The 72,089-nt window shown below is 37.7% G+C and overlaps 5 protein-coding genes across 6 annotated transcripts in view; 3 read left to right on the plus strand and 2 right to left on the minus strand.

The window, feature by feature from the left end:
* Positions 1 to 9,162: 9,162 nt before the first annotated feature.
* On the plus strand, positions 9,163 to 11,882 carry LOC103695469 (G-type lectin S-receptor-like serine/threonine-protein kinase At2g19130). Its single transcript, XM_039123689.1, is given in 2 exon segments — positions 9,163 to 10,612; positions 10,614 to 11,882. Coding segments are annotated over 2 exon segments (2,358 nt in total). The 5' UTR covers positions 9,163 to 9,327; the 3' UTR covers positions 11,687 to 11,882.
* Positions 11,883 to 17,949: 6,067 nt separating this feature from the next.
* On the plus strand, positions 17,950 to 21,887 carry LOC103695467 (protein FAR1-RELATED SEQUENCE 6-like). The gene is made up of 4 exons (XM_008776804.4): positions 17,950 to 18,369; positions 19,081 to 21,159; positions 21,276 to 21,347; positions 21,433 to 21,887. The coding sequence occupies exons 1-4, from the start codon at positions 18,190 to 18,192 to the stop codon at positions 21,526 to 21,528; spliced, it is 2,427 nt and encodes an 808-aa protein (XP_008775026.2). The 5' UTR covers positions 17,950 to 18,189; the 3' UTR covers positions 21,529 to 21,887.
* A 3,837-nt stretch (positions 21,888 to 25,724) lies between these two features.
* Positions 25,725 to 36,755, minus strand: LOC103695464 (ATP-dependent Clp protease adapter protein CLPS2, chloroplastic-like). The gene is made up of 4 exons (XM_008776802.3): positions 36,356 to 36,755; positions 26,686 to 26,784; positions 26,341 to 26,450; positions 25,725 to 26,176 (listed from the first exon to the last, which is right to left on the minus strand). Exons 1-4 carry the CDS (start codon positions 36,624 to 36,626, stop codon positions 26,096 to 26,098), a joined length of 561 nt encoding a protein of 186 aa, XP_008775024.2. The 5' UTR covers positions 36,627 to 36,755; the 3' UTR covers positions 25,725 to 26,095.
* A 3,306-nt stretch (positions 36,756 to 40,061) lies between these two features.
* LOC103695463 (probable indole-3-pyruvate monooxygenase YUCCA10) lies at positions 40,062 to 55,800 on the minus strand. The gene is made up of 4 exons (XM_039123690.1): positions 53,607 to 55,800; positions 50,811 to 51,370; positions 40,528 to 40,644; positions 40,062 to 40,428 (listed from the first exon to the last, which is right to left on the minus strand). The coding sequence occupies exons 2-4, from the start codon at positions 51,282 to 51,284 to the stop codon at positions 40,252 to 40,254; spliced, it is 768 nt and encodes a 255-aa protein (XP_038979618.1). The 5' UTR covers positions 51,285 to 51,370; positions 53,607 to 55,800; the 3' UTR covers positions 40,062 to 40,251.
* Positions 55,801 to 61,008: 5,208 nt separating this feature from the next.
* LOC103722999 (rhodanese-like domain-containing protein 8, chloroplastic) overlaps positions 61,009 to 72,089 on the plus strand; it is a 24,351-nt gene continuing 13,270 nt past the window's right edge. The window contains exons 1-5 of one of the 2 annotated variants that reach the window (XM_008813771.4): positions 61,009 to 61,511; positions 63,414 to 63,467; positions 68,585 to 68,734; positions 69,151 to 69,325; positions 70,360 to 70,451. In XM_008813771.4, the coding sequence (XP_008811993.2) occupies positions 61,170 to 61,511; positions 63,414 to 63,467; positions 68,585 to 68,734; positions 69,151 to 69,325; positions 70,360 to 70,451 (813 nt within the window). In that variant the 5' untranslated portion in view covers positions 61,009 to 61,169. The remainder of the gene's footprint in view (positions 61,512 to 63,413; positions 63,468 to 68,584; positions 68,735 to 69,150; positions 69,326 to 70,359; positions 70,452 to 72,089) is intronic. The other variant, XM_008813773.4, reaches the window with a different exon arrangement.

Here is a 72,089-nt window from a genome sequence, read left to right on the forward strand (position 1 = left end):
CACCTTTCAAAAACCTCAAACAATGCGTAATCAGGTTTTCTTGCGAAAAACATCTCATAAGGGGAAATATTTTTGAGGATTTTGGTGGGATAATTACCTATAAGAAAGGAACTAGTGGTAAATGCTTCGAGCCAAAAACTTTTAGGCATGAAGGCTTGATCAACAAGGAGGAATCCTATCTCCACAACATGGCAGTGCCTCTGCACTTCCATCCCATTATGTGGGCACGACTCGCTTAGCTATTATCTCGCCTCAAATGCAGGACATAACACAACCACACTACCATGAGGTATAGCTCACAATAACATAAAGCCAACTTTAGAATTATATAAAAAAATCCAAAAATCTATTTCATATAAAATATAACAAAAAGGGTCCACAAATTTGTACAAGTTGTTAGCGTGAAGCAAAGGAACCATACAACATCTCCGCAACATGTCAATATCATGGCTAAGATGGTTGGTGAGGAGTTGGTTTAAATGGTTAGAGTTCTGAGGACAAGGAAAAGTAGCATTTGGGGTTGTCATGACCGGTGGATTAGCAAAGGGAAGATATAGAAATTAATGGAGAGATAGGCTTATCCTGGAGGCTCTGCCGAGAAACAATGAGAAAGAGATGAAAACAAAGAGGGAGAGACAGATTGTGGTTCAGCTGTGTAGCTGCAACCACGGGGGAATAGCTCATCCATATGTGATTCTAGCTAGATATTTATAGCACTTATTTTTTCGAATGTTACAATCAATCATCCCTTTAGTTAAGGGAAATAATATGCAACACAGAGTTGCCCTCAAATCAATGCTCAATTAGCAATCATTCCCTCAAATCAATGCTCAATTAGCAATCAATGATTCCCTATCGTATCCCTCAAATCAAGGCTAGGTCGGCAGTCAGACGATTCCTTCGTAGGTCCCTTTCTTTTATGTGCTCTTAACGTTTCCCATCTAATGTGCTCCAGATTTTCTTTTTCTTTTCTTTTTTTTTTCTTAGGGTAGAGAGGGGGGGGGGGGGGGGGGGGGGGGGCGTTCCCCGTTACGAGAATGTTCGATGCAAGCAGAATTGACCGTGTTTTGGGCATGCTGGCCGTTTTTACTCATACCCTCCTCACCCATGGTCCAGCTCAGTTATCCCTCTAAGCCCCGATTCGAACCTCCGTGTGAGTACGTTACACCCGGCACCAGCGAATCTATCAACGGACCAATAAGCCCTCGCACCCTATGTGTCCGAGCGGGGAGCATCCGGTCCCCGTATCTAATCAACGCCCGCACATTTCGAGCTCGAACCGCGCGGGTGGAAGTAAAGGCTCAGTTCCACTGAGCTACCACCTGTATGAAGCCACTAGATGGTTGATAGCATGTATTTATTAAAAAAAAATTAGAAAAAAATTTTTAAAAAAAAACATAGAATATAGCTTACATTTGGCATAGAAAGATGGATCTCCCAGCCATATATTTTCTTGATTTCCATTATTTAGGGAAGAGCTTCGTAATGATGACTGGGAAGGCTACAAAACCATCCATTCATTCTGTGATTTTCTAATAAATTTTGAAATCATCTTTTGCAAAACACTCGCCCATTCAATTAAGATTTTAAAATTCAGTTTTGGTTTCAGTTTGTCTCCCAAGTGGAGTTTTGTTTCAGCAGTTTTGGTAGTTTTACCGGTCTCATTTTGAGTTTTCAAGTTTTGGTCGAACAATCAAAAAAATACTAAAAATAAAAGCTATAGAAAAAATAATTAGAAATCAAGATAAGTTATTTCATATTATTTTATTATTTTTAAGTATTTTTAGGATCATAGTTTGCGCAGTGAGGACAGTTTTACATTGAAATTAGACCATGTTGAAGCTTAATAAATTATAATAAATTTTCCATTCACTAGAAATGCATTCTATTTTCTTTCAATTTTTCCTATTTGTTGTATACTACCGACACTTTTTTTCCATTTTCTGTAAATTTTCTATATTTACTCTTGTTTCTGTAATATATTAATTTTTTTCCAATATCTATTTCATTCTGTTCCATTTTAATAACTAGTCTAAGCAAGGAAAAACATATCTAGAAATATTTTGTTTTATTTCCATTTTAAACTCATCTAAGTAAGCAAGAAAACACCCATCTAAGAATATTTCATTCTATTCAATATTAATAACCCATCTAAGCAAAAAATGCTAGTAAACAGGTCCAATCATTGATATATTTGTGTTTTTAAGGTACCTTATAATTTCTTTTGCTTACAGAACTTGAATGCCATGAAGTAGATAGAAGCTAAACCAGCAGTAGGATCGTGACCACTTAATGTAGCATAATCTGAAATGCCAAGCACAAAAAACCTTCACTTATTGATTCAGAAGTTCATAGTTTGTCGGATGATGGATGATTAGGAACAATGTTTTATGTTGGAGCCAATCCATTTTTCAGAGCACATATCTTGGTTAAAATTCAGAACTGGTGTGCAGGCAAATTTTGTACTAAAGGGCATTAACTGGTGATATCTACATGGTCTGGCGTCCACAAGAGTTTATTGTAATGGTTTCAGACTAAAAATATTTGCTAGTAGACTGAGGTAAAGAAATTGAAATTATAAAAAGAAAATCTGCAATCCCGATATTGGGTACCAAATTGGTACGTTATCAGTTTGGTACAATAGGTATGGTACATCTCTATACTGAATTAGCACTTTTATCAATTTTTTCAATTTTTATTTTTAGTATATCTTGGTACGGATCGATGCACACGTCGGTATGCCTAGGTATGGAGCGGTACATCTAGGTACGAGACGGTATGCTATTGTACTAGCGGTACGAAACTTGTACCAATTTGAATATGTATTTTATTTCGATTTTTTTTTTCTCGATATGGTATGGCATGCCTCAAACCAAGCAGTTTGGGATGGTACGGCCGACTTTGTGTGAAAAGGAATACTACAAAAGCGAGCATTTTTGCCTATGTTTATGAGTGAGCGATAGAGGATGAATCAATGGTTTGCCATATTCCTGATTGACAAACTACATCATAGTCATATTTTTATTGGAGGATTATGGTACAATGGTCAATATAAAAACCCTTTACTAGTTTTAGTTGCCATGACAGAGAATAGACACACATGCACAAAAGAAGAAAAGGAAAAATGTTGGTTAGGACAACAAAAGTGGAAAAAAAAATCTCAAAGTTGGTAACAAGGGATAGCATGAGTAAGGATGCAAATCGGTCGAGTTGGGTCGGATCATGAGTGACCCCAACCCAAACCAATTTCTTGTTCGGGTCCTAATTTTGCACCCAAACCCAACCCAATAAAAGATCAAATCGAGCACTACAATTTTTGACCCAACGGGTCATTCGGGTCGGGTCGGGTCCATGTATAACCCGGACCCAACCCAAAAAATTTGGGTCTGGTTCGGGTCCAAGTCTAGTTCGAGTCCGGATCAGGTCCGATTCGGATCAACCCATCCATAGCTTCAAAACTTGTTTGCACCCCCATGGGCTGCAGCTCGGGGCCCAAATAATTTTACAAATTCAGATCGGATCAGGTCGGATTGGGTCGTAGAATTGAAAATCCAAAATTATTTAAATTTTAAATGGATCGGGTCGGGTCGAGTTGGGTCTAAATTTAATAAACCCAGACTCAACCTAGAAAATAGAATGGATCTAATTTTAGAATCCAACCCAGCCCCACTGATCCTCCAAAATGGGTCGGGATGGGTCACAGGTCAACCCGACCTATTTGCAGATTTAAGCATAAGCAACCGGGTTTGCATGCATAGAAAGTTATAGTTGCCACGACGGAATGGCGATGATGCATTAATTGGAATCAAGAAATCTTATGGTCATTGTCTGTGCTTTCTTTCTCTTTAATCAAAGGTATTGAGTTAATGAGTTGCAGCCTGAGATAGGAAATTAATAAGGGAATCATAGGGAACCAATGGATGAAGTTACCCATTATTTCTCACTCACTATCATATAATATTTTTATAAATCTATAGGAACCAAGCTAATGAAAACTTTCGGAGGTTTACCCTTCTTGTTCCCAGCATGTTTCTCTTTTACGCAGAATGAACTAATTGATTTCCCAATATGTTCCCTTGGAAATTCTGTCAATCTAGATTTATCCTGAATTTAGATGGGCATCTGAGCAGCAACCTATCTTTCAACTGCTTGGCAGAGGATGTTTGTGAGGGCCCGATCCATTGACCAGGCTGCACTTGCCTTGGGCGTATGGGCTAGCCCGAAGAGGCCAGGCCCAAGGTCAGTATGCTCTATGGCGATGCAGGGAGAAGAAGACTCTGATAGGAGTCTTGGTCCTCCTCCGCTTCCGGCGGAAATCAGGCACTCCCAAAGCATTTTGAGTTCATCTAGAAATCAGAGACTTCGGCTATTTAACTTTCCTCCTCCTCCTTAGGTTTCTTCCACTGGAATCGTCACGAATAGTTGCCGACTCCAAGCCCTCTTTCTGAGCTTTTTTCCTCAATTCTTCGCCGGACATAGCCGTCGGAGGCTTCACCGGACCAAGGTAGATGTTCCTCATCTCGCCGGACCTAGCTGCAGTATAGGAAGAAGAACTAGACGTGCTTCTTGCACCCATGAGAAGAACCCTAGTTTCCCAATTTCTAACTCCAAGTATTCTGAACCTCACAAAAAGCTCTAGGACAAGTTGAGGATCAAGTTTATAGGATATCCCCTTAAAAAAAAAAAAAAAAAAAAAAAAAAAAAAAAAAAAAAAAAAAAAAAAACTCACACGGAAGAGACGACGGTTATGGAGTATGAAGATGGGTGTTATCTCCAACTCGGTTACAATAAGATGAGAAAGGAAATTTATCTCTTATTCTAAGAACCACATTTATATCCTATAACAATTCTTACCGGAGGCCTTTATCTAAAATGCAAAACCCAAATTAAAGTGTATAGTAAACCAAATCTTGATGATAAGTTAGTGTAGGCCACATTCGGATGGGTCTTAAACAGATCAAATCCAACAATGTCCCATTTGGCCCAACATAACATATCCACCTTTATTTTAATTGTTCAAAACATTTGAAAACCTTAAATGAAATTTATTTGGGTCTACAAATTAGAAGAATTGAGTTGGATTTACAATTTAAAAAAATGTTCCACCATAGCTATAGGATTTTTTATATACTCTTTCACAAAGCAATCATCAATGTAAATTAGAGAAAAATTAAGTGACGGCAGGTCACGCTACTCAATCTATGATAAAGAATTCTATGCGGCAGTGCAAGCTTTTCAACATTAGCGATACTATTTGCTATCGCAAGAGTTTGTATTATATTCAAACAATGAGATTTTAAAACATCTCGACTCCCAAAAGAAACTAAACCATAGACAAGACCAATGGATCGACTTTCTTCAAGCCTATACTTTTGTCTTGAAATATAAAGCCGGAGTTGATAATAAAGCTGCTGGTGCGCTCAGTCGACAGATCTTCCTCCTATCCATGATGAGCACCGAAGTAATTGATTTTGAGAGGATCAAGGAACAATATACTACTTGTCCTGACTTTAGTGAAGTATATCTGACCCTATGAGATGGAGTAGAAAGAGAACATAATGATTTCTTCCTACAAAATGATTACCACTTTTGCTCCAACCGATTGTGTATCCCTTGAACCTCATTGAGAGATTTTCTAATATGGAAAATACATTCTGGAGGACTCTCTGAATATGTTGGGAGAGACAAAACTATTGAAATGGCGGAGAGACGTTTCTTCGGGCCGAGTCTCAAGAAAGACGTGGCCAAAATTGTGGGTCAGTGTCGCAATGTCATTTAGCCAAACAACGTAAGCAGAACACTGATCTATACACTCCACTACCTGTTCCCGAGTATCCCTGGCAAGATATTAGTATGGATTTTGTGTTAGGGCTTCCACATACTTCCACCAAACACGATTCTATTTTTGTAGTTGTGGACCGATTTTCCAAGATGGCTCATTTCCTCTCCTATTCTAAGACTTCTTACGCTTCTAGGATTGCGAAACTTTATTTTGACGAAATCGTTAGACTCCATGGATTTCCAAAATCTATTGTGTCTGATAGGAATGTTAAATTCATGAGTTACTTTTGGAAGACCCTTTGGCACATGATGGGCACCCAATTAAAATTTTCTTCTGTCTATCATATGCAAACTAACGGCTAGATAGAAGTTGTTAACCATAGTCTAGAAAATCTTTTACAATGTCTAGTCGGTGAACATGCTAGGACTTGGAATTTAGTATTACCGACAGCTGAGTTTGCATATAATAGTTCGGTCAATAGATCCTTAGGCATAAGTCCCTTCGAAGTGGTGAATGGTTATAAACCTAGACAACCCATAGAGATTTTCATGTCTCATCAACATAAAGTCTCTGAGTCTGCACAATCATTTGCATCACACCGGAATTCATTGCATTAGAAAATCAACAAATGCATTCACTCTAATAACTTAAAATATAAATTTATTGCTGATTTGCACGGACGTTATAAAGAGTTTAATGTAGAAAATTATGTCATGGTGAGAATTAGATCTGAACGACTTTCTTCGAAAACGTTCAAAAAGTTGCAAGCTCATAATGCGAGACCGTTCAAAGTCCTAAAAAAAATCAGTCTGAATGCTTATGCTATAGATCTTCCTGAAGACTATGGGATTAGTACAACATTTAATATTGAAGATTTAGTTCCATACAAAAAGACAACATTCATTCCTTCTGACCCCTTTGTTGATACACCCATCTTTGTTGATCACCCTGACCCATTACCTGCTGTTGAGCCTCCACCTCCAAAATTTCATTCATGCAAAGAATATATAGAACATATTTTAGATGAGCAGGTTATATCTACTAGGAGAAAAAGTTATCAGCGCTACCTTGTTCGGTGGAAAGGTCGACCAAAGTCGAATGTGATGTGGATTTCGAAAGCCAAGTTGCAGCGCCTTGACCCTGACCTTTTGGAGCAGTACGATAGCCGACCAGACCTGCACTCGAAAGAGTCGAGCTTTTTCCATCCAGAAGGAGTTGATGGGGACATCAGAGATAATCATATGTCCGTTTAGTCCACTATTCTTATTTTGAATTTTATTTTTTTTTGTTTTATTTTCGACTTGTTTGCATTTTTATTGTCGTAGGGATTTATTTGTGTTATTTTAGGCTTTATTGGTAATTATTTGTGTATAAGGGGTTTTGTGTTAATTTTCTTGTTTTGGGCCCTATATATATGGGACCCTCGTTGTGATTAGGGTTTAATGCAATGAATTGAGATTTTTTTCCCCTCATTTCCTCCTCTCTCTCTCTCTCTCTCTTTCCTATCCTTCTTCTCTTCTCCCCTTCCTCTCCTCCTTCTCTTCCTCTCTCTTTCTCCTATTTTCTCTGTTCTGCCGCCACAGCAACAATCTCCCATTCTTGGTGCTGCATCAGACCAGGGAAGGCATAGTCACCAGATGTAGCAAAATAGAAAGGAGCCAGCCGACACTAGACGATGACTTATCGTATCTCAAAGGAAATAGATATGAAGCTTTCTGTGAGGATCCGTGCGGACATGTGTTTAGTCCCAAATCAGTTATTCGCTAGGTAGATATTGGATACTTATATATGATCAAGAAACTCAAATAATACCTTTCGGCTAGCCATTTTAGATGAGGTCTTGAATTGTTACAATAGTATTAGAACGAACCCAGCACATAACCTATGCGGATTAGGGGACACTGCAGCATGGATCCATTGGGACTGACCGCGGACCGATCGTGGTGTTTATACATAGATTTGAATGAATTTGAACCCTTAGCCTGATAATGACATTATGGCTTAAATGGAGAAAATATGTAAGGACCTATTTGGACGTATGTTTAGTCGCACATCGGTTACTCGCTGGATAGATCTTGGATACTTATACAGAATCAAGGAACCCAAATAATACCTTCCGGCTAGTCAATTTGGGTGAGATCTTGGATTATTATACTTACAAATTGTTCCGAGGTCTTAGAGGAATAGAAACCTTAGTTGACCCAGAGTAGTCTATGCTATCAATCACCACTGCATCATTTACAAACGGCATGCACTGGTGGATCTAGTATTAATTATCACTTATCACTGGTCTAAATCAATCAGGACTTCAAGCTGAACCAGAGTCCATGGAAGCCATAGTTGCCACATGCAGGAAACTAGCAGAAAAAACTTGACAGTTCACCTGGTCCTGGAAAAAAATTATTTGAATCTTATCCTAACAGTACATGGAGCACCCTCGGTCGAATAGGGGCAACGACTAAGAAGAGTCAACCATCTAGTCATTTGAGAAACATAGAAGATACTGCAATGATCCACACTTGTTTCTTTCATGTGCCCCTCGATGAACACTGCACTTGAAAACTGGATAGCATAGAGGATATTCTCTGGTATGAAATCAACTAATCCATCCATTATAAGTGCTAAAATTTTTAAGGACTTGAAGCTTACCACGATTCATATTTGACAGGTTTTGGATCCCATGGTACCCCCACAAAAGGCATCCATATCATCAGAATTCAATTTTATATCTCATGAGAAGCAAGCTCTGAAGAAAGCTGGTTGGAATTCCTCACCATCTCTTTGCCTACAAGAAGGGAATACCCCAAACATAGGTTTCAAGAAGGTGTCAAAAGGGGCTGTCCAGTTGAAGTAACAGATGGCTAGGCATCAGTATATCTGCAAGACTCACTAGTAATTCTCTCCCTTATGCAACAATATAGACTTGAATTTACCATTACCATAAAAAGCACAGATATGAAAGTACATAATAATTGATGAGCCAATCCCATGACTGCACAGAACCAAACAACAGAGCCAATCCTATCAACCACCCCTGTGGCTGTAATCGAATACATTCAAGAGGAAAGCCATGGTGGGCACGTAAAGAAAGCCACTTTGGCTTCCATCAGCCTGGTCTCACGAAGATTTTGTGAAGGATCCATTAACATCGTCATGCATAATACGGTAAAATGAAAAAGACCAGACATTGACATGCCCAGTCTTCATTGACCTACGTGCCGTTGGTTTCAGGTCATTGAGCTGTTAAAAGTTAGCATGCAACCATAAAGCGGAACATGGTCATACTTACTTCTATCTTGTTCAAATATTTGACTAATGACAACTATTAACCATCGAAGTCTACAGGTGCACATCGAAGTGTAACTAATTTAGGTTACAAAAAATAGATTTCGAAACCTGTAATTTGGTATGCACTCTTACTGGATGCAAGCTCCCTTTATAGTTCAATAGCTGTTCTTCTTCTTCTTCTTCTTCTTCTTCTTCTTCTTCTTCTTCTTATCATTGTTGCTTTTGTTATCTATCTACTTATGATGAATGCTAAAAGCATGAGAAAGTTTCCTCCTCTGAACTTGGTTCTCTTTGTTACCTTGGTTTCTGTAGAAACCCATCTCTGTCTCCAAACTGATACCATCTCTCCTGGCCAACCTCTTATGGCAAACCAGACCATAGTCTCAAAAGGAGGCAACTTTGAGCTGGGTTTCTTCAGTCCTGGAGAATCTCGAAATTTCTATATTGGCATTTGGTACAAAAAAATCCCAAAACAAACTGTCATCTGGGTCGCAAATAGAGAAAGGCCTATCTCCAACACCTCTTCCACTGAGCTGAAAATCTCCGAAGATGGCAACCTAGTTCTTCTTAGCCACTCCAAAATTCCAGTATGGTCATCCAAGTCAAGATCACCTGCACTGAATTCTGCCATCGCAGTGCTCCTTGACACTGGAAATCTAGTTTTGAGAGACCAATTAAATTCTTCCATTGTCGCTTGGCAGAGTTTTCATCACCCTACAGACACATGGGTACCAGAAAGCTTTATTGGCATGAACAAAATCACAGGGGAATACCAGAGTCTGACTTCATGGAAGAATGCTGAAGATCCTGCTCCTGGTTTTTTCTCTGATAGCATCGATCCAGCCGGGACCAGTGAGTACTTTTTGCTGTGGAATCGATCCCAAAGGTACTGGCGTAGTGGAGCTTGGAACGGGCAATACTTCAGTTTGATCCCTACAAGGAAACCACTCTTTAAGGTAATTTTTATTAATGATAAGCAGTGGAGGGGCACCACTTGCACTCTCTACAATAGATCAATAATCACACGAATGGTGATGGACTTGACTGGGCAGATCAAGCAGTTTGTTTGGTTAGATAGCTCCCAGGAATGGCTAATGTTCTGGGCTCAACCAACAGCGCAATGTGATGTCTACTCTCTCTGTGGTGCTTTTGGTATATGTGACCAGAGTGGCCTGCCACCCTGCAGATGTCCACATGGTTTCCAGCCTGCTTCCCCGACAAATTGGAGATTGAATGATTGGAGCAGTGGATGCAAAAGAAGAACTCAACTGCAATGCGGAGAAGAAGATCGGTTTCTCGTGATGCCTAACATGCAGTGGCCTGTAAATTCTCAGCCTTTGAAGGTTCGAAGCGATGAAGAATGCAAGGTAGCTTGTCTGAACAACTGCTCTTGCAATGCTTTTGCATATACATATAGCAGTGGATGCTTGCTTTGGAGTGGGGAGCTTCAGAATCTTCAACAACTATATGATGATGGTGGCTCAAACATGACTCTTTTATCTCCGTCTTGCAGCCTCAGAGCTGATAACTTCCGGCCGTAGCAATAAAACAGTGTATGTGGTTGCTGCAGTGGCACTGGTTGGGGTTCTTATCATTCTTGTGGGTCTAGCCTGGATATATCACAGAAGAAGGGTAACCAACTCCATGAAAGAGTTAGAAGGCTCCCTAGTTTTGTTCACTTATGCCGACTTGCGACGTGCGACCAGGAACTTCTCCGAGATGTTGGGGGGAGGAGGCTTTGGCTCAGTTTATAAAGGATCATTGCCAGACTCCACCGTCGTGGCTGTGAAGAAACTCGAAGGCCTCAGACAAGGGGAGAAGCAATTTCGCACTGAAGTTAGCACATTGGGATCGATTCAGCATGTCAATCTGATTCGACTCCATGGATTCTGCTCCGAAGGTACCAAAAAGTTGTTGGTTTATGAGTTCATGCCAAATGGATCCTTGAATTCTTATCTCTCCCATAATAACTGTATGTTCTTAAATTGGAGAGCTAGATATGAAATTTTCCTTGGGATTGCCCGAGGATTGGCCTATCTCCATGAAGAATGTATTGGGTGCATTATACACTGTGACATCAAGCCAGAGAACATACTTCTCGATGCCCAGCTCCGTCCCAAAGTTGCAGATTTTGGTATGGCAAAGCTCGTAGGCCGGGACTTCAGCCGGGTACTAACAACCATGAGGGGAACCATAGGCTATTTGGCACCGGAATGGATATCAGGCCTGCCCATCACTACGAAAGCCGACGTTTATAGTTTCGGTATGATGCTTTTGGAGTTGATATCTGGCAGGAGAAACAATGATCATCCAGAAGTTGGAGAGGGCGGCTTTTTCCCTGCATGGGCTGCAAGTAGAGTTGTGCAGGGTAAATTCCTCAGTTTATTGGATGCGAAACTGGAGGATGATGCGAACATGGATGAACTGAGCAGAGCTTGTAAAGTTGCCTGTTGGTGCGTCCAGGATTCAGAAGCTCATAGGCCTTCCATGGGGCAGGTTGTTAGTATCCTGGAAGGTTTCGCAGAGGTAAACATGCCTCCTGTTCCACAAGCTTTTCAACATCTCCTAGAAAATCAAAAATCAACTGTCTTCTTTTCTGGATTATCATCCGTTTAATAGCTTCACTTCATGCAAATTATCCTAGTTATTCTTATGCTTGCATCATGTAGTCATAAAGATTTTAGATTTTTAAATCCGGACCAATTTGGTACTCCTGTTCGATCAGTGTAAGTTGTACGAGTACAAAAGAAAAAGAGTTTGTCTGATGTATTTGTATGAGCAGGAGTTGTAGCTATGGAAAAGACTTCTAATCTGAGTTCGAGTAATTGCTGAAAAAATCTGAATTGCTACTGCATCTAGTCCCAGAAGAAACAGTAATCACCGCAGCTTCGTTTTACACCATATATCAGTCTTTGAAGTCATTTCTGAAGCCTAAAACAAGATATGCTACTAAGTAGGTTCTGGCTGATGTAGAACATAGGTGCTGGTTTTCTTTTCCACGCATCGACCTCCATGGCCTTTCATTACACCTCAATCCAGTTCCTTTTATTCAAGGCAAGTTGTAATACACCATTAACTGTATAGATCAATTGAATAGTTTGGAATATCCATCCAAAGCTTCATTTCAAAGGGATCTTAAACAAAAATAAATAGGATGATTGCCAAACACTAAACACAACACCACTAGGGTCGTAGAGATCTAATTAGTCATTGAGTCATAAGCTTATGGAGGGTTTGAGTTTCCGACCACCCTTTTGCATCATCAAACCATAATGAGACACAGAAGCAGACATTATTAAGAATATCAAGAAAAAAGAAAGGCCTTCTTAGTGAATACCTCTCTCTTCGGATTCACCAGCAAAGAATAGAAACAGTCAGATCCCTTTCAACATGATGAACCTTCTTCGTCTGCCTCAACCTCCATGATGTCCGAAGAGAGAAGCAAAGTATCTAAAATCCTCAAACTTGTGTTTGATAGATGATGACAACCCCCTCCAAAGTTGCTTCACAAAGGTGAAGCACCTTTGTTGAGTTTCTAGTCAGTCTCTCTTATTTTACCAGAGTAACAAGTCTATTTAAAAGCATGATACAAAGGATTGGATTAAAAAGAAGAAGAAGAAGGAGAAGAAGATTAACCTTTAGAGAACACTCCTTTAGAATCCCATCTTCACAGCCAACAATCCTTCTCTCTGCAAAGTTTTTGATTCTGTACAAAATTCATTAATTCTGAAACATCGGTTATGAGGTCTTCACTAGTCCTACACCTGAATTTTGGACTCCAAATCAAGTACCCCACAGAAATTTGAATTTGGGAGAGCACGGAAACATCTTAGTCCCAACCAAGCTTAAATGGACTGAGGCAAAATATCTGCGAGTTTCCAAGGGGGAAACCCAATGACCATTCCAAAAAACCGACGTTTCCACCTCCAAAAACCTTGCTCTAAGTCCGGACCCAAAAGGCTCCAGCCACTTCAAGAACATTTTTCAAAAAGAAGCAGCACACCAAAGGGTCTGAGTTAGCCATTGTTCTCTCATATTAAGCATATAGCTTTCGGACGTGGGAAGGGTACAACAGCTCAGTCTTCTGAGATCAACAAAACAGAGCTCTTCATGTTCAAAAAAGGATGGTACAACAGGAAAGTGTTGGCTGGAAAATTTTTGTGAAATTGCTTGGAACTTTCAGGCAATGAATGCTCCTACTTGTAGATCTGGATGAGGTCCTTTCCTCCACTATTTTTTCTTATGAAAATCAACATTTTATGTCCTGATTATCAAACACTCAGTTTGGGGCCATTTAGCTTCTTTTTTTCGCATCTGTTCCTCTCCTCTTTTGACAATGCAACTCATCTCTGTCCTTCATCTTTATTGTATATATGATTAATTTTCAATAAAAGTCGGGTGGCTCCTTTTTGCCTCCCTTTACATCCAAAAAAAAATATTCATTAGCTTTCTACTACAACCTGCCAACTCTCAAATGACTGCTTAGCTACCAACGCCAGACCCTGCAACAAATGCATCCATCAACTAAGCCAACTCAAGGTAGCAGTTGATCTTGAAGAAGCTAAAAACAAGGATCCAATAGGCCATGAACATATTGAGATTGTGTCACTTTTATAAATGAATGTCACTGTTCAGCTTCCTAAGCATTTTCATGCAGAAACTTGTATGAGCAACAAAAAAAATTAAGATCATGAAGCTGCAGCCTACTCTTTCAACAATCTTAAAATCAAATTCAAAGAACTTGCACATCACCAACATGATCTTGGTGTAGACATGCCCCAGCTGCAAAAAGAAATACTTCCTAAACAGTGATAGTAAACTCTAGTACATCCATCCTAAAACTTGGTCCATCCAACCTACATGCTAGTCCATTTGACCCATATTTATATTATCCATCTAACCTAATGTGATCCTATCCTTAGCCAACCTAATCCTCTCGATTCATTCTTTTAGAGTCAAATATAGCACGAGCCTAACTATCCTCTAAGTTTCCATTTGAACTGAAATTGAGCTTCACATAAGCCCAATATATCATTTAGCTAAGCTTAGATATCATTGGATCTATTGATATCCTTACTACATGACCTATAACACTATATGATTAGTGAACAATCTTCTCTAATATATGAAGTGCAATATGATAAAATCATTCTCATGTTAACTCACCATCCCTCTCTCCCTTTAGGACATCCTAAGAGGCCTCCACTTCAAAATTCCCTCTAACTAACTTTATTTCTCCCTTGATCTTCTCTTGCCATGTGTCTAGCAAAATCCACATATGCTTCCTCCCTCGTATCTAATTCTATATCTATTAAGTGACAAAAATCAAGATTTTTTCTTGTAACCAATGTTAACCATTTGGATACCAAATCCTAGACATGCATTGGCCTATCTTAGTGCCCCATATTTGCCCCTTACATCTTTTCTAAAATATCTAAATAATCCTAAACCCTCTAAATCCAATGATATTCACAACAATATCATTGTTAATAATCAGCACCATTAGATTCTTTTCTCTCTCTCCTACAACATCCTAGTTATCTAACCACCCTCCACATCACCTATCTTCGTGAGGAGAGGAAGGCCCAATCAAATTCCTCCATCTAGTTTTCCTTCTCGCCTATAGATCAAACTTTCTCCTCTGATCTTAAACCTTCCTCCCTCCCCCAATCCTAGAATTCCAAAAAGACAACCAAATAAGGATACTCTTATCAAATCCTCTTCAATCATCTCTTCGTACCCTTAGCCAATAGGACCTTACAATCTCAAATTTATGATAACCAAGGTATGTCGTACTGGCCCAAACCAAACAGTATGGGATATACCATACCATACCCTACTGGTTTGATACTGATATCCAATACAGGTGGCGTACTGACACTCGGTACTTCAAAAAAATCTCGTATTATACCATACTAATATTGTGCTAGTATAACACCGATACAGGGTTCGGTACTAAGATGGCGAACCTTGATCATTTAGATTGAATTATAGCCCCAAGCCAATCCCTTCCTTCTTTATATAATTCTAGCCTTTCAAAGAAATATACTCTAAACAAAAAACATCTTCCTCGAATCCTTACCATCCAAATCTTTAATCCTCTCTTCATACTCCTTAGCCAATAGGACCTTGATATTTGGAATTCATCATAATCTATAAATATCTTTACCATCTATTTCTTCCACTTTACCAATCACCTCTCAAACCAATTAACCCATAGGATTAAGATATTCAATTACCCTCTTCTAACCTGTAGATGTAAGATAAACCTCATCCCTCATTAAATTCTGACCCTGTGGTCCCTCACCTTTTCCTATAAATACCCCCTCCATTATTCTAAAATTTGTAGAAAAATCCATAGAAAATAGGAGAAATCACTTAGAATTAGGTTAGAATTTGAAAAATCCTAGAAAACTCTCTTTCTCTCTCTCTTGGGTCTCTATAAACCCTAATCATCCTCCGTTTCCTCTCTCTACCATGTGCCTTGAATCATAATCCATCACTAGCCAGTCATTACGGAAGAAAGAAGGAGCTTTAAAGTAGCATTGGGCACTTAGATCCCTTTCTTCTCTTCTCCATCTCTTCTTCTTCTCTATTTTCTATATTTTTGCTATGCATGCATAAACCCCAAAGAGAGCTTAGAAAATTAATCTTCCTTTATGACCTCCTTATACGAGAGGTGGTGTGGGGGCACTCATGGCCCTTCCCCACCATTAAACTAGATCTTTATTCATGGCCTTGTCTATCAACTAGATTCCTAGCACCTTAGCTAGGTGGCAGCTCCAAACCAAACCATAGGTCTAAAGAGCCTCCAACACTTTGGGATCTACATGTTCACTGCATCGCATGATTTTTTTAAGTGGTAAGTGTAAATAATATAAGGAAAATTACCAATATGAATTGCTTATTGTAAACAAAATCATGTTTCCTTGTTCCATCTACATAAAAAAAACTTAAATAAGGCCTTCAACTAAGGATGTTCGCACCTAAGTGGAACCTAAGTAAATTAAAAGAATCGAAAGCATGCAATTGTAATCAAATTTCTTAAATGGTACTTTTGAGAAGATGAAGTTACTTTTGAGAAAACGTCTTGAGAATGCGAAGGCAATCAATAATTGAAAAAGAGAAGCAAATCACTAAGACAAGTAAAATGTCGTTAATTTTACAGTTGACATTGGTTAATGACACCGAAACTGTACACATCTACTTTTTGGTAGGCCTGAAATCCATTCTGGTGCTAAATAGCCTATAGTTCCTCTCAAGGTTGTTTATACCTAGCTGAAGTCCTGGCCTACGATTTTTGCCATACCTAATTCTGCAACTTTTAGATAGAGCTGACCATCAAGTCTGGTAATAATCCTTCATAAATTGAGCCAAATCCTCCTCCCTCCCAACTTCTCAGAGTAGTTCCTGGTGATATGTTGCAAGTCGGCATAAGTGAAGAAAACTAATGAGCCCTCTACCTCTTTCATGGAGTTGGTTATCCTTTTCCTGTGATATCTCTAAGCTAGACCCACACAACCATAGATACTCTTTCATTGTTATGGCCAGAAGTAATTCGGGGTTCTCATTTCAAGTTTTCAATTCTCAAAATTTAAATATTTTCAAATCAAAGAAAGTGATTTTGAAATTAAAAAAAAAAAAAACAAGCAACACACAACTTGAGCTAACATGAAAGCAAATAAATAAATATGAATAATCCAACCAACATCCAAAAAGACTTACTTATACTAGTGCATATGGTTCACACCCAACATATGGTATTTTTATTGTACCAACGGATAATACATGCAACGTAGTAGGAAAACTTTGTTCCACACTAACTATTAGCAATATTTTCATCTTAGACCCATATCAAGGAGATTCATAATTCTAGAAATTTTGAATGCTGAATTTCGAATAATATAAATTTAAGATAGGTCCTAAAAATTCATTTCTTTCGCATCGTAATTGTAATCTTTTATATATTCTTAACTATAAATATACATAATTGATGGGTAGATAGAAAATGTTCTTCGTATTTTTTTCTCTCATATATATCAATGAGTTTAGAACGATAAGGGTCTCCAATCTCACCCCCCTCATGTACCCACCCACTTGCCGCTTTTCCCACCAACTCCCGGGCCCCAGCGTATTGAGCCTAATGCCCATAAATAGTAGAGCATGGTGTTGAGGAGGGCCCAAACGAGGGGGTGACAAGGCATGGAATCAAACTCTTGCTCCTCGCCTAAAGTGGCAAAGAGTTCTACCATCTAAACCAAAATTCATCTAGCGCAATGGCACCTTCCAGTTCAACAAACCTTTCATGTATTATATATATTCATTGTGCAATATTTTTTTTATTATTTTACAAGAAAACCAAGTGAATATACTCAAGTATGAGAATAAATTAAATAAAGGGTTTTTTTTTTCACATATTAGTGATCAAAATCTTCCTTACCGTTTCTTGCTTTTTATTTTAGTTCATTAAATTTTGTAACTTATTGCTTATACATCCCTCAAGTTAAGTAAATTAGATGATTATATAAAATTCTATTTCTATTTTTCTAACTATGTTAATTTCAAATCTTCTAGATATTTTTGTGCCTAGCTCCTACGCACAACTATCTGTTTAACCGTGCCCTTCATCATTCATATCCTAGTAGCTAAGCCAGTTCCAAGCATCATTCTCTTTTGAGCCGAGGGCATATTTTTCCTTCTATATTTCTGGTTAATCTTAGCCAATACTTGCTAAACAAAAACTAGTAAAAGGATCTATTGGTAAATCTTTATAAGATTTTTTATATAAGTATGAAAATATAGAAATATATATATGTGTATATATATGTGTGGAAGATTTTGGGGACAGAATGAGCTGGCCGCTAGTTTTTTAATTTCATAATCTCCTCCTCCCACGGGGAACCCTAAGGGGACATGCGTGGGGCGCCCTACCAATACGCCTTCAAAAACACCTCTCAATCCCCGTGAACCGGATCCTCCTCCCCGGTTTACACCTCTCTCGGGGACATCCCGGGGGACGCGTAGCCTTCCCCGGAAAAACCCTGGCCTTCTACCTTCCGACGACCACCACTTCCGGCACCTGCCGCCAACTAGATCCCCCTCCTCTCCGGTTCGACGACATGTCCGGCGGCCCCGCCTCCAATTCCGGTGTCCCTGAGCCCCCTGCCTTCTCTCCGGCCGCCGCCGCCCCATCTTCCGCCGGTCAGAATCTCCGTCCCCGACGGCCGACTTCGATGGCGGAAGACGAACCAACTCTGGAGCCCCATTCGTCTCCAAATCCTGCTACGACGCCACAAGCGGTGCGTTCTCTCTCTTTCTCGCTCTCTCTCTCTCTCTCTCGTTCGCTCGCTCGCTGTTTCAGGAGTTTTTGAATCATGGAATTTGGCGAGTTGTTTCATAGGAAGATGTTTTGGGTACACGAATCCCTAAGTTTTATCTTGGTTTTTTGTTGGAGTAAAAGAATTTGAACAATAGAAGCTATTATTACTTAAGATTCTATTTTTCTTTGAAAAATTATATTATTGTAGACACATAACATGAAGCTAGTGTGAAAGATTTGCATTTGTCGATGAATTAGGATTTTAATTTTGTTTCTTTAGGTTTGCATCTATGTGAATTTCAGTTTTATGGATGTTTGTGTTTAAATAATTATGAGATCCACTTGAAAGTTATGTGCGCCTTGATGATTAAACTGGAGTGCTTGTATTTGCAAGCGCTGTAAACACTTGTTATAATCTCACTTTTGTTTCACTTGAGCATGAATCCGTGCACTTGTTTCTCATATGGGTTTTCTAGTTGCTTAAGTAAGCTGTTCTCGGTCAGCGCTTGAACTCATGATAAAAACATCTTCCATGAGTTTGATCAGAGACTGGATAATGATTTAATTATTGTCTTAACAAGATTCATGATTTGTGGAAGCGTATCACTTGGCTTATGCTTTGCCATTTTGAAATTCTACTTGCATTGTTATTTCAATTCAAAGATTTCAGACATTGCTGCTTGGATTTCAGACAATGCACAAGGATGCTCCAGGAAGTGCAGACGATGGTTTGGTTCCCAAGATAGGAATGATTTTTGAGTCAGTTGACGATGCTTTCCAATTCTATAAAGCGTATGGTTATCGGACAGGATTTGGGGTTACGAAAAGATCAAGTCATAACTTCGATGGGATTCGGTACCGTTCAACGTTTACATGTTGCAAAGGAGGGAAGGCAAAAGTAAAGCCAGGTAACAAGTCTCGAAGGAAACCTGTGGTGAGGACTGAATGCAAAGCCATGATGGTTATAAAGGATCAGCATTTTCAGAACCGTTGGGTGGTTGATGATCTCATATTGGAGCACAATCACCCGCTTGACCCAGATATGGTTAGATTCATGAAATGCTTCAGAGAATTTCCTTCTTCGGTAAAAAGAAAGCTGCAGATTAATGATGATGCTGGCATGCCTCTGGACAACTCAACCACTGCAGTGTCTTCTCAGGGGGTCAGAAATGAAAATGGGTCATTCACAAAAAGGTTTTGCCGAAATCATTTGGATAAGACAAAGAAATTAAAGCTTGCGGACGGAGATGCAGAGGCTCTTATGGAGTTCTTTGAGAACCTACAAGCACAAAATTCAAACTTCTTTCATAGTTGGGATTGGAACGATGAAGGCTGCCTTAGAAATGTTTTTTGGGCTGATATCAGAGCAAGAGCTGCTTATCAGTACTTCAGCGATGTCATTACATTTGACACAATGTACTTGACTGATGAGTATGAAATTCTTTTTGCTTCATTTGTTGGAGTCAACCACCATGGCCAGTCTGTCTTGCTAGGATGTGGTCTTCTTGCGGATGAGACTATGGAGACCTATATATGGCTTTTCATGAAGTGGCTGACATGCATGAATGACAAGCCACCTAATGCTATAATTACCGACCACTGTAAAGCCATAGCTGGAGCAGTTGCAGAAGTATTCCCACATGCTCGACATCGTTTCTGCCATTGGCATATTATGAAAAAGCTTCCTGAAAAATTGGGGAGAATGAAAGAAGCAATTAGCTCTAAAATGAGCAAGGCTGTTTATGATTCTCTGACGGTTAACGATTTTGAAAGTGAATGGAAGGAAATGATCGAGCAGTACCATCTTCAAGATAATGAGTGGTTGTCTTCCTTGTATGAAGATAGGAGGAAATGGGTGCCTGCGTACATAAAGGACACATTTTGGGCAGATATGTCCACCTCTCAGCGGGGCAAAAGTATGAAATCTTTCTTCGATGGGCACGTGACATCCAAAACCTCTCTCAAAATGTTTCTCAAACAATACGATAATACTCTGAAAGGCAAGTTTGAAAAAGAGGCTCAGGAAGATTTCCGCTCATTCCACACAAGCCCACAGCTACTATCAGGATTGGAGTTTGAAAAGCAGATAGCAAAGGTCTATACTATGAACATCTTTTTGAAGTTTCAGGATGAGGTGAAGCAATTGATGCAATGCAATACCAACTTAGTTGACAGGAGTGGACCTGCTGCCACATATATGGTGACTGAATTAACAGCTGGAAGAAAGGTTGATTATAAAGTGGTTTATAACCCTGATGAGGAAGATGTTTGGTGCATTTGTAGGTCTTTTCAGTTTAGGGGTATTTTATGCAGACATGCGCTGTGTGTGTTGCGACAAGAACTTGTGATGGTGCTGCCATGTAAATATGTACTAGCACGTTGGAGGAAGGATTTCAAGCGGTTGCATATATCTGCCTCATCACCACATATTGCATCAATGCGTGAAATGAGGATTTATGATGACCTGTACATGCGTGCCCACCAGTATTTTGTGGATATTGTCGAGATTGGGGCGACTGACCATGATTTGAAAGAATTTGCTCTGACGGTATTGAAGGAGTCAAGGGACAAAGTAATAAAATATGCAGAGTCACGCAGCGATAGAAGAATTGATGATAATACACCTACAGAGAGGCCTGCTAGCCGGAAGGAAAAGGCTGTTCACAATTCAAAGAAGAAGAAGAATAAGGGACCAAACAAAGAAAAAAGCACCAATCTGGGGCAGGTGCAAAACACAAGAAACACCATCGATACAAGTACCAGTGTGCATGTAAGATCTTTTTTCCCCTCACATTCTTTTGTACCTTTTCATAATTCTGTTGTGCACACCAAATTCTCTTAAAATCATCTGTTAATTATAGCTTTAATGTTTTTGTTTTTCTACAGGTGCAAGCAAACCATCCTAACGAGGCATGGCCAATGACCCCGATTGGTGGACCAGAGAGTTTTGGTCACAGGGTTTGTTCATCTCGCAACTTCAGAATGTCTCCACTAGTATATTCTACTGTTGTTTTCTTATTTTCCTGTTTCTGATTTGTCATAGGTGGAATCCATTCCAATGGATTGGTTGCTACACAATCCTGCTCCTTACACTCAGTGGCGTGGAAATTGCAGCTTTTATCCTTCTCGAAGAATGTAATGTGATCGTGGTAGTTTTAAAGTCAGCTAAACTGATGTGTAGGTGATGGGTGCTCTTTCTAACGATGAAATGGCATGAGTTGCTGAGCTTACTCTTCATGTTGGGTAGAGTAGGTCTAATAATTTACTGTTATGATCTTTGTACTTCCTCTGAACATTTGTGGCGTTAGGCCATTGAACTAGTATGGTTTGTTTGCAAAATCAGAGTCTTCTGGTTTGTATTATATATTTGTACCATGGTTAATCTTTGGGTTTGTCTGGATAACTATCATGTATATTTTGATTGACTGTAAGGATAATCTGAGTCATGTGAATCATTGTGATTAACATGGTGTGTTATCAAGATTTAAAATTACTGCACGATTGCTGTAGATTATGCACAGCTTTCCTTAAAAATGATATCTAGAATGTATGAGTTGTATACAGGTTCTCTTGTGGTAGCTGAGTTATAGGCTTTGCTTGTTAGCGGAAAAAAGAAGTGTATGTACCAAAAATTATGAGCAAGTGTATGTTGGAGCTAGTGTAATGGTGCCATGGGTTTCAAGGGAGGACTAATGGGTAAGTATTCATGATGTCTTATAGCTTTTCTTTCATGCATTAAGCTGATCATGTGAAGGATAACATTGGTGTGTATCAGAGTAATACCTAAGAGCTGGTGGCATGCTATTGGAGTGTGTTTTCTTGAAGTATCAGGTATATATTGGAGCAGAAATACATAGATTGCTCCACAGATGCGTACCATTGATTTGTGGGAGACCTTCTTGGAGGTTATTTCTGAAGTTATCCAGTTTTTTAACATGTTAAGTCAATAAAGTGAAAGATAAATATGTTGTGTATAAGAGGCATTGATTGTGTACTAATTTACTGGTAAGAGGCTCATGCAAAGAAATGCCACTGCAGCATGTATTCTCTTGGTACAGATGTGTCTTGAAACTATGATGGATGTATAGCTCCACTGTATGCTGTAATTGGTCCCAAGGGAGGCACTCCTGGTGGTTCCAAGGGATCCATGGGCAGCCATGACATCAGAAATGAACCTCTCCAGTTTTCTTCACACATTTTAAGCTGACATTTTGAAAACACATTCTTGAGTGTATCCAGCAACGGTAGGACAATATATGTGTATTCAGGCACTGGCAAGATTATATCATGTTTTCTAGCTTTTTCTTGCATTTTAAGCTAAACTTGTAAAGGGAACGTCTTTTGTGTATCCAGGTGGGTGCTGGCTGTGAGATTAGTCACTAATACAGTGGCCATCCACAATGCATCTGGGATATGTATTTCTTGGTATCAATTTGGCTTTCTGTACTGATCCTTCTTCTGACTTCTGATTCGGATACTGCTTCTGCTGATAATCCGAATCTTGCCCACCAGATATCAAAGCAAGCGGGCCATGTATGTCTTCTGATGATATCTAGCTTCCCAAAATGATGCCAGGGCTCAAGAGAAGGATTCTTGGTGATTATCAATAATAACTTCTAGTTTTTGTTATGGAGTTTTTTTCCATATCGCATAAAACATTTTACTGCTATTGCATATTAAACCTTCCCTAATTCCTGTTTGCAAATGATCCTACGTAATGCTTTCTTCTTTTTGAAATCCCTGTTGTTTGCATGCCGCCACCTCTATAAACCTGGGCCCAGGTTTAGTTAACCAGACATGCTAAACGACAATTATACCCCCAGTTATTTGCAAACATGGTCTACCGTGAACCATAAAACTCAACAAAAAATGGAAAATTAGGGTCCACTGATTAGAGAATAAGTTTCCATTCCTCCTATTTGGTGTTTAGGGTTTGCCTGACTTTACTTGACTTCCTCTCTCACCACCCCCTCCGTTGCAGTACCTTATCACGAAATATGCATAAGGGTTAAAATAAGTTATTCCTTCCTATGATCGTGAGTTGATCTTTGTGTTCCTAGGAAATGTTGAGGCCATAAAAGTACACAATTATCTGAAAATTACTATTCACAGCAGCTTCAATCCGCATGCCTATCTTCTAGAGGGGCTAGGTACTAGGTCTCTAGAGCATGGATATATGGAGCACATATTGCATTACTAAACCCCTTGATAACTAGGATGAAACTGATTAGTCTTTTTGTTCCTACACAAACTATGTCCGACAATACAATCCCTTATCATTCTAGTATCCTCAAATGGCCATTGACTATAATACTATCTGACCTTAGATTAAAAAAGAATATTAATTCAAAATAAAATTTTAAATACTAGTTGGATATTCAAAATAGAAGATTTTGAATAATCAACTTGGAGGCATACTTGACGTCGACTTAGCCAAGTCAGAAAATTTGAAAATGGAATCCTAAAATCTGTAATGTAGATGAACTTAGAACTAAAGACAGTCTAAAGATTATGTATATTCATGATCCATTAGACTTTGAATTTAAAATTATCGTGATTGAACTATTGCATAATATTAAGGTTGTTTTGCTTAGATTATGATAAAATATTTGGGTTAGATTTGAAGACAATTAAGCATAGATTGCCAATCAAAACCAAGTTTCGTACCTCATCACTAACCTTCGAGGAGAATGTCGGCAAGGTAATATTGAAAGTCTAGGAAGCCATAGAGACTACTCAAAACAAGCTTTATCGGAATTGCCCAATATATAGAATGGTTGTCTAATATAGTTCTTGTGGTCAAAAAGAGTAGGAAACATAGAGTCTATATAGACTTTAGGAATTCAAACACCGCCAAACTGAAGGATGATCCCTATGCCCATTGCTGATCTTTTGATAGATGGGATAGCATGGCATAAAATTTTGACTTTTATGGATAGACATTCGTGCTTATAGCCAAGTATACATAACTGAAGAAGGCATCGATAAAACAACATTCAGATATCCAAGTCGCACTGGTACCTACAAATGGGTAGTGATGCTATTCGATCTAAAGAATACTGGTCCAACATATCAAAGGTCCATGAGTACAATTTGCCATGATGTGTGTGTGTGTGTGTGTGTGTTTGATTTATGGTATATACATGATAACGCTGTGGTAAAGTTAAAAACCAAGAACAATCATTTGATTAACTTGGAGATGGCACTACGAAGGATGATACATCATCAAGTGAAAATGAATCCTCTAAGTGTGCATTTGGAGTTTCAGCAAGAAACTTTTGTGAATTCTTGGTGCACAAAAGAGGGATCAAAGTGGAAAAAGATAAAAGAAGGCCATTCTCAATGCATACCTCCAACCAACAAGGGGGAGTTGCAAATATTTTTTGGCCACGTAAATTTTGCAAGAAGATTTATTTATATTTGTAGGTGGCTGGAAAATTTCAATCATTATCCCCTTTATTGAAGCTCAAGCAGAATGAAGAACTTGTTTGGGGTAAAGAACAATAAAAGTCATTTGACCTAATACGGGTATATTTGACTAATTTGCCTATTCTAATTCCACCAAAACATGAAAAGCCACTTAAATTATATATATATATACCACTCATGTCTCTCTTAGGAGTCGATTATCACAAGATAGTGATAAAGGAAAGGAACAGGCAGTTTATTATTTGAGCAGATTTTTGAATACTACGAAATATGAATATATGCCATTGAAATGCTTTGATTGTGCTTGTATTCTACTCAACTAAGTTAAGGCATAGTTTGTTGTAGAATACGACCTATGTGATAGCAAAAACTAATTTGACTTGATATATGTTATCACGCAATGCATATCTGGAATTCCAATTTGGTGAATTGCTACATGGAAAACTCAAGTCTTTGAGATTGATGACAATTTTATGTCTATTTCAAGTTGTATTTCTAGAAAATATTGTGTAAATGAGGAAAAAAATTCAACAAATTTGCATTATGAGATGCTACGTCTGAGTTGCACAAATAGACAATCTGGTTATTGTGTTTGTTACAAGTTCTGTAGGAACCAAAAACTGTGGGGAAATGGGAACCATAAATACACAATTTAATACAGAATTGAAGTTATTTGTCTGTCAGGATATACGCATACGAACAGACAACACAGATTAACCAAAGCATTTGGAGCTTATCAACCTGTTGAATTCTACAATAAGAAACAATCTTTCATTCAAGAAGCTGAACTAATTAACCAAAGAAAAATCTCACAGCAGGTGGGAGACCTGAAACGATTACTACATTTAAGAATCTTCCTTCAGGTGTTTTATACGTTCACGTTAAAGCAGAAATCTGAGAGTCATGTTCATCCTGAAATGGTGTACTGCCAGGTATTAGCAGCATATTTTGCATTATCATTCCCAATAGGGTGTTGGTTGCTAACTACCTGGAGAATATAGCCCACAATATTTGATCGTCATTCACCTTTATGTAGGTAACGTTAAACTTCACTTATATACAACAGTCAATTTAGGATCCTAGGAGCTTCAATAAGCATATATCAGAATCAATCTCTTATAGAGTAATTTATTACATGGACCCCACAACATCAAGAACTTAAGCCCTCAATTGTTTACCCTCTTTGCTCTGACATCAAAATGCCAAAAGTGTGGAACCACGTTCAAAGCACCAATTTGGGAATTGTAATAAAAACATTCCAAGCCGTCAGGTCTGATTTATGCTGTGTTTGAATCTGGCTCTATAGCTGATTGCAGCCCCCTCCTCAGCATCATTTGTGCATAGAATTCAGCATGCTCCTGTCCAATGACAAAGATTAGAAAACCATGTCCACAGGCAACATATCATCTAGCAAATTCCATGATATCCGGCTCTTGGTAAGAAGTATTAAAAAGCAACAACAAATTAGGTCTCAACATCCTAGATTAATGGGTTGGCTCAATTCTCTTGAACTTTAGAATACCTTTACAGTAACAATAACGACTGCAGCCCCTTTCTGCCGAGATTCATGAAAGAGCTCTCTTGCATCATCAATTGTGACTTTTGGAACAGCCTGTGGTAAGGCCTTTACCACTGCAAAAGAGTAAGCACAATATCTTTTATTTTAGGTTCACACAATGTGGTCCAGTCCAAAGAAAAGAATCATGATAGCAGAACGAACAAGAGATTTTATAAAGGCAACCCAAAAAATTGTTAGACTGGCAGTAGGAAATAGGAATATGTGTAATCAGCATGCTGTTGGCTCCTCTGCTAGGATTTTCAAGGAATGGACCTCTGAAGTTAAAATTATAAATGTCTTTCTTACTACCTAACTTCTCTGTATGATGATCATGATCAATCAGCAAAACCTTGTAGCTGTCTCCACTCCCCAGTCCTCTCTTATCATGCAACTGTCCTCTATCTCCTCCTGGCAAATCATAATGACCTTGTCAAATATAGTAAAGGATGGTGACTATAAGAAAATTTTAAAAGATCTAATATGCTTAAGATTTGCTTTGCTATCTTACTATTTCAGGACAATTCAAAAGGGGGACAAAAACACCAACATAGCAATATATCTATGGTCAATTAACAAACTACTTTGTTAAACCCCATAGAAGCAAATTTCTTAGTAAGACACTATATAATAGAGTACAAGTTCCACACAGCTAGAATAAAAGTACGAACTCAAGAACTAGTTGAAAATGATAGTCACAAAGTTATTTTTGACTGGAATGAAAAAGTAAGTTTCATACCTGCTCTGTGATAATTCCTACTACAGTTCTACCATGTTCAATTTTAAGAAAAGAAGCACATGAATTTTTAAACTTATGTAGAAATCAAGACCCGCTAGGCAATATTTACCCAGATTTAATATGTTGGGGTCCGATTGGCTAGATGTCCTGGTAGTGGTATCCAATTGAAAGCTAATTTAAAATTACCACAGGAACAAAATTTAATGAGCAAAAACATGCAGTAGTGGCAGCTTCAGGACATTGAAAGGTGAGATTCACAACACAACATAAAAAATGAGTATCAAAACCCCACCTTAGAAAGGGAAGCATATAAACTTACAAGTTTATCAGTATTAAAAGTAGAAATGAAGTGGGCCAAAACTCTTTAGAATGAAAATTTTCGGATTCTTTCAACCTGGATTTTTGGAGGTTTCTTAAAGCATGGAATAAGACAAGGAGATGTTTCCTATAATATTTGATTCAATATAAACTAAAGGATGGAAAGCAAAGACTCAAGGTATAGAATAAAAATATAGTTGGAGATTTTATATGGTAAAACTAGCAATGTTCAGCAACAAATGCAAAATTTCTAAGCTAAAGAGGAAGATGTTATGACTTTAATAATGATAAGGAGAGTAGTAGAATATGTTGCAGAATCTGTTAAATTGCTTTGCGGAAACAGCAAGATTGAATGCTCTGTAGAAGCATAAAGCTGATTAAATCCAGAATGGAGAGACGAATACCAGAATATTCACACACCCATTGCAACTAGAATACATAAAAACTGTATAGAGGATCTTGAGACCTAGTAGTACTACAATTTCTGAAAAAAAATGAAATTCGTAGGGTCGCCATGGAATATTTCAAAGAACTCTGGGCTGACAATGAAAGTTCTAGTTGGTTGACACTATGAGCATGCCTAAGTCATCAGAGAAGCAAATAAGTTTCCTTTCAATGGGCATGCTAGAGGAATCCAGAAAGATTTTATCTACAAGGGCAGGAGAACTCCAAGCTGGATAAAGCACCAAAGGTATTTTACAGGCATGTTTGTTTGGAGGGAGTTGGACTCTGGAATGGGAATGAATGACTCCCATTCCAGTCATTTAGTTGGAGAGAGTCCCATTCCCATTTCAATTCCAAGGGGAGAATGAGAATGTCCCAATCTCCCAAAATCCAATCCCTACTCTCGCCAAGTATTCAGATCGCATTCCGATTCCAGTCATGAACCAAACACGTCAAGGAATATAACTATTTCGATATTTATTCCAATTCATTCTGATTCCGACTCCGATTGCCAACCAAATGCACCCTTCATGTACTGTTGGAGCAGTAAGTAGAAGGATGTGTGACATGGGGAAGAGATTTCAGAATTTTGGTATTTCCAAAACATTGATGAAAAGGATTATTGCCTTAATCTCTAAACATCGGAAACCAAGAAGGGTTAAGGGCTGTAAGCAAACAAAAATAATTGCTGAAGTTTTGGCCAATAGATCAAGAAGCTGCTGACCTTTCCAGATCAATATGGAATCTGATTCTGTACCGGGTTGAAGCATAACACCAGTCTTATGCAAGAGATATTTTATATTATTAAAACTGCCACATATGGAAATCATGCTGGAGGCATATGCAAAGCTGGGCTATCATAAGCCCTCAAATTTCTCTGTAATTGATGCAACAACTTTCACCTCTCTCTCTCTTTCCCTCTCTTTCATGCATATACTCACATACTTATGCCTGTCATCTTTCATTCTTTCTCTTGTTTTGAACCTCATCTTTTGATTTTTTCTCAAGCCTACCTTTTCACTTACTTCCAAGTTCCAACATACAAGAAGGAAGTGCAATAGCATCCAATCCCATCAAAATTTATTCATTGTCAATTATACCAATTTTTCTGTCTGTTTCTTTGCTGATGTATACTATATTCAGGGTTTTCTCGGTAGTATTCTGTAACATTACTAAATTGAAAAGGCACCCATTTTTTGTTACTAGAGGATTAATATAGACTAATGCATCCTTTTCCTGATTTGATTAATTAAAACTAACAATTGGTTAACTAAAAACCATTGACATCAAGCTTTTAATTATAAATGGTAATTAGTAATGTGTTCAAAAATGCTATGATTTATCTTTATAGTTCAATCAGTTGATATATAACAGCTTCTCGGAAACTACTATGAATTGTCGTCTATATCTAGTGATGAAAATTATCCATTGATGTTTATGATTAGCTTCATAAAGCATATCAGTCTAACATTAGCTGCTAGAACTGTGAGCAGGTATATGAAAGTGTTCTAAAACCACTTGAAGTAAAGAAGCACTTGGGAAGCAGGTGCAGTTTGAGTTTCCTGGGAGTTTCTGAAGCAGGAACATTACCCCAAGTAGAAGTATGTTGCTACTAAGCTCTAACATTATGTGGTCAGGGCACAAGATCTATGGTACAATTTTTTCTATCAACCATCGCTTGCTAACGTTTTCTGAACCCAACTGCTCACCCCCCCACACCCCAACCACACACTATTCAAGTAGAAACTTGGCTCTACCCTTAGACGCCAGACTATTTTGATCTAAAAGCATCACATGATCAGGACAGGTAGTAAAATGTTTTAAAGGATCTTTGACAAATGAATTTTCCTAGTTGCTGGATAGAATATATTGAGCAATGCAAAGTGGTGGCACACTATTCTTATCAATAGGGAGCTATTAGGGCTGAAAGTGGGTCGGACTTGCTTCTCATCAGTAACCTACTGGAAATGACCCATCTGATATAAATCAGTCATCTGGATGATGTTTGGATCAAACAGTTGAATAATTTAAAATATGACTTTGATATGGATCATATGAGAACTAATCCTGCCAACCTTTCTCTCCTCAAATTTTAGACTATTGAGATGTCAACACGTGCTTCTGTGAATTTGATCATCAATTTGTCTCACTATAAAAAATTTGATGAAGTTGCAGTTCAAAATGCTGACATGTGGCCAAAACATTGACACCATTAAGATGCCCAATTCATACATTTTGCTCATGGTCTGGCTGGAATGCAAAACCCAAGTAATCAATAGAATAAATCCTAAACCTGAACCATCTGCCAATGCTGAACAGAATGGAAGTGGACAGTTCAGGAGCACAACCCAACAGGAATACTGATCAGGCTTGGCTCCTCCTAAACTGAGTCCAGCCCAACTCACTACAGCCCTGGTAACTACTAGGTTACGCTGAGGTTGGAGAGGTCTTAGGCAAGGATCCCTTGTTTCCTTGTCATTTGTTCTTGATCAGAAAGCCCTTTATAGATTGAAGAATCAATTAGAGGATATTGGATTGTGGACAGTTTGATCTGATCAAGGGAAACTTCATATTAGTCAATATATTCTATGCTAATGATGGTTTGGTAACTATTATAAAATCATTTGGTTAATGTAGGACGATCCACCAAATCTTGGACAGATTAAAAAGGTTTATGGGGTTGATATATATTTTGAGAAATCTTAATCAAATTTTCTATCCTTGCATGATAGATTGGTGAAAGCAAGGTCCGCCGTACCGGGTCCAGTAGGCATACCGGTTGCCTACCGGACCGGTACGGGCCGGTTCGTACCGTGCTCTGGGCGGTACGAACCGGGAAGCTCTTCCCCGCCGGAATCGGGGAAGAAGAAGAGAACCAGAGAGAGCGCGGGGAAGAGAGGGAGGGAGCCCACCTTCGGCCGCCATCGGAGAGCCGCGGAGGGGCGTCGGAGGCCGGTGAGGGAGGGGCGGAGCCCGGCGGGGGACGGAGGAACCCGCGGGGGCGCTGCAGAGGCCGCGGCCGCGTTTTTTAATTTAGAAATTTTAAGTGAAGTCGGCAAATCGGTTGCCGACTTCACTTAAAAATTTTCATTTTTTTTAATTTGGGGATTTTAAGTGAAGTCGGCAAATCGGTTGCCGACTTCACTTAAAATTCCTAAATTAAAAAACGCGGCCGCGTCCCCTGTTTCTTTCGAAACAGTGGACGCGGCTGCGGCCGCGGCCTCCGCAGCGCCCCGCGGGTTCCCCCGTCCCCCACCGGGCTCCGCCGCCCCCCACCGGCCTCCGAACGCCCCTCCGCGGCTCTCCGATGGCGGCCGAAGGTGGGCTCCCTCCCTCTCTTCCCCGCGCTCTCTCTTTTTCTCCTCGTCTTCTTCGTCTCCGGCGAGGAACCGGCCTGTACTGGTTTCAACGGCTCCGGCGTACCGGTAGCTGGCCGGACCGGTTTGTAGCGGCCCGTACCGGCCGGTACGAGCCGGTTCAGCATACGCTGGGTGAAAGTGATCAAGCCTATGCCAAAAATCATTAAGGACCTATTTGGATATTCCTAGAGAATTGGGCTGAAAATCATGTGGGAATCAGGATTGTTGGCCCATCTAGCTTGCATTTTCTAAAAGCCTATCCAAATTCAGCCCAGATTCTAGCCTTTGGGCTATAGAAAGAAAAAAAAAAGATCTATGAAAGTCTTTTTCTCTCTTTCCAAAAGATTTGGGCTGGGTGGTGTTTGGTTGATATTGGGCCATACTTAAATGGACGGCCCAATTCACAAATCCTACAGAATTTTTAGCCCAATCCTGTAGGAATATCCAAACAGGCCCTAAGGGGTGTCCAAGTTGGAGGTATATAGGCATGCCAATGAGAGGAAAGAAGCTGAAAATAAGTGTCTTAGGCATGTCAATAGACTAGATTCCCAGAAAATTGGATGGACAGAAGAATGCACTTTCATCTAGTACAAGAAATCAGGTGCTTGTCCTCTCTGCATTGCAAATATTGACAATCAATTCCATGCGAGTTATTATTCTTCCAATTGTATATGCAAAATAAATAAACATAGAATGCATAGTTTCTGGTGGTCTGGGAAGAAAATGGCTAGGTCAAATATTATGGTTTCTTAACAAGGTGGATGGGTTGGAACTGATGAATCTTGAAGCCGTACAAAATGTTTTAACAATGAAACCAGGTACAGAGCTTAAAGAGAGCTTATGAACATAGATGTCACAGCTAAATATGGATGGAATGGTGTTGTCTAAAATGCACACCTGGATCAAAGCATTCAGATTTACAGAGAAGCATCTGCAGGGTTTCTTCATAATTGAAGCAAGGTTTAGGATCCATTTCAATAAGAGGAAACAACATCAGTATTTGTCCAGATTGTTGGCTATTGGATTACCATTAATTGTGAAGGTCAACGTGGAGGAGGAGAAGCTACTAAAGTTGAGTAGCTAGATAGATAATAAAGATGTACTGAATGTTATTCTAAGTGCCACCTAAATTTATCATGGCCTCCAAGACAAATTACCAGGTATACTGTTGAAGGTGGTTGAATAATGAGCAATAAGAAATTTCCATCTGAGTGGAAAAGTGACCGCGGATATGCTTAAAACTATTGGCTTATATGAAGGTCAAACAGAAGAGAATAGTTGTACAAGTAAGGGCAAGTTCTGAAGCATTTCAAATAGAACTGAATCAGTCAAAGGTTCTAACAGCAGTTTAGCCTTGGAAATGAAGGTTAAGGTTGATTCAAAGGTGTAGTAGAAGTCAAGTGTCGGATCAACAATGAACAGCATTTTTTGAATGTAAATGTCAAAAAACAGAGGTTCAAGATAGATAAAGAGGTACAGGAAAAAATCAGTTGGTTCGGTCTACATCTGAATCAATTTGGTTGGATTATTACAATGCTAAATTTGTTAGAATGCTTTGTTAAATCAAAAACATAGTTATACAATGAGGGAAATATTTAAAGGTAGGAAAAATCCAGTGGTTCACTATATTATATCCTAAATCAGATCCAACCAAGCTGAAATCTATGATCCAAATTTTCAACCTCATATGAAATGGTAAAGGTTTTGATCCTTCTAGTGCATCCATCCCAACTTGCTGAGGTGCTAGAAAAGGAGATCCCTTATTTTCCCATTTTCTAAATTGTTTTTCCAAAAGCCCATTATAGATTGCAGAATCAAGTAGACAGCATCGGATTAAAAAAATGTTTAATTTGTTCGAAGGAAATTTCATACTAACCAAGTTATTTATGCTATTAATGTTGATAACTACTAAGGCATCTCCTGATGAATGTAGAAAGATGCACCAAATTATGGACAAGTACAGATGGCATGTGGGAAATGGTATAAATTTTGAGAAATCTTAGATCAATTTTTCTCCATTTTATAACAGAAGAAAGTTCTCGAGCATGTGCCAAAATGAGAAGGAAAAACTAATGTGAAAGTAAATGAGCGGAAAGGGGCTAAAAATAAGTCTTTTGAACATATCCATAGAGCAGATTTTAAGAAAGCTCTGATGGATGGAAAAAAGCATATTTATATAGTGCAGGAATAGCATGCATGTACAATCCATATTGCAATTTTTGATGATCAATAACATGTCTGCTGCTCTGGTTCCAATTGCTATGTATAAAAGAAGTAAACAGAGAACGCATAGTTTTTTGTTCATTGGGAAGAAAATGGCCAGGAAAAAGTTAACCAAAACTTGCTCTCTGAAGAAGTTGCGAGGGCTGGGATGACTTCAAGTCACAACAAATAATGTTTACTGAATTAAACCAGCTGGTGACCTTAAAGGCAGATTATGAAATAAAATTTGTACGGATGGAATGGTTGTCAATCCAGATAAAAGAATTCAGTAGTTGGGAGAAGTATTTGCAAGTTCCTAATGAAAGCTGCATTTAAGATTTACTCCACTAGAGAAGACAAAACCAGTCTTAGTCAAGATTGTTAACTCAAGGATGTAACATTAACTATAAAGGTCAGTGTGGAAGAAGACCTGCTAATGACTAGTAGTTTAATAAATACAGAAGTGAGCAGAACGTTAATTTAGTTGCCGCTTACTTTCTTCATGACTCCAGAGAAAAATATTCTTCTATACTGTTGAATGTTGGTCGTTGATGAAAAACTAATATCAAGTTTCCACTTGGGTTGAAAATTCCGTGCTAATCTGCTTCAAAACTATTTGGCTAATAGGAGGTCCAATTAAAGAGAAGAAACCTCAATAAAATTTTGGAGAGTGCCAGTTCGGCCAACCATGAGGCGCTTCTTACAAAAGCTGAATCATAAGAAGCCTCTAAAAGCAGTTTTGCTTTGGAAATGCAGATTAATGATGATTCACAGTTGTAGTATGAAGAAACAATGGAATATCTTTTTATGTAAAAAGTTAAAAATAAAAAGGTTTGTGTAGATTGAGATATGGATAAAATCAATTGGTTCGCTCTAAATCTGTATGAATGCTGTTGGACTATTGGAATGCCAAATTCATTAGAAAGTATTGTCTAAATGAAAAGCATAGTTAGTCATGTAATGAAGGAAATATGGAAAGGTAGGATCATGGTAATGCATATGCTTGTAAAGGTCGCAATTTAGGAGGAACAATCTTCTGCAGTGTGGCTTCACCTAAAATTTCCAAATTGGGTATGATTACAACCTGTGTAATTTGGCTTTTCCAAAGGTAAGACATGTTTCCAAAAGCCCTGCTAAGGCTGGTGCCTTCTTGCTAGGTTTCCAAATAAGTGAAAGAGGTGAGTCCATATGGGCTAGTGTTAACTGGACTAACACAGAACTGATTCAGAAAATTGATGTGCGGGTCTTACACTCTTAATAAAAGGATTTTAAGAATGCTTTTTTTATATGAATTATAGGAGGATCTTATTCAAGGTTGATGCACAAGGATTGTCAGTTATTTTAATAAAAGAACTGTTTGGCCTGATATAATGCTGATGTTGAGCCTTTCTGATAAAGCAACTGTGCAATATTTTCCAAGGAGCAACAAGAAAAAGCATGTCGGTTAGTAAGTTGGGAGGTTCTCCCATATGAATATAGCAGAAGAATGGCATCCCGATATGGTTGTATAGGCATCTTGGATACATTAATTTTAAGTAACTGTTGTATGTTGTTCTGCTTTTAGCCAGTAGTTTAAGGAGCAAACAATCAAAATGATGGTCGAACATATCTTGCATAAACAGCTGAGTCATACAAGAGTTCTAGCAGGAGAAAAATCAAATTACTATAAAATTCTTAAACTATCTTGAAACTATAAACAAAATTCTTCCTTGAACTTATCACAATTTCAGAAATAATATGCAGTTTCAAGTTCCATGCATTTTCTAGATTCTGTTCAGTTCTAGCACAGTTTCATCATGTTTATAATATATTTGGATTTATTAATATCATTTCTCCTGTTACTTCTGAATGAGATATTTTTGTTCATGCCAACTTAATCCCATAATCTACTTAAACAAAATACTTCCAATGAAACTCTCCACTCCCAAGTTTTTCTGAACACCACACCTTGAATTGAAATGCCCTTGGTGCCTGCCAATCAAGTATTGGTAATGCCACACATTCACCATTTTTATAGCATAATAAATCCATTCAATGATTTGCACAGGCATTTTTCCTTCTTCCTTTTGTATTATTTGTAGGTTGGCATAATACACCCTCAACCTTCCAGTGGGATTAAAATCTATCCATCTGCAATATGATATTGATGTTTCTCATTTTTATTTTTCAATTTTTCATCTATTTTTCTATTTAATGTTTCTCAATTTTCGAAAGAAATCAAAAAATAAGCTGAATAATTTGAAAAAAAGTCTCTAACTGTTCTGTACATGTATGGCATTTTGCATAACCATGTATGCTATCAACTTAAAGCTTCTGACAATTTTATTCATTTCCCAAATTTTGCAAGTTTGAACAATTATAATTTTCGAACCCTCCAAGTTAACCCCATTTCCAAAGCAGCTCATTAGTACCATCAGTGAAAACTAGACCTAGCATGAAAGAAGGAATAGGGCTCATGAAGATATCAAATCTCTAAATGGTCCATTAATGTAACACGAAATTGATCTATCTATCACGATGGTCCATTAATGTAATAGGAAATTGATCTATCTATCAAGTATTGTGGTTTGCACAGCCAAAGATTGTAATGCACAGCAATCAACAGTTACTTAAGCTTAGCAATTATTAGCCTATGATCTCTATAATGAATGCCCTATTTCTGCAATTATTAGCCTCAAACAGTTACTTAAGCTTGGCAAGATACTGCTGTTCAACCTTACGAGGTTACCATGAACGTGATGAATAGCCTCAAACAGTTTAAAATTCTAGTCGTTCAAAAAAAATAAAAATAAAAAAGGAACAGAGTGATGGAAAAACCACGAGTCAGAAGAACATATACGCCCAAGTTCTTGAAATTATCAGAATAGAGGAATAACACATACAAACGGGCACAATAAGAATAAATAAGAAAAAACTGAACCTTCTTGGACTTGAGGAACGGGATCGAACTGCGACTGGTCAAAACCAGGTCGCTCCAAGAGACCCGTCCCACCTCTCAGAGATCCCAAACTCCGGCTCCCGAAGACCAACGCCGTAATCGCCCTTTCCCGGGTCTTCTCCAAAGATGGGGACCGAATTCTCGCCAGCTTGGAGGACTCGAAGGCCACCGTGAAGGTCCGGGGGTAGGGAGGAGGAGAGGGGTTGAATTGCTTGAGAACGGGGAGCGCCCCCTCTCTGATGGTGATCACCATTAGAGAAGAGAGAGCAGGGAAGCAAGGGGTTTGGGGGTTTCAAGGAGAGGAAAGACAAGGCGCGGAGTTGAGAACGGGATGACTGCGGGAAGGAATGGGCTTGGCCGTTAGGCCTCGAAATATTTGATGATGAAACAAGCATCAGCTTGGTACCTGCAGGAAATTACCTTCTGGACTTTGCCGTATTTCATGTACATCTCCCGCATTCTAAATGTTTCGATTGCAGTATTTTTTTTTTTTCAAATCAAAAGAAGAAAAAAAAAAGATGATATAGAAAGTGGGGTATATCTCCGACCCTAATCCAAATCACTCCATCCGAATACCAGGCCACAAAGAATGCGACCTAGCATGTCCAATAAATATATGCTACCCAGAAGAAACCTGACTCCCTGGCCAGACCACGGATCTCACGAAGCAGCGGGTGCCCATCTCCATCCGGATCCACTTCCCATATCCAGTCAACTACCGTGGCGGAGTCCTCCTCTAGAAATATCCTGTTGACTCCAAGGACCCTCCTTGCATAGGACATGCCCTCCCAGGCAGCCTGCAACTCCATCTCAATGACGGCCTGATCGGTAGTACGTCGCCCTTCAGCTACAATCAGCATGTCCAGATAATCTCTAATCACAAAGCCCACTCCTCCATATACTCGATTGCATTTTCAAAGTTACATTTTTGGTCATCATGTCTAGCTCTATTAAATGGATGTTAAGAAATTAAATCATATATGAATCACATGATAATTTACAATTATTATAAAACTAAAATACACCCAGATTTTAATGATTAAAGAGAATGCTTGACTAGCTCTGAAAAATTATATCATGTATCATATGCATCATATCATCGTAAATCATATCAATCAACTTGCTTTATTTTTATAGGCTCCATTCATAATATACTCATTTGGAAAATGACACGGTATAATTTGTATGATACATAACCATGTTGTTACATATTTTTCATTAAACTTAGCCTTCAACTAGATGGGACTTAACACACGTTCGCATGGATCCTCACATACTCCTCCCATTCAAGTCCTAACATCCTCATCAGGCTAAGGATTCAAATCTATTCAAATCTAATCCTCTAGCCTACATAGGCTATAGGGCGAACTCACTCTGATACTATTTGTCACAACTTAGGATCCATCCCAAAAGGCCACCGGAAGGTATTATTTGGGTTCCTTGATCCTGTATAAGTACCTAAATTTTTTTCAATGATATCGATATGGGATTAAATACATGCCTGTATGGATTCTCACACCCTCGGACGCAGCCAATGACGGCCTCGCTCGATGCAAAATCTCATGGAACACCACCCTCCCTCGCCTCGCCAAATCCCACTGGTCTCATTAAGCCCTCGCCTTCTTCGCCTGCATGACCTGAAGTTCCACTGAACCTGATGACTTCACCTACTCCACTATCTTTCCTTGCTGATTTGGTTGTCATGAAACTTTGCTTGAACTTGGACTCTTTTATGAGTACGATTATCTTAACCTGATAACAGTATTTAGATTTTGGGAGTTGACATTTAGTTGTCATAATGGTGCACAAAGTTATCTAGAATGATCAAAAGTTGGCAAGCCTATGGAACCAAAGATCATATATTTCAATATTTTATCTATTAAAATTCTCTTAATTATCTAACAAACGGCATATCATGCACACAAGAAATATAGTAATTATATGCAAGCCAGAAGATATTTGTGATCTTGAGGCGTGCATCATCCGAAGACCCCTTCAACTAATTGAAGAGAGTTCATGGGCAAATATCCATCTTTTGGCCTCCTTGAAGTGCATCTAAAGAAGAATGCTCACAGTCGAACCAAACTATTTTCCCTGGCCTCCATATTAGTCTGCTCTTTTTTTTTGTACCTCCAAATGCTGAAGCTTTTACATCAAAAAAAAAAAAAACAAATGCTGAAGCTCTATTTTCGTATTGATCATTCATGAAGGAGCCTCACTTACTGGAAAAAGGTTGTTCCTTTTGCTTATTAACTTACATAGCCTAACCCTAGGCTTTACTAACTTTTCAAATATGAATAGGTAAAAATTTCTCATGAGAGGGTAATCCCACATGGCTCTATAGCTTGTATACTTGCATCACATTTTATAATTCTTCCTCTTGCATTGCCTGCAACCAACCCAAGCTTTAAGGATTTATTAGTCTGTATGCATTCCAAATGAATGCAAGCGAAAAAAGGACCATATATAGAACTCAACAGTCTCTCACCATGTTATTCTAGGAACTGCCATACTTCATTGGTGAATGAAGTATGCTGAGAGGGCTTGAATGTCATTATCGATGGACCCTCGGATGATCAAAGGCCAAGACAAACGTCCCACTTCCATCATGTTTAGTCCCCAGTATTATATGGCATCCATACTCTGCCAGCTCTGCTCGTCTGAGGTACGTACATAACTCTGCATGCATGTTCCTACCACTACAAATCAGGCCATGAGATTATGATGGCCGATGCTTGACGAGTCTACATCCATCCTTGTTAGGATCTTACACTGGCCAAAACCTTGGTCATGATTCACTGTTTCAAGAGGATCTATCGAAGACACCACTGTCCTCTAAGGACCAATAAGAATCGGTCGATGAGATCTACATCATATGTCGCCAGGATGCAGCAATTACTTTGGATTTCCAGCGCTGGATGATTGAGAACAACCAAGTAAAAGAGGTGTGTAAGGTTATTGAGGGGGCGGGGCGAGTCAAAATGGTGATGCTATCAAGGATATTGCCAATACCTATGCTTGATTGAACTTGTGATTTTGCTCTTTCCAGTCGCCATCGTTGCTCTTTATCTTGTTGTTGTCACTGTTTTGCTGTTGTTCTGATCTTCTAGTTCTATTTTACCTAGCTATAAGCTTATTGACATGTTGTATGTGCTATAGTTAATCAGAATTACTAGTGGCCAGTAAACTGTTAACCCTTGGGGTCTAATAATATGCGGACAGAATGATGGAAAACTTGGGAGGAGGAAAAAGGGGGAGAGATAGAACGCAACACTATAAAAAAAAAAAAAAAAAAATCTCTCCCTGTATTACATTAAATCAAACTAACCCGACATTTGCAAGCTCTAATACATGATCACTCAAAGATCAGACTGAGGAACTGTGAAAAGTTAACATCCATATCTATTTTCCAACTAACCTCACCACCATCTATGATCACATTATCATAATGTCCCATCCTAAATTATCCTACTCCCATGAAAACTCATAAGTCTATTACTGATTACAGCTCAAAATTATCTGCTAGAACTTGCATACTTCGAGAATTACCCAAACTCATTGAGTAATCAATCAACTAAAAACCGACCCTAATTCTAGATGCCATCCTGTTAGAAATTTGTATTTAAATATATTAAGGTACGCATTCAAGGAAGCAAAGTAAGAAAGAGGGGATAAGTCTACTATGGAGTTTTGAAAGTAATGTTTTGAGGTGTATAAATAGGCCATCTCAATATCATTGTAAGTATATAATTTATCAACTCAGAAATAGGTTCAGCCAATTGGGTCAAATTTATAATCCTTGATCAGCATAATAGACCATCTCAATATCATAGGCTATACTTAGAGCATCCAACATCACAACCTATTGGGTAGAATTATCAACCATGGTTAGCATAGTAGACCATCTTAATATCAGTGGCTATATTTAGAGCATCTATGGCCACACCATGTAGTCCTCCTCTTGTCAATCCAGCACGGAAACTGCCATATTTTCCTCTCCAATATGTTCGAATATTTTGATACATTCCAGCTTTCTTGTATGCATGAATGCCATCCTACAGAACAATATAATTAATAAGCATTTTAGCATATGAGTAGTAAATCAAGAAATGGTACAAATGTAATGTTTGGAGATAATGACAAAGTACTATTACCAGTAGAAAAGGATTTTCAACACCTTCCATGACTAAAATTATTGCTTCAAATTGATCTGTAGTACCATCCCAAAATGTTATCTCTTTGCCAGAGACACCCCTTATCACATGTGCAATCTTGATTATCACATATAAAGAAAATAATATGATTAGTTCATTTCATGACAACACATGGCAACTGTTACGAAGATAAATCAGACTAGTAAATATGTTCATGAATTCAAAGTTATTCGACATTTTCTAATTAACAGAATAGCTCATATAATCACGGTCATTACATGTGGTCTTTTCGGCACTTCTGATGTATTATTTTACTTTTTTTCTAATTAACAGAATAGCTCATATATTATAATCATGGTCATTACATGTGGTCTCAATTAATCTAACTACATATTTTAAATTCACACTCATCTATTAGTGCCTTTTCATTATAAAATTGATAATTTTAGTAATTTATTGAAAAAGTAAAATAATACATCAAAAGTGCCGAAAATGACATGCCAAATTAAGTGTCAGTAAATATTTTTAACAGATTACTTTCTTACTATTCTCATTTACTAAAACTATGTCTTTTTCCAAAATATGAGCTACCTATCAAACTTAAAAGTGATTTGCGTCAGTTTCATTAACAAGAGATAAAACTATCATTTAAAAATTATAATTATTCTACAATTATTCCCCCTAAAAAAGATGTTATAATTACTTTACAATATATAGTTAAGATCAAGGTTTGCTGTTTCGGTACCGGACTCCGTACCGGTTCCACACTAGTATTGTATCGGTACAATACGGTATCGGATCTTTTCAGCATAACGAGTGTCGATACACCATCCCTACCGGATACCGGTACCGAACCGATATGATATGGTATGTCTCGTACTGTTCGATTCGGGCTGGTAAGGCAAACAATGGTTAGGATCATTCAAACAATATAAGACGATGTATTACAAGTAATTTCTTATTATCCACATAGAGGTGCCATAAGGTATAGCTCATCTTAGCTTCACAAATTGGATTATTTAATCACAAAAATTCATAAATGGAAAGTATTGTTAATGATATCTATAATGCAATTTCAATAGTTTGACATTTTCTTGAATTAAAAACATATAAATTTTTATTAAGTACAATAGAAATTATAGGTAACTAAATTAAAGATACTCTTAATTTGTTTAGAAGGTAAAGTTATTGAAATATTGGTAAATAATAAGAAAATAGAGCACCAGCGACAATATACAGTAAATGTAATATGTAACTCACGGAGAAGCCTAAAATCTTCATTTATCCCCATTTTATCAACCTGTATTCTAACCTATAGTTTCTTATATTTTAAGCTGAACAACCTTAATTTGCCTATAAACTAGATTCGAGAGGGACCCTGGAGTGAAAAGAGAGGAGGAGAGGGGGTGCAGTTATCAGAAATAGAGATACTATGTTTCTACTTTATCACATGCAACTTGAAGATTTATTTGTGGATAGATATACAATTTATTTTGCAAATCCCAGCATTTTCTAGTATGCTGCTACATTCATAAAATCATACATAGAAACAATATAGCTGATATCTGTATAAGTTTCATAATTTCTTTCATAAATAATTGTTAACTTGAATACAAAAGCTACCATTACCTTTTATTTCCAAGTAATCAAAAAAAACATAATTATATTTTTTCTCAAAATCTAATATATTTATGAAATTCCCACTATAGAGAACAATATCATTGTCCAAGAAATGGCATTAGAATATATTTCTTTTAATCAATGAATTGTATTTTGAGTTAGACCAAACTCTACAGGTGCTTTGATTGAGCTATCAACTAGGGAGCTGTTCACAATTATCTATGTTTGGTTCTTTTCATGGCTTGGTAACATCTTGAACTAGCAAGAACCCAAGCTTCAGAATTACATAACTAGTTCTTGTTCGACTTTAGTTGATAAATTTAATATTTACATACATATACATAGACATATACATATAACAATATACATACACATGTTCTTATAGAACTTGTAATTTACTAGAAATATCTACTAAGTAATTGTAAGTATTCAATATATTATTTCATACAAAATGATTTATGAATTTTTTAATTTGGCCTTATTTTGATGCTTGAAATATCCATTAAACAACAACATTTTATCCATCAAATTAAGATCCTATGATTGCGATTAACTCAATGGATATATTTTCAAGAATCTAAGAGGACTTATGCTCTTGCAAACACCTTAAACAAGTTATTCATGAACCGCTGTTGTCAATATGAAATTTGTCAAATAGAGATTATTAATATCTCAATATGTATTCTGACATTATTTTTAAACCAATGATAACTAATTAATGGTGCGATCAAAATGAAAAGTCCTAGAAGCATATGGTGCATCAATTATATCATATTCCTACCACAAAAAAAGAATGGAATGTTGGAGAGTCAAGCTAACATTAAAAGCATATCCATCATTCTATTAACAAAAAGATGTGTGGTTTTAAGCAATTTTCATTTTCTTTTAGAAAGATTGGGCAAGCTCAATTACTTCCATTAAGATGATGAAATTAGATATGAAAAGAGGGAGCAAAGGAAAGGAGAGAAAGAGAAGAGTAGAGAAAAAAGAAAAGAAAAGAAAAATACATTGGATAAGGAAGGAGAGAAGATAAAGGAATGAAGCAAAAAGAGTTGATGAGAGGAAAAGGGTAGGAGCTTAAGTTTCTTTGCCAAGCTCCTCTAATCCAATTAGAGAACAAGAAAGAAATTAATATCATGGACTTGCCAGAAATCTCTTCGAACATGAGAAAAAATAATTATCATTCCCTCCATCCAAATAATCCTATAACAAATAGTAGCAAGAGAATTCCAACTAATTTTCAGACTCACTGTGATAGACAATCTCTATTGAGTCCAAATAAAGACCAGTTCTTGAAGAAATGATGCTGCCCCTATTCTACTAGAGAAGGATCTCCAAATTGTAAGAAAGCTTATAAGAATAAGTGTTCAGCCATCTCCTAATGTGTATTACAAAGCTTATACCTATCTGGAGCAACCCAATTACAATTTATTAAATTGTCATTATTGTTGAATAAGAAAACAAAGAAATGTTCTAACATTTTAGGATCACAGCATCCTAAACTAGAGGGAGCTTAATTAACTAATAGCCCTATGTGGTGGGAAAAGGTATTATTCCTTTACTATGGAAATAATTAGAATTATCTCTATTTAGTTCATCTGACCAATGGATTTCTTACAAGAGAAAAAAATAACTAAAATAGTTCAATATTAAAGGTCACATATGACGTGAGGCTTGTCTGGAGAGTACTGTGGATCAGACTGGAGTGAAAGCTGATGTCAATGTGGTAGGCTAATCATGAAGGGAGCAGATTGTTAAAGGTCATATGGGAGGTTTAGGCCCACGTAAAGCAAATAATGTGATCAAGAAATATTATATATACTCGAGCATAAAACCTCATGGATTAAGTTTTTGGATCAAATTGGGTTTTAACATGTATATCAAGGCTCCTTATGTTGGACTCTCGTCCTCCGTATTGAATCCCTTATGTAATCCAAGAGTTGTTATCTCTTGATGAGTGTTATCTTCTACCGTGCCCGAGAGAGGGTGTGAGATAAAAGAGGGGTCTCTTGATACTATGATTCAACAATGGTATCAAAGATAAGGGTAACGATCCCGTACATAACTCTTAAAGCGATGATGAGTACCAGTACTAGCGGATCTTATAATGGCAACATGTGGGCTAGTAGAGTGGAGTTTTGTAGCCATAGTGCGCCAAGTTGATGAAGTGGACTCGATGTAGTAGTGCTGAGTTTAAGCACAAGTTCAGACGTCGTTCTTCAATAGTCATGCTTATAGTGTAATGAGTGAACCCGAGTGTGGTGAAAAGCATGCGAGAGCATATGATGGTGCAGCGGAGAAGACACATGATGTGAACTTGAATTTGGTGTAACATAGCTTAAAAGCATGATTTCGCAGTTGGAGCACTACATGGAGCACATGAAGCACTCAAATGGAACTGGCTTAAGAGTAGTGGATCAGATGCAAGGGAGTGTTGATGAGGATGTGGGAAGAATTCAGATATCATGGTGAGATTATTAAGAATCCATGTATAAAAAGACAATCCTACATGAAATAGTAACGAAAAAGGTTTGATTTGCTAGTTGGGCCCAAAACTCATGCTTAAGCTTTTAGGCCAGCTTCGGTTTGAACATGTATCCCAAGTTCCTTGGGTTTTGATTCTGTGCGTCCCCAAAAGTATCAGACCCAAGGTCCGCAGTACCAGAACTGACACCTGTGCCAGTAGGCCAACGGTACAGTATGGTATGGTGTTGTGTCATGCCGTGCTATTCTTGCGCATAACGACAACGGAACCAGTGAGGGAGGGGGAGAGGGAGGAGAGAGAGGAAGAGAGAGAAAGAGAGGAGGGAGGGAGAGAGTGGGAGGCTGAGGTAGGGGGAGAGAGGGCTTTCAAAGCCCCTTCTCCTCTGCAACACTATAATAGGGATGGAGTCCCTGTTTCAAAATGAAATAGAGGCTTCAGCCTCTTTTTATAAATTTTTTTTTAAAGTGAAGTTAGCAAGCCCTATCAAAACCTCTATTTCATTTTGATATAGAAGCTCCACCCCTGTTATGGCGTTGTAAAAGAGAGGCGGCTTGGGAAGCCCTCTCTTGCCCCATCCCTCTGCTCTCTCTCTCTCCCACTCCATCGCCCTCTCCCTCTCTCTCTCTCTCTCTCTCTCTCTCTCTCTCTCTCTCTCTTTCTTTTTCTCTCCTTCTCCCTCTCCCCGTCACCTGCTTCTCGAACCGAGGGGCAAAACCGCCCCAAACTGGGTTATTCGGGTGGTACAGCCTTCCATTATCAAACTCTTATCTTCCCTACAAGCAATATCAGAGCCAAATTTGTAAAGATCCTTGGAGTTCCAAGCAATAAGGTGTTGATATTAGTGTCTTTTATGCAGAAAAATAAGACATATACTCAGATAGGATTTATAAAAGAGCACAAAATTATAGAAGTTTGATATAGCGTGGTTCTATAAGAGTGACTAGCTCTTGGACTAGAGCGATAACAATGGACTCTTAGAGTGGAGAGAAGTTATGATGGATGTGCGAACTCTTATGGAACAAGCTGCAAGATTGGCACAAGGTCTCAATGGAGTGTTCTTGTAGCATATTTATTGAAAGAGCAAACTTGTAACAGTAGTAAAGTGTGACCCCTGGATGGTAGATAGCTCTCGATTACAATAGTAATGTGGTAAACTTCTAAATTGATAGGGGCACAAAGCTTTTCTAGAAAGTAGTGTATCAACCTTGAGGGAGATGACATTGACGTCAGGCTCATAATGAAAGGTAGGATTCTTGAAAGTCAATTATAAGTTTGAGTTTTACAGAAGTCGTGGACTACACTTCAAAGGGTGTTGACATCAATTTGATAAGTTCACATATGAAGAGGGAGCTTGGTTACAGGTCAAGTATGAAAATAAATAATGTGAGAAAGAATGGTGAATGTATGGTTGGACAAAAACCTAATGAATAAGCTTTTATGTCAAGTTGATTATCAATGAGTATATTTAAAACCTCTTGTATTGGTCTCCAGTCTCCCTAATATTCAAATTCAACCACCTCTATCAAAATCCCATTGAACCTAATATTCTAAACTCATTCGCCATTTAGTAAGTTATTAATAGGAATACCTCTATGTTGTTGATAAGTGCTTCTTTCACATCATGGATCTCCCTAATTTTCTAGTGATTCTTGCTTGGCTCACTCAGTTCCTCCAATCTTTAACCAATGATCTTCGTGCTGATTTAGTTCAACCATATTCTTCCTCTTACTCCTATTCTATCTACTCCTTGTATTGGTTGTATTCTCATGGTTCTATTCTCTTTTGTTTTGTTAAAAGTATGTGAAAATGATTTACCTCAAAAAAAAAAAAAAAAACTTCTCTTATCACAAGAAGAAAAAAGTTTTCATGCGGCTAGCCATCAATAACAAAATCCTCATAGCAGACAATGTCATTAAAAGGAACTAGAATGCCCTCTTGGCTTGCCCCTTACTTCTGCAGCAAGAGGAAAGTATGGATCACTTATTCCTTGTTTATCCCTTCCTTTTGTCATTGTGGGAGCACTTCAGGTTGCATCTAAGCCATTCTTTATTCCTGACCTCTCAATCTAAAGTGTGAGTATCCTACAGACAACAGCTGGTCTGGAAGAATTCGAGAACTCATTGGGCTGTTATGGTAAAAATTACTTCTTGGTGTATATGAATGGAAAGCAATTTAACTTTGAAGTATTCAAGTTTGGATCAAAGAGTCAGGCGGAAAAAGGGGTGGAGCTCTCCGTTCCTGGTTCTTCTATAGTTGGACTCTCCGGAACCACAAAAATCCTTAGAATGATATTCCAACTTAGCACCTTTTAAGATTTTGCGAAGAGTTGCTCTTTTGAGAGCACAGTACAATGAAATTTGTAAGCTGTGTTCGGGGGGGGAGTTGTCTATTGTTGGCCTCTATGATAGAATCAATCGGGCGGGGCCTGAGAGGAAGTGGTTTACTCTGTGGCGGATGTCAGCGGTTCGAATCCACTTATCTTCAGCCCGTGAACTTAGCTGATACTATGATAGCACCCAATTTTTTTAATTCGGCAGTTCGATATATGATTTATCATTCATGGATGTTGATAAATCCTTCCATTTAATAGCACCTTAAGATGGTATAGTCTTAACATTAATGGCGAGGTTCAAACAAGGAAAGGCTTACGATAAATACCTAGGCACCCAGAGACGAGGAAGGGCATAGCAAGCAACAAAATGCTTTAGGGAGTTGAAGGCAACGCCCAATTCATTTCTACCAACGCAAAGATCAAATCTTAAAATACTCAGGTACACCTCCTTTTTGTTCATGCACGCTGTTAAACTATTGATAGGAGAGACCTGTGGGATGAATTTAGAAAAATGACTCTCTTCCCGCCCTTTCCTCAAAAAGCTTCTTAAAAGAGATTTGAATGCTGTTTTGTCACTCTCTTTTTTGAATTGAGGACTCCTAAATCAAATCTGGTCCCAGAGGCATCTCGAAAGAAAATATCTATTTTCTGAATTTGACGTTGAGATTGATGGCTGGCGTGCTTTACTTATTATTGACTGGTCCAAATTTGCCCCTCAATCAGATTTCGGTCTCCCTACCCTCTATGTTCACTTAATAGTGTATTTTAGCTTTGTTTTTATCTTCTGGTTTTCATTCACCTCCACTTTCTTTTTTTTTTATTTTTCTTTATCTTGGGCCCTTTTTACACTAAAAGTGATTTCATATTTTCTCAACCCCTTCTCTCAAGAAATAAAAGGGGATCACATGAGCCCATTATTCATCATGAGGGAACTATTTGCAAGTTTACTCAATTTTCATCATTATTGCAATGGATGCAATAATTGGTAAAAATAACAAATTTTGGAATGTTGAAGGAACCAATGGGAATATAGTAAGGAAACAATGGGCATGAGTCATGCACTGATGCTTAGCCCAAGCATTTATTGCTCATCCATTACAGAAAGGTGGTAATGGTTTTGAGCCATATCGAGATATACCTAGGTTTTTGTGTTGTTTTTGATTTTTTTTTCTTTTACAGTAGAAAATGCCCATAGGCAATGGGCCACACAATATGGAATGTCTTCTCCTATATACCAACAAGCCTACCAAGCTTAGTGAAGTTGAGATTTGAACCAACGCTTTTAGTAAGAACACTAAGAGACATGACCAACTTGGTAAGTTGGAACCTTCAAGTTGATTAATGGAGTGTCATAGAAGTACTTGTGGTACGATTAGCATAAAGCTTTCTAAAGTTATGTAAGCAATGTCTGCGGAACCATCCCCATAGCCTGGTTTTGAGTGTACTCAGCCATACCGACGCCGGATCGAGATGATTTTTGCCTTCACATCGAGAAACCAACAAGGAAGGGGGAGAGGGAGAAGGAAAAAGAGGAAAAAAAAGAGAATGAGGGGGGAGTGAGTGTGGTGGATGACTGGCGGAGGTCAGCGGTGAGTTGCGGAGGGCCGAAGCGGGACGCTAAGGGGTGGAGGAAGGGCTCCGCCCTCCGAGTCCCCTGATTCATTCGAAACAGGGGTCCCAGAGGGGCCCCTTTTTTACTTTTTTATTTTGAAGAATTTAAGTGAAGTCGGCAAGGGGGTTGCCGACTTCACTTAATTTTTTTAAAATAACTTTTTTAATTTTAGAAAAATTAATAAAGTCGGCAAGCAGGTCACCGACTTTACTTAAATTCTTCAAAATAAAAAAAGGCCCCTCTGGGACCCCAGTTTCGAACAAAATAAGGGAATCGAAGGGCGGAGCCCTTCCTCCGCCCCCTCTGCAGCCCTCCATCAGCCTCCGCTGGCCATCTGCCACCCTCCCTCTCTCTCTTTTTCTCTCTTCCATTCTCCCTCTCCCCTGCCCTCTCTGCTATGTCCGTAAAGAGCTAACATGAAACGGCATGGGGGCATAATGAATTGTGCTGCCGAGCAACTAATATGGGCCCTAGTACCGACACAGCGATCCTTGTATGCAAGAGAGTCTTTATATTGGGGAGGAGCTACCCACTATCATGTAGACCATTAAGAGAGTCTTGATATCTATTCTTGAAGCTCCATGACCAAGAAAAAGGGTTTGCAAAGAAATTACAAAAATTGTGACACTTCATTTCTCCAAAAGCTTTTTCCTCTCCATACTAATAAAAATGCGGACTACTTGACCTTTGACCATGGACCATGAGCCTACACCTTTATGTAACATTACTATTTCTAAACCAATTAGGCATTCTATATTATTTTAATAAATGTGCACTCCACTCCTATGAATTGAATTCTTACTTCAGAGAGACAAATAGGGGGACCGCATTAGCTACAAATAGGACTGTATTATTAGACCGGATCACAGTCATTTATTATTCCTCTCGCGTGATTACTGTCATTCAGGCTTTCTCTCACATGCATTGAACATGTTGACAGTAATATGCATTATGTTAAACTACCACAAGGATTGGACAAACTTAAGCCCTAACAATCACTAATCCAATCTGATATTCTTTTATTTAATTTAGAATTAGGACTGAATTTTTGGCACATTATTGTCATGGATCAATTATCAATGAAGAAAACCTTTTTCTTATTCAACCTAAAAGCTATTGAGATGTTTTAACCTAGCTATGCATGACCTTTGTTCTAATGTTACCAATTGGATCATGATTAAGCAAAAGTTTGTCGATTGAATGTATCATGTTGTAGTTCATTCTTGTAGTTGGCCCATCCCAACACATTTACCTTGCCAGAAAAGTCTTTCTAAAAACAGTGCTTCCAGAAAAGCATTGAATGATATGCTTAGGTAGTACCAAAATTTTTTGATAAAAGAAATTAAAGCATAGGACTTATGCATGTCATAATGTAACATATGGTTGCTTAGTTTTAGATGTGAAGTAGTATAACAGCAAAAAAAATCTAAAATTTGAAAAGAAAGAGTAAAAAACTGTAGACGAGAAAGTAGGGTCAAAGAGCAAAAGGGTTGTTCAATACAACCTTAATTTCACAAGTTCGTGTAGGGGGAAATGGGTGTTTATGATGACGCAACCTTATCAATGTCAAAGAAGCTAAAAGCATTAGACATGTCATTCATTTCCTTGGCCCCTTAACAAGATTATTCAAGATCACATTAGAAATACTATGCATACAACCATTGGACTTATCTACTCATCAAATAAGCACATATATCCTTTACTTTCCTTGAATACATTATCTCATCTTTTTACAATAGGAGAATATGATGATAGACTAGACCTCACTTAGAAAAAAATAATAAGCTAAAAACTGCCATATCAAAAAAAAATAAAAAACTATTCATATGTAACCCTTGCAACTCTTCTTGCACAGTTCATAACAGTTTTCAATATAATGGTTGTCGTCATGATATTGCTTAACAAAAAGACACTCATTCCTAGCACATCTCACTGAAGCACACAAAAGACCAAGTAAAAAGGAAGATGAGAGCAACATTTGAAGTTTACAAGCATGTCAAAGAATAGATATTCAGTAATAAAATATGACTAAAGCTTATCATCTCTGCCAATATTAACTTTTTTTTAAAAAGGAAAAGAAGAGAAAAGAATAGATTTATACAATCGCACAAATAACTATTTCAAGCAAATTCATTATGAAATCAAGAAATCAAAGCATAAGGAATACTATAAACAAACTGAATTATATTAATAAAACCATATAATGAACAATACTCTAATACAAATCTTCATACCGGGTTCCAAATTGCAATAGTTGGATTTGCCCCAAAAGTTGAAAGATTATGAGCAATCTCCGTCACATACGCCCCACTGCCGGCAACAAGAACCTTTTGTTCATTGTACCTTGCACCATTCCTATAGTTGTGGAAATGGACAATCTCCCCTGTAAAATTTTCAAGCCCAGGATGATCAGGGATCAAGCCTTTGCTATTATTCCCTGTAGCTAAGATAAGGAACCTAGCCTCATATGTGACCAACTCTCCTGTGTCGGTGTTAGAACCTTCTATCTTCCACTGCTTGGCCTCTTCATCAAACTTCATCGAGTGCACATTTTTCCCATATATAGGGTGTATCTTTAGAAGCCTCTCATACTCGTCTTGATAATATGTGATGTCTTTTCCTTGAAGAGAGGTGGCAGGGTGTGGCACCCCAGGTTGGGAGCAGAATAGCCTAAGGAGATCAAGTTTTATCCTATCATATGTCCACATCTTCCAAAAGGAAGTGCGGCAATCTTCCTTCTCGATGATGGTGAAAGGGATTGCAAGAAGGTTAAGCAACGCTGCAATGGAGAGACCTGCAAGACCAGCACCAATGATGAGAACCTCTTCCATGTTTCACCTATTCACCTTATTACCTCTAAATGATCACTTCTCTTTTTCTCCACTCCTAATCTCTCTTTCCTCTCCTCTCTCACTCTTTCTATCGAAATGTCTATACGGGGTGACTATTTCTTCCTTAATGGGTTTTAATGGAGAATAAAATATAGAGGATGTATATTAGCAAGAAGACTCTACCAATTGATAATAATTAATTGGAAATTTTAATGATTTACATATATAAAAGAGTTAAATGAACTGGGTTAGAGTTGATAGGAGAGTAATAATTAACTGCTCTAGGTTCATGCACCTTTTTGCTTTTAGCTATGTGGGGCGGTTATGCATTTATAAATGGTAATAATTGTGAAAATTACCCAATACACCTACTCAAATTAAGGTCAATTTTACTCACAACCCCTCATATTTATAAAGTTTCAATTAAATTCCTTAAGTGATTCAATGTGGTCCCGCCAGCCATCTCCATTTACCTGAGATCAAGGTTCACCATAACGGTACCAGTCAGCGTACCGATGGCGGCCCAAACCGGTACGTACCGGTCCCGTACCAGCCCCGTACCGATACCGCAGTCATACCAGCCAGTTTTTCAATAAAAACTTCCAGTATCGGATCCCACGCTGATCCGATACCGGTCCCAGCCCGGACCGATTCGTACCGGCCGGTACGGCATACCCTGCCTGAGATGATTGCATAATGTGATAGTCGTGTACATATTTAGGACTACAATACCCTTAACTAAGATAAGGGCTCAACGAAGGAGTTTGGTGGTTCTTGGCCCTGAAGGTTTAGGGGACAGCTACGAGAAAGGTGGCACGATAGCAACACTAATAATAGTAAAAAAAAAAAGAAATCTTAAAAATACAGAATCTTTAAAAGAAAAATCTCAAAAAATAGAGAAGTTGAAAGAAAAAAGAAGGCACGGATTCACCATTCACCATAACTGGTAAATCTAAGAAGTCGTTTGGTATGGGGCGATTATCCTAAGATCAAGGGTGATGTGGATGGAGGTGATGAGATCACCGCCTTTGGTTACACCACAATGATCCTATGTGGCAATGATTTCAAATCACTCCAATCCTCAAATCACCATCCAACCCAGTGATAGAATGCCCGTTCTTGAGGTCGGAAATTTAAAATCACCCCAGGACAGTGATTTTGGTGAAAGTTGAGGACAAAAATATCCTTCAGTCCAGCAGAAAAATTGGTATATCAAAATACCATTAATATATTATATATGATATTGTATTATATTGATATTATATATTGCATTATAATATATTATTAATCATATTATTGTCATATTATTATTCAATGATAATTTTAAATTATAGTAGAAATATATTATTGTACTTTATATTCTTATAATGAAAATATTTAATATATTACTTCTATTTACCTTATTTTCCTAATCAAAAGAATTATTAGTATTAAAAATGATATATTATAAGTATAAATAAAAGTATTAATTTTATAATAACAATTGATATACTTTATAGGATTAATAATATATTTTTATGGAATATATCAGAAGTAATTTTGGTATTATATAGTGAATGATCTTAGAATCCCATAGAATACCAAATAGGTTACTCATGGACTCATGGATATCCGAAAATCTTTAATTGCTGGAACATAGTATACCAAACGCAGTGATCTTAAATCATCAAAGATCAGATTATTCGGATATAAGGATCACCAGTGATCTAAGATCACCTCGATAATTCCATTTGGGTCAACAAATGCCACCTAAGTGGCTGCGTATGGTTGCATACAAAAGAACAGCAGCAGGCCATCTAGTTCGAATAATATCTTTCATGCGAAAGAATGATTGATCTTCTTTTGCAATGTCAACCATTTGATCGTGCCTCGCATAGATTGCAAAGCAATCCGAACTCTTTCTTTCATATGCCTGCACAGTCTTGAAGGGGCTATTGCACGATCCAATGGTTGACGTGAAAGAAAGTAAATCATTCTTTCGCAACAAAGATACAAGAATGCCTTTTAAGATTACCTCACCGTCAATAAAATAGCCATTTTTCGCTCATCAACGTAGCAAAACCCTCATCCAGGAATCATAACAGCCTCCTCATAAACCCAAAAGCACAAACAAAAAGAAGAATAGAAGCATGAAAGAAGAAATATAAAAGGAGAAAGAGAAAAGATATCAAGAAGCACAACAACACGGCAATTACCCACCTGGGAGAGCACCACCGTGGCCAGCAGCATGTGTACAAGCACGGCGATGGAGGGGCGCTCCCACATGCAGACGGAGTGGACCCAGTGGGCCAGCCCGGCGGCCTTGGAGAGGCACCCCACCACCCCGGCAGGGGATTCGAACCCTTGTTCCAACTTACTTCCACTTCGAGCCCCAGCCGGGCCGGCACGATCCGTACGGCCGTTCCCCGCAGCACATCCTGCTGGACCGTCCCCGGCGGCAGCATCGGGCTCCCGTACGCCTGGATCAGGCTCACCCACGACGCCAGCTCCAGCTTCCCCATCTTCTTCGTCTCCGCCTGCTGGACCGCCGGCAGTGGAAACATCTTCACCTACGGCGGTTCGCGTCTAGCATCCATAGCCGGATCTGGGCACTGTCGAAAACGGCGATGGTGAGGACGGTGTAGTGGGGGTCGAACACGGGTCGAACACGTCCCAGGCATACTGCTCCTTCCACGGCCACCAGGTGTTGAAGTTGTCGAGGATGGTGCAGGTGCGCGCGCCCCACTTGGGCCCGTACTTGAGCACCATGTACGCGGTCAGTGGAGCCGCAGGCCCCATCCATGGACACCTTCATCGGCACCAGGTTGTCCGCCGGCCGGACGCCCACCTCCGCCAGCCTGATAGGGCGGCTTCGGCAGCTGCTTCGAGGCCACCTCGTTCATCACATGGTTCCCTCCTTCCAGGCAGACCTACACGTGCACCTGCAGCCGCTCCGCGTCCCCGCCGGCCAGGTTCAGCCATCGCGATGGCGGCTCCGCCCAGTCATCCACCTTTCTTTCTAAACATGAAGCGGGTGCTCATGCAAGAACAGCAAATTACTTATTTTTAATCTTCTTTTAAAAACTCAAAGATCCAAACCAAATGATATATGGGTGGGAATGAAGACTAAATGAAAATTTTGGTGATTAAAGGTGGTTTTGAGTTCTAGTTTATTTGGAAAGTTGAATGAACTTTCCAGGTAAAAGATTGAATAAAAGTCTATATTTGTTAATAGAAAAAATTACAGAGATATTCCTTCACGATTGGGTTCCAAATTTGTAAAAATTTCAATTATCCATTGCAATGTAGCTCAGCCATCTATTTGTCTCCTAACACCATTAACGAAAAATAAAAAATGACCATAATACTTTGTCTTTCATAGGGGCTACAAATGGAAGAAATTGTTTCAACTGTAATTGTTGTTGAGAAGGACACGAGGTGAGGATTTGGGAGAGAGGTGGAAAAGAGTTGAAGGCCTTGCAACTCCGGTGGACGATGGTGCCGCCTAATACGAGAGAGAGAGAGAGAGAGAGAGAGAGAGAGAATGGTTGAGAGAGAGAGAGAAAATGAGAGAGTCGGAGACAGAAAACAGAGAGAAAAGAATAGGGCTCCTAATATAGTTTAGTCGAGGGAAGAAGATGGAGAGGAAATGGGAGAAAGGAGAGCTCCCGAGAACCATGGTGGTGGTGGGTGGAAGTTGGGGGACCGGCAATCGATTAGCGGCAGCATGCAATGATGGGCAGCCGCGGAAAGAGAAAATGAAGAAGAAACAAGGCTCCAGAACCCCAACCATCTAACTTCCCCAATCTCATGGCAATACTATGCCTACCCAAGGCTTTCAAGAAGACCATCCCCTCCGGCCCTATAATATTTTTTTGAACTCAATACCATTGGTAACAATCTAAAATCTCATCCAAAATAACTAGTCGAAAGATATTATTTAAATTTCTTGATCCTATATAAATACCCAAATTTATTCAGCGAATAATCGATTTAGAACTAAACACGCACCCGCACTGGTCCTCACATCAACTATCTCCTTAACTAAACCCTCTTCCATGCTAAAATTTCAACAATACTATCCTCAACCTCACCAACCTTCGCTACCTCTATGAGCTCGGCGTCAACAACAATAACATGTCTAGCCCTCTATGGTGCAAAACATACATCACAACTTCGTCTTCATTCCAAAAGACCCTCTCACTCTCTTAGCCTCATCTATCAACGACTCTAGTACAACTCCTCTTTGGTCCCATCTCTCTACCCCAACCACTTCTGTAACTCTCCCTTTCTCATCACCAAACATCTTGTAACCAGTTTCAATCGCTTCTTAGCCATCCTCCACAGCCACCACCTCCCCATTGCCACTAATCCAAAATGCGACAATCTCCACATGAGTGTCCCCATTAGCAGGGCGCATTGGGAGGAGCGGCATGTTGCCTGCCTCCCCCTTCTCCGTTGTCCTCTGTCACTTCCCCTTCTCCCCCATGCCCAAGCCCTCCTCCCCCGCGTGCGCTCTCAATCCCCAGTTCATCCCCGATCGATTCTCCTTCACCATGTCCGAGGTTGAGGGCTTCAGATTCTAGCCGGCGAGCTTCGACTGCTTTCACCCTAGATCCTCTTCCTCGCCACCCACCGCCGCTCCCCCCCCCCCCCCCCCCACCCTGCTCAACTGATCATCCGGACCCGGCAACGAAAATTAAATCGCCATCGCACAAATCTGAGAGCACTCCAATTTCTATTATTCATCTATCTACGTGGATCTCAAAGCAACTTGTGAATGATCCAGCAATGGATCACCTTAATTTTTTTATCTTTTTTTATTTTTTTTCAATCTTTCACTATCATTTGGATGTTTCTTTATCATAGTGCTGACCAAAAAATACGTGCCAAAAAATGTGACAAGCTGCTGCATATACAGGACTGGGCCCCACATGGATAACTTGTCAATTAAACAATTAATAATTAATATTTCTAATATAATATAAATTCTAAAACTCACTAAGCCAAACTCCAAAGCATTCTTAATTTCCATATTTAAATGAAACTATACTTCGACCAATATAACCAAACAAATTGCAAGGGTTGGTATGGTACAACTAAATCTAAAACTATATTTTAATCCCACAATTCAACTTCTACCTATTTCTTTCTATACTTCGGCTCTATAAAAAAAATACAGAATAAAAAAAGTGAACTAATAGCCCATTAAGTAACCAAAACATAATCAAAGGAATCAAGTAAGTATAACAAATATGAGTGCATGGTATAAAATAATTTATTTAGCAAGGTAAGATTTTGTGATATCATGCATATAACTCCAATATGCTGCAATACATATAATTTCCCAAATGAATAACTTACAAATAATCCAAAATGCATTTTAGAAACCAGTATCAAAGCCAAAGTTATTATGCCAAAGTTTCAATGAATATCTTATAATCATATATTTTCAAAAATATTTTATCGACTCATCAATCTATATAACTATGACCACATAAATTCTCTATGATAGAGCCTATAGTACCATACTTACCCCTGCAGAGTAGGCCCATAATATCGCATTTAACTCTTATGGAGTAGATTTATAGAACCACACTAAACCCCTACAGAGTAGGCCCATAGTAATCAAGTTCTGGAACAAACGATGCCATAGCCAATGTACAACCTTTGTTTGGTAGGATCCAAAACATAATCAGACTGATAATCCACTCAATATGCACAAATTCAAAGTATGTAATCAAAATTTCTCATATTTATCTTTGCAATATTCAAATTTGGCTTAACATCTATAAATCCACAATGATAGGTAATTGTCAAAATTTCAAATGGTTGATATGCAAATGTGATTTCCAAATTAATACAGTTAAATTCATCAATATACAGATTCCAAAGATTCATGTAGAAGTTTCCAGAATTCAATTACATGGAATAATCTTAGCAAAAACTCATGATTATCAATTTACATGGATATCATGTACATTAGATTCATGCTTGATCCAACTTTTACGAATATACAAAACAAACAATGCAATTTTCAAAGTATTTGTCATTAATTAATACAAAGTATATGTCCAAAAACTATGTACATGTTATTCAAAATTGCTTTGATTAGGTGGAGGTTACTTACCTTCTCGCGCTAGCCAAACAACTTGCAAATTTGTGCATATTTCAAAATCAACCTAAAACAAGATAATTGAGAGTTAAATGCTAGCTTTTATTTATCCACCTCTTCATACATGATTAATTTTTAGATATTTCCAACTCCCAAATCTATACCATTACTAGCTAATTTCATATCTATATAGTGCAACAATTAATCCAAGTTAGTACCTTACAATCTTTCCTATTTTATGGACAACTATAGTATTATAGAATTTTCCCATACTTCTTTTATGGAATAATACTTATAACTTTTCAGATCAACTATAGCACTATTATAGTAATTTCACCAAAAATAATATCCAAATACTAAGGCCCATTTGGCAGAACTTTTGGTGGGCCAGAAAGCACTTTTTGATCCTCCAAATATACTTTTGGATGGAATAGAGATGTTTGGTAAAAAAATCGAAAAACTATTTTAGCTCTGCGAGAAAGCTAAAATAGCTTTTTGGGAGAAGCTCCAAAATAGAGCTTTTTTGAAAAAGCACTTTTAGCATACATCGAAAAGCTATTTTGATTTACAATTTTTTTTTATTTTTGGACCAAAATACGCATAATAAAATATTATATTTATAAAAGATGTCCTTTTATATTTATTAATATATAATGATAATGATTATAATATTTTATGCCTTTATTATTATATTATACTATAAATATAATATTATATTACATGATCTCATAATATATTGTTATGTTATGTTATATAATATCAAATTATGTTATATTATTATGCTATACTATACAATATTATATTACTATATAACAATAATATAATATTACATTATGGTAATATTATACTATATCATATATTTATATATTAATACATATTATATTTTATTTTGCTTTGTTATATAATACTATGTAATATCCTTTATGGTCATTTTGTCATACCAAAAGTACTTTTTCGGTTTGTTTACCAAACACATATTGAAGTTCTACAATACTTTAGAAATGTAGTTACCAAACAACAAATAACTTTTTATAAAAGCTTTACTTCAAAAAGCTCTAGTTCAAAAACCTCTACTTCAAAAAATTCTACTTTTGAAAGCTCTACTGCCAACAATTCTGTCTAACGGGGCTTAAGTATAAGTAAGGGTCTAATCAAATCTAAGGCCAATACTCTGTTATGTCATTCCCTGCATATTAGGCCACTTTAATGATTTAATTGACTAAGCTAACATCCTTCAAAAAATTTCAATTTTTGTAAGTTCATTGATGGACGGGTCAACAACTTATAGTTAAAATTTCTGATTAAAATACTCACTGATTTTAATTTAAAATTTTTGGATTGTAACAGGGGAGAACTTGTCCACCTTCAGATCATCATCAAAATAAACAATATTCTCTCTCCCCTAGTTCAATGTTACCTAATCCTTATGAATGCTAGAAATTATATCTTACCCTAAACCTTTCAATTTTTAGTCTTATGTTTTCAAAAATCTGATTTTAAGAAAAAATTAGGGTCTTACCTTGACAATGGCTTCAGTAGATTGGCATTTCCCCCGCATTATCTTCTCCTTGAAAGCACTCCCCTGAAATTACCATTGTCACAGCAAGTTAGTGAGGAATTAGAGATTGAGAGAGAAATAGACAAGAAAAGAGAGAGTAAGGGGAAAGAGAAAGGGTAATAGATGATGAAAGAGAAGTCCAGTTTCCTCTACCTCTTTTCCTTTCCTCTTGTTTTCTTCTTGTTCCATAGAGAGAGAGATAGAGGGAGATTATGCAGTGTAAAAATATCAAGCAGCATGCATTACCGGCACTTAAAGTTTACTATGCAGTATATACTAGCAAATAGGCCTTATGCAATGCATATTAAAGAAAAAATACATATAAAGATTTAAATTATTAAAAAATATTAAACAGAAAATATTAAGCTTTATATCTATATCTTTTAGCCTTAGATTTTAAACCAATAATTACTTTCAAAATCCTAGACTTGGTTAACTCTGAAACTCATGCCGGCTCTCCAATCGATATCAGTTTGTCACCATTCTTTTATCGGCATTATGACTCTGTTGTTACTCCTTCACCAGTGCCATGGGATATTGCTATCAACATGGTTTTCTTCATTGTCCCTCACTACTATAATGACTCCCTAGTCATGCCTTTATCTTTAGAGCAATGTCGCTAGCCACCACCATGGCTCATTCTCTTCCTCTCTCCCTCCATTCCCCCCTCTCCCATCCAAAACTGGAGTGCCTAATTCAAGTTTAATAAGGTGAGCTCAAGGTAGTTTGAAACTTGAATGAGCCAAGCTTGAGTTGCGACTTCTCAACTTATGTTGAGCCGGAGCCAAGCTCAAGTTGGCTAGCTACAATTTCGAGTTGATCTCGAGCAAGCCTTGTGTTCAGCTTGTATACTAGCTCTTAGCTATGTGTATGCAACATAATCAGCCTTGCCACGCTTGAATGGTTGAACCCTTTTTTTTATTTTATGAAATACGAGTGTCTTTTTGGAGGGATTGTAATGGAATTATAGTTTAGAAAGAAAATACCGGGTTCCATGAATGGTCTATACATCTGGACTCCGGAGGGAGATAAGGGAGCAAGGATATCGGCTGATATGAATCGGACATATTCTCATATATCAACTGCTACGATGGATTTTCTAATCTAATTTTAAAAAATTTTAAATTAATATTTAAATTTTTTTGTCTGAATATTTTTTTTAAATATCGAATTTTGCATGAATATCCTTCCAAATTGATATTTACATGTATACTCTTGTAAAACACTTGTTTTGCTATTCTATCTTTTTTTTATCTTTATTTTTGTATATATACCTATGCCATCTAATGCCGTTAAAAAATTAACGGTTTTCAAATTAAAATAACTAAACTACTCTTAATGGGTAGATGTGTAAAAAGAAACATTTATAAAGAGATCATAGGAGGAGAACAAAAAGTAATTTCCAAATTTTATTTTATTTTTAATTAAAGTAAATATAATTTTTATTAATGATGCTAGAAGAACCGCCATATTAGGAATATTTGTAAAAAATAATATTTTATAAAAATAAAAATAAATATAAATTTTTAAAAAATATTATATAAATTTAAATTTTTATGTAAAAAATTCTTAATATTTTAAAAAATCAGAAAATTTGGGCTCCCGTAATTTTCTTTCTCACTAAATTCCTATCTCGTCAAAAATAAATCAAAACGAATGAGATTTCGTCAATCGAAAACCTTGGTGAGCCATCACTGAGGTGGTAGCATGGTGAAAACGAGATTTTAATTCCACCGGAGTGGCCCAGATTCGAAACGTGCAGGCATCAATTAAATATGGAGATCGGATGCCTCCCGCATGGTTTGTCCGATGAAGTCGCTATCTGATCTGTCGGTTGCTTAGGTGGTGCTGGTGTGACGTATTTATATGTGGAGCTTTTCATGAGTGGAAAGGATACGAGTAAAATTTATCTCCCGATAAGTTGTTTAGCAGAGAGGGCTGGTGGAGGTTGTTACGCGGATGAGGCTCTCCTTAGCACCCCAACACCCCCAGGCCAGCAGTCACATCGCAGCTGTTCTGCCTTCCTCTTTGAGCACAACCATCGGAGCGCGCGTGTTGCAGATAAGAAGCAAGGGCCGACTCAGAATGGCCGCGATAAGAAGATATTAGGATGACGGTAGGGAGCGGCAGCCGCTGTGTGAGCAGTGGCAGAGTTCTATTCGGTCCACCCGCTCCTTCCCTCCGCCGTCCCCCTCTCAGAGCTCCCCTCTTTCTCTTTCCCGTACCCCGGATTTCTCCTGCAAGAGATTGGACGCCGAGGGTGTTCTGTTGCTGCTCGGATGGACCTCGGAAGGGAGGAGCCAAAGCGAGATGGGGGTTTGATTCTTCCTCTGTATTGGGTGGAGGAGGACAAGGGTCCAGCGAGGAGGATTTCTTGGTCGTCAGCTTCTATAAGTTCGTGTTCATCCAAGACCCAGAAGCCGAGGTTTCCAAGCACCATTCTTTCCTCCAGGTGTTGTTTTATTACTCTCTGCCTGTTCTCGAGTATCTTTTCTTCTTCTTCTTTTTTTTTAAAAATGTATATTTGGTCAATTTGTGTTCTTTCTTCATGATTATTCAAATGGAATATGTGTATATATATGTTGATACATTTCTTTGTTCATTTTACATGTTAACCTTTGCATCGACATGTGCGTTTCTTCATGATTATGTATTTATATAGTGTGAAGACCTCACACCCTTACAGGCAGGTGATTAGTCCCACATTGGCTATGCATTTATGTATTTATTCTATCTATGTAACTTCTTTCTTTCTAGGATCTCTTCTCACCAATCTCTTTACCTCTTCCTATTCATCATGAAATCTTTCTTTTTTCAAAGAAAAAGAGAAAACAAAAACTGCAAAGGAGTGGTCCTCCATGTGTTTATTGAAAGGCAGTTGCTGAACTCTCTTTCTTATTCTATCTAAATTGCATTCCTATTCGTTACGAAATATTTCTGTTTTTTTCAAAGAAAGGAAAAAACCTACAAAGGTGTGGTCATTCATATATTGAAAGCTAGCTTCTGAACTCTCTTTCTTATTCTATCTATATAACTTCCTTCTAGGATCTCTTCAATCTCTCCATCTCGGTTCCATCCCCTCAGTTCTCTCTCCACCCACATGCCTCTCTCCTAGATTTGGATATCCTAGCACAACATTTTTAGAAAAGTAAAATACTATAAGGCTAGGATGCAACAATGAATAAATGTGTATTTTGTTCGTAAATGTAAGAAAAGGGTGGGCCTTGGTGTAACGGTAAGGTTGCTCCATTGTAACCTAGGTGTCACGAGTTCAAAATACGGAAACAACCTCTTTGCTCATGGGACTAAAGCTGTGTACGTTTGACTCCCTCCAAACTCTTTAGCAGTAGGAGCTTCGTGCACTAAGATGCCCTTTTCTTATACGTGTATATAAGAAAACATCTATAAAGCACAATGCATTAGCATTTGTTACTATCGATACCATGGTTGTTGTACCGGTGTGTACTACCCCATGTTGGGCGCACTGTATCGTATCAATACCAAATTGAGACCTGGTATAGAAGGTGTATTGAGTCTTGATATGCTGACCCTCTTATCGGGTGTATTGACACTATACCGCATGGTACCGGTATGGGTATGGTACTGAGACAACGTACCTTGATTGGTACTTTGTAAATAATGAATCAAGAGTAAAATGCAGCTCAGAATAGACGGTAAAAATGCTTGCCTTATCAAGATTTCCTTCTATTTTGAGTTAGAAAAGGCTTATTTGAAACTTAACTTGACAACCATATTGAATATGTACAAATCAGAAGTAGTACTTGCGTCATTCTCCAAGTTTTCTCAACCGAATTCTCATAGGTTTTTGTGACAATGATGGATGTCCATAATCATGAACAATAACCTGGATTTCTTGGTCATATAGGTATTTTCTATCAAATAGTATACACAATTATCCATGCTTTATAATTCCTATCAAACTTTAGGGCAACCTAATGCCTGATCTTTTGTTTGGCTGGAATTTGATTATTATCATTACACAGTTTGCCATTTTAAGTTGTCCCTGCCAAGGATTAAGCATGTAGAAATCAAGGGCCAAGAAGAATTTTCAGTCAATAGGGATTAAATGTAAAATGGCATCCAAGCCAGGCGGACCTCAAATTCCCCTAAACTTTGTTCCCACTAAACTTATAATGCAACTAGATAAAATTTAGTTATTTCTATATCCTTTTCAAAACAAACAATGTAAATAATTGTTTTTATATTAAAATCTCTTGTTGTCTCTATCCCATTTATATATTGACTCTCTACTTCACAATGAAAGTTAAGGTTCCTACATCACCATGTAGTTTAATATTTGTGAATGACCCATTTTTTTGTTGACTTTCTCTAGGGACATGACATACGTGGTCGCATATATGTGAATGAGCAAGGGATTAATGCACAGGTATGAATCTATGATTGGTATGATCTAGTTGTAATTTAACACTTCAAGATCTCGATTCCAATGTTCTAGAATTCCTATCTTCCACTTATATTGCTAAAAGAAAAACAATATAAAAGGTAGAATTTCTTTTTAAGTATTAAGTCTTCTTCAAGCACTTTAAATTAAAAAAATTACTTGGCATTCTAATTTAACCCATTTAGATCGTTTAAATATTTTTTGGAGTCATTAGGTAAATGTTGGCAACTTTCTCTAATACTTCCTCTTTACTGCGAGAGCTCGCACATGCTGTGTTAGTCCCCACATTGGTCATGCACTGGAGAGAACTTGGGTACTTATACAAGGCTAAAGAATCAAACAATACCTTTTCACTAAGTATTTTTGTGTGAGATTGTGGTCATTACAACTAGTTTCTTGTAAACATTGATCAAAATTTTGGGTTGCTGTTACTGTTTAGGTTACCTTGGACAATCATGAGATTCTTAAAAGCTTAAATGTGAGGGACTGAAGACAAACATTTGATAATTCAATGCAACAATTAATAATTAATATTTGAGAGTTTTGTAATAATCATGATATTGATCAATTTAAGTTCTACAAGTAATAAATAATTATATATAATGTAGCTTCAGAAATACATAAGTGAATGGGTCCATCAAGGAGACCTTGCATTATAAGGTAATTCTAGGTCCATCAAGGAGATCTCGTTTGTTCTTAGTACTCATCATTAGAGTAAGAAACGGACAAGTTACCAAGTTTCTTAGAAGCCACTATTTAAGACGAGACCTGAAAAAGGGCATCCTAGTGCACAAGTCTCCCGCCATTGCAGGGTTTATGGAGGGCCAGATGTATGCAACCTTACCCTCGCATTTGGAGAGGCTATTTCATATTTTGAGCCTGTGGCATCCAGGCCTAGTGCATGAGGCTCCTACCATTGTGGGCTCTGTTTCTATGTTTCACAAGATGAAGGCGATTCTAGTAATCAAATTCTTAATCACATCAAGAAACTTTCGTTGAAGATAATATGACGTTAAAAGTGAAGTATGACAGCAGTTTTAAATTGATGTTCAGATGCACCAAAACTAAACATGGACTCCAGAGAGCATATAGTTCCTTCCATGTAGCCCTTATCCATACTTCTACCATGTTAATTCTTATTAACACTCAATTTTTCAGGCAGTTTGAAGAACTCTTGTAACACAATGTGAAATTTCATCAATTCAGCTACATGTGCTCATAAATTTGTGATTTGCAATTAATCCATGGACATGATTGTTATTTGAAAAACAAAAAAGAAATCTATAATGGTTTTGCAGTCTAGAAAATTTCTAAAACTATCAAACAGTATGGAAACATTCTGAATATATTTTGGGTTCTACTAGAACACAGGAAATAACAGAATAAACTATTATAAAATTTATGACCATTTCCTTATGATAGTTTAGGGATTTTTGCTATTAGGTGTTCATGCCATTTTTGTATAAGATGATAATCCTTCTCCTATTGATTGTTTGTTTAGACTTGGTTTCTTTGTGGTGCTGGTTATGCTGTATTAATATTTCTATTCTAATTTTTATGGTTGTGTTTCTGGTTTTATAGAATATTTAGTGTCTGTTTGATAAACTTGATATGTGTGGACAAGAAGAAAAAGGGGAAATATTTGCATATAAGAAACATTATGCTTGATATTTTCTCTTATGTGAATTTACCTGCCTTCTCCATCAAAAGCAACATCAAACTGGTAGAAACATGTCCATCTTAATTTTTAGAGGGTCTAGATTTTGACTTCTCATGCATACAATTAAGTGAAATTGTTTTTCTATCGATAAAGTTTCATTTAGAAGATACTCCTACTTAAATGGGACTTTAGACCCTTATAGTATGCTCTTGACAACCTATCAAACTCTTGAGAAGTTCCTTATGTTGCTTTTTTTTTTTGTTAAACAAGTAATTCACTATGAATTGGTGTGATTAAATATGATGGCTCTAGATACTGCTGGATATTATTTTAGCTTGTTATTATGGTGCATCTTGCAAGTTCCATAGACTTGGTTTGAGTTTCGGTTGAATCAAATGAGTTTCAGTTCTGGAAAATTCAGCATTGTCCAGCTCCACTTTTGGATGTTTCTGTTCAAAATTGTTTGAAAAAATAATTAAAATTGTATCATTCCAAGAAAATTAGAAATAGGTACAAAATAAATAATATATCATTTTGAAGTATATTAATTTTGGGACCTTTAGTTGTACTTTTTTCTTGGTTTTACACTAGAGCAATAACAAATTATTTTTCAGAACAGAAATGTTAAAGTCAAGCTCGAAGTACCATTTACTATTTGATGGTGCTTTAACAAATGTCAACCTAAATGTCTATAAGAGCTGAGCTTTAATATAGTGAGTCCTCTGTCAATAGGATTCAGCTTAATGTCTTGGGGATTAGCATCCTGAAGCTTCGAAATCTTTCTAAAAATCTAAGTTTGCTATAAAAGAAATGCTTTTCTGATATTAAAGAAGCAAAGGACTTGTGAAACGGTTTTGGAGTCTGTTTCTGTCTAAACTCATTACTGAAATTAGTCTTAGATATCAAATTGTGATCTAGTACACACTACCACAATCACCATGTATCTTGACCTTGCAATTGTTAAATTAGACATCTAGGTCAGCTATTTCATCATTAGTCTTGTTTGAGAAAAACTCAACTTTTTTTTCTCAAAAAAGAGAAAAACTCAACTCGAAGTTTACATCCTTGGCAGCCTCTTTCTGTTTTCATATATCTTCCACTCTTTTGTATCATTGGCTTTTTATAATTTTTGTCATGCTCATAATTATATATTCAACAGTAGTGGTTTGTATGATTTGCTAGACATTTGTCCTTGCATTATATTTTCAATCTAATGTTGGTTGTAGTTCAAAAAATTCATGTTTTTACGAATCTTCTTACAGAATTTTGATATAGCTTTTGTTGCCAGCTTCGCAACACTGGTTTGTTTCAATCTGTTGAACTGATGTTTTGAGACCAAATCATTCTTTCACCTAAATAATATTTCTTGATATCTGTCTTAGCTTCTCATGCCCATGAATTTTGTATTTCTGACCTTTGAGATCAAACTGATGGGTGGAACAGAAGAAGCAATATGGAATGAAAATCAGATGGGACAATAAAAACAAAATCTAGGAATATAGAAGAGTAGATCATGCTTTAGGTCTGAATGGATTTTGATGTTGATAGAAATATTAATGGAAAAATCAACTCAAAACATGATAATATGAATATGTAAAAGGAAAACACGACAATTTTATAAAGGATTCTTGTTGAACACATTGTATTGAAAGTTTTAGCATACTTCTAATTATTTAAAATTTTTTGTTAAATTCTAAAAACAGATATGTCAAAAATGATCCATTAGTCATGTATGCAGCTAACAATCATGGTATCTTGAATCATGTATAGTAAATAAATTACCTATCTAGAGGGTAGAGATGAATTTTGTGTTTTTGGACAAAATCCTAGTAGTCATGCCTAATATCGCATATTCCAATCAAAGTGGACTATGTTTGTCCAAAATAATAAAATGGGGCATAAACATGTAAGATCTCCCTTTTTGGTTTGTTGGGCTTAGAAGCTGCGAGATCCATATGAAATATTTTAATATTGACTAAATTTAGGTTTGAAAATATTATTTAAGTAGGAAAATTGTATTTATTTTTATGATAGCCTGGTGGATCTTGATATTGTCTTGAAATTTGTTTGTGACTCTTAAGATTCATTTATGGAGGTGTCGGGGCATACAAATGCCAACCAATATGGTATGCAGAAGATTGCATGCTGTATTGACAAAGGGTACCAAGTGATACACTTTGGTACAGCCACATGCCCTTGTAGGTGGAATCTTCTAGCTCGGGTGATGCACCTGATTCGGAATCTGTCTGGAATCTATAGCCCACACCTGCTTCCCAAGCACTTTCTTAGTGTGTTTCTAAAATATTCACTTCCCCACACCCACGCTTGCACCCACTCCCGATTCTGGCAGCTAAGTTATATTCCATCCAATGCTGTGTTTATGCATAAATACAGTAATTGTATTAATTACAATGTCCTAGTCATCCTATTCTAGAGAGTGTTGTTGTAGGCAAGATGCTTAGGGGAATATGATATGACTTCCCTTAAGGATATTTAGGTTTTGGCAATATTTGTGTAGGCTAAAATTCGTGACCTTTAAGATCTGGAACATGCCTTAGCCTGACCCCCCCAAAATTTGAAATTTGAATTAAAGCTAAGAAATCAACTTTTATTCTTAAAAAATGAAATTTTGAATATTCTTATTGAACTCAAATAAGGGGTTGTATTTACATGTAATATCTTATGCAAAAGGTTTACTTAAATGATATTTTATGTAAGCAAGCTTATATTAGTAATTTGTCTATCTATTTATTAGTAATAGCAGTCTATCCTTGACTATTCCCACCTTCAAATGGTCAGAAAAAAAGAAATTATTTGAAGGCCTTTCCAGTCTATCCTTGACTAGTTTGTTCAGCTGCTTCAGCACTTGTTCAGGTGCAAGCCACTTTGATCCGGCCCGTACTGACAGCATGAGCCTGGTTCAACCAAACCAACAAGATGTAAGGCATACCAGTAGTACAACCACTTGTCTGATACAGAACATCCCAGTCAGTGTGTGGCTGGTAAATATGAGATTTCAATCCTTGACTTGCGATAAAATTCAGGTTCATTGAAGTAACTGCAAAACATGAGTTAGCTTCAGAATTTCCAAAGGTCTTCTGTGCCTTCTGTGCTGTTTGACTTTCTCATATCTTTATTATAAATTTCCCTATTATATATAGTGATCAATCTCCCAGTGGTATCTTTTTGAGATATTTTGGAATCTAGTATCTTTTAGTTGTAGACACATTACACAGTAAACTTATAAAAAGGTATAAGTCATGATGCATTGCCTATATGTTACAGATTGTATCTTAATTCTTGAGCATAGCTTATCTTAGCTTCGAAGAGTTATTTTACAGAAACACTTTTCAGATCATATTGACATGCAAGTAAACTTGATAACGCCTCAAGCATACTGTGGTGTAAATTATTCCAATGCTAAATTTCAGCTTTTCTGCAGTACAGTGGTCCAGCTAAGGATGCTCTGGCATATGCAGAGTGGCTTAAAGAAGATCATAGGTTTTCTGATATTTTGGTGCAGACTTCACCATCTTTTGATGGACATTCTTTTCCACATTTGAAACTGCGGTATAAACCTTCACTTGTACAGGCAAGCAATGTTGTTTCTTTTAATATTTTTCTTCTATTTTATTTCTTTCTTGAGACATTCAACTGTCCATACTCCATAGCATGCATGTTATTGTTTAGAAAGCTTTAGAGGCTCACCTTGCATCATGCTATACACATATCTTATCGTAAAGCCTTGAGGCATGTGGGTGAGGTTATTTAAAGGATGCATATTCATCACACAAGGAGGCCCATGTGAAAACTACCTAAATTTTTATGCCTATCCATTAGACACATTGACAATAGTCTTCTATCATTTCTGATCTAACGTAATGGAAGTGATGACTCTTCTATTTATTCTGTTTGAGGCTTAGATGTGATAGGATTTGATTCAGCGCACTTTAAAACTTTACATAAAAAATAATCATATTCATAAAGCTGTTGAAATATGTTCTTCAGTTGGAAGGAGGTATTGCACACCTTCCTTTGTTGGACCCCATGGTGCGAGCTACACCACTATCGCCATATGAATGGAGGAAGAGATTGCAAGCTATGACCGGTGCTTATGTGCTTTCAGGCAAAGCAGATCGCTTGGTTTCTAATAGGAAATTTCTACTGCTGGATGTGAGAAATGGTAACTGCCTTTGAGTTCCTGTAATTTGATATCAGGCCTCAATTATTTTCCTCCATAACCAAATTAATTGGAAAACTCATATGATTTTTTCTGTTGCACATATATGCAAGCTGTCAAGTATAATTGCCCTAAATAATTCAGTACATGATATCTAAAATGATCATAAATGATGAATTTGATAGCACATTAAAGGGTAGCTCCTTTTTCACTTCAATTTAGACATGTTCATGGTCTAGAAGAAACTTAAAATATTTTTACTTTAATTCTTGTGCTTATTGTAACCGATAAGGTAAGCATCCCTCCTTGCTAATTGTGACCGTCTAGATTTTGTTGCTGTTCTCTTGCTTCAAGTGGCCTTGATGAAATTTCATGTTTCGAATAAAGGATATTTCAGAAATGCTTCTTTCTGTTCCTCTGGACATGCACAATTTACATTTGGAGCAGTATCCATGTTAATGTGAGGCTCTGAGTTGATAACAAGAAAATGGTTCAGGATTCACAAATCCTTTCAAACTCATTTTTGTTTTAAGCTGGGATGATTAAATGGTACTGACTTCATTTTTGGTTTTTGATCTGATAACTTGGTCTGCACAAACCTGTATACTTGTATTTGATGATGATTATACTTGATAGGTTATACCAAATCCACATTGAACTGATATTGGTTTTACTCTTTGATCATTTTTTCAATTATGAGCAGGATTTAAGATATTCTTGTTGATCTCCTTTTTATCCTTTACAAAGATCAGCAGAGTTTATTTCTTCACTAATTGATTATTTATTTTAATTTGGGGTGGATGGATGAAACAACCTTATCTACATAAGCATACATAGCAAGCATTCCTCCGAATACTTGGGCTTGGCACCTGGTTTTTTCATATTTTATTTTTCATTTATACCTTCTAATTGAGTAATATGATCTAATTTAATATGTAGTTATGTACCTTTCTATGTAGGGAAAGCACAAAAGTAAAAATCTCTCAATTTTTTCATCATGAGACTGCTAAGCTATTTCTGTAATTGATTATGAACAGGCTATGAGTGGGATGTTGGCCATTTTCAAGGAGCCCAACGACCTAATGTGGATTGTTTTAGAAGTACCTCTTTTGGGCTCTCCGATGAAGAGGTATGGTCATTATTTATTTGAGAATATAGCCAGGTGAGCAGTTATTTTTGATTTTTAGGTCTTTCAATTGTAAAGTAGGAAAACCTTCGAATACAACTTCTCTAGGATGCTATTTTGTCTGAATTATTCTTTTGCTTGGGAGAAAGGGAGGGAGACCCACCTACATTATGGTTACCCATGTTCCAGTACTTAGGGAAATGCACCAGCCAAGATTTGAACCCAGAACCATTGGCTGCTAAGTAGAAGGGTATGACCGCTTAGGCAAGCCCCAATTCATCTCTCTGTGGAACATATATAAGTTAAGCTGGAAGCCAGATCTTTTTGTTCTAGCAAATGAATTTTAGAAATGGAATAATATCAATTTGGGTTTCACTATATGAATTCCTATCTCACTGTCATAGCATTTAAACTTGTTAAGTTGCGAAGAGATTAAAAGCATTGGCTGGGAGTTGGACTGTTCGAACTATTTCATTTGACAGCTAATATGATTTACTAAGGATGCTGCTCACTTTCAATAGGGATAAAGATTTCCCTCTATACTGTTCATGTTCATTTTTTCTGCCTCATGAAATCTACCTGTGCCTTGTAGTCAAACATAAAACAGTTTTTCTTTCGACATTATATATAAACTAGAATCCCAAACATTCTCTTCACGTGAGGAGAAAGGAGAAGCAGATACATTTATTTGAAGTAAATACACTCTCTTTTCTAACTTCTGAGTAGCCTTAGAAAAAAATTTGGGGATTGGAGAACGTAGCGGCAACCAATAAAGCCTTTCACATTCGGACTTCCTAAATATGCTTCTAATAAATAGATGGTTGAGTAGTATTGGAACTCTAAAAAAGTAAATAATGTTGTGCTTCCTTTCTCATGCTTTTGGTTACCTAATCAGCTTTGGAATCTCAAGGAATACGTTCACTGGAACTTCTACTCCTAACACATGTTTGCCTTGCCTTTGTTTTGGACATACATATTTTTTGTCTCACATAATTTCACGTGGGACACTTGAATGTTCACCAAAAGGTGCGATGGTTGGTCAGACTAATAGGAAAGAGTCTCATTATATATTACTAGGAGATATTAGTCTTCCCCCTATTTCTCTTTGTTAATATTTGTAGGATCCTATATGATAAGTGTCATGAAGTATTGGTGCCACTCTTCTATTATGAAAAATGTTGTCTGGACAATCAAGGCATGACTAACTTTGCTAACAAACATGGAATTATAGCATTTGTCAATTTAGTGAAGAGCTAGGACTAAACTATTAATTTGTGCCTATAGGAAGCACAAATACTTAAAGTTGCATGTCATATCTATATTGGATTTGTATTGGATATTGACAATTGTCTGATACTTGTAGGATATGTATTGGATACTTGCTTTAAGTATCCAATTTTTTAAATTAGAAAAAGGTTCAGATACTTTTGGAATACACCTGAGACCATGGTTTGCTGTACCGGTCCGTACCGGCCGGTACGTACCGGTCCGGCCTGGGACTGGTACCGGATCAGCGTGGAATGCGGTACCGGTAGTTTATTGTTGAAGAACTGGTATGGGACCGGTACGGGACCGGTTCAGACCGGTACGGGACCGGTTCAGACCGGTACGGGACCGGTTCAGACCGGTACGAGACTGGTT

The sequence above is a fragment of the Phoenix dactylifera genome, chromosome 2, assembly GCF_009389715.1.
Source record: "Phoenix dactylifera cultivar Barhee BC4 chromosome 2, palm_55x_up_171113_PBpolish2nd_filt_p, whole genome shotgun sequence".
In the NCBI taxonomy this organism is placed as follows: Eukaryota; Viridiplantae; Streptophyta; class Magnoliopsida; order Arecales; family Arecaceae; genus Phoenix; species Phoenix dactylifera.

Excerpts from the sequence above, each read along its gene's own strand:
- LOC103695467 (XM_008776804.4), top strand. The coding sequence starts at position 18,190 with ATGTCCGGCGGCCCCGCCTCCAATTCCGGTGTCCCTGAGCCCCCTGCC. Across the intron at positions 18,370-19,080 it reads CTGCTACGACGCCACAAGCG|ACAATGCACAAGGATGCTCC; the intron begins GTGCGTTCTCTC and ends CTTGGATTTCAG. Across the intron at positions 21,348-21,432 it reads CAGAGAGTTTTGGTCACAGG|GTGGAATCCATTCCAATGGA; the intron begins GTTTGTTCATCT and ends GATTTGTCATAG.
- LOC103695464 (XM_008776802.3), bottom strand. The coding sequence starts at position 36,626 with ATGGTGATCACCATCAGAGAGGGGGCGCTCCCCGTTCTCAAGCAATTC. Across the intron at positions 26,785-36,355 it reads CGTTCCTCAAGTCCAAGAAG|GAGGAGATAGAGGACAGTTG; the intron begins GTTCAGTTTTTT and ends ATGATTTGCCAG. Across the intron at positions 26,451-26,685 it reads TCATCATACAGAGAAGTTAG|TGGTAAAGGCCTTACCACAG; the intron begins GTAGTAAGAAAG and ends ACTCTTTTGCAG.
- LOC103695463 (XM_039123690.1), bottom strand. The coding sequence starts at position 51,284 with ATGTGGACATATGATAGGATAAAACTTGATCTCCTTAGGCTATTCTGC. Across the intron at positions 40,645-50,810 it reads CTATTGCAATTTGGAACCCG|ATTGCACATGTGATAAGGGG; the intron begins GTATGAAGATTT and ends GTGATAATCAAG. Across the intron at positions 40,429-40,527 it reads TTGAAAATCCTTTTCTACTG|GATGGCATTCATGCATACAA; the intron begins GTAATAGTACTT and ends ATTGTTCTGTAG.